The sequence below is a fragment of the Astatotilapia calliptera genome, chromosome 9, assembly GCF_900246225.1.
Source record: "Astatotilapia calliptera chromosome 9, fAstCal1.2, whole genome shotgun sequence".
Classification (NCBI taxonomy): domain Eukaryota; kingdom Metazoa; phylum Chordata; class Actinopteri; order Cichliformes; family Cichlidae; genus Astatotilapia; species Astatotilapia calliptera.
Genome location: NC_039310.1, coordinates 2617327 through 2689415, shown reverse-complemented (window position 1 = coordinate 2689415; position 72089 = coordinate 2617327). Strand labels below are relative to the sequence as shown.

At 44.2% G+C, this 72089-nt stretch overlaps 1 pseudogene; it reads left to right on the top strand.

Moving 5' to 3' along the window:
• The first annotated feature begins 50181 nt into the window (after positions 1-50181).
• LOC113029853 (coiled-coil domain-containing protein 106-like) lies at positions 50182-52412 on the top strand (annotated as a pseudogene).
• Positions 52413-72089: the final 19677 nt, after the last annotated feature.

Below are 72089 nucleotides of genomic sequence, written 5' to 3'. Positions count from 1 at the left end.
CAATGGGGTTCAGATCAGGTGAACAAGGAGGCCATGTCATTAGTTTTTCTTCTTTTATACCCTTTCTTGCCAGCCACGCTGTGGAGTACTTGGACGCGTGTGATGGAGCATTGTCCTGCATGAAAATCATGTTTTTCTTGAAGGATGCAGACTTCTTCCTGTACCACTGCTTGAAGAAGGTGTCTTCCAGAAACTGGCAGTAGGACTGGGAGTTGAGCTTGACTCCATCCTCAACCCGAAAAGGCCCCACAAGCTCATCTTTGATGATACCAGCCCAAACCAGTACTCCACCTCCACCTTGCTGGCGTCTGAGTGGGACTGGAGCTCTCTGCCCTTTACCAATCCAGCCACGGGCCCATCCATCTGGCCCATCAAGACTCACTCTCATTTCATCAGTCCATAAAACCTTAGAAAAACCAGTCTTGAGATATTTCTTGGCCCAGTCTTGACGTTTCAGCTTGTGTGTCTTGTTCAGTGGTGGTCGTCTTTCAGCCTTTCTTACCTTGGCCATGTCTCTGAGTATTGCACACCTTGTGCTTTTGGGCACTCCAGTGATGTTGCAGCTCTGAAATATGGCCAAACTGGTGGCAAGTGGCATCTTGGCAGCTGCACGCTTGACTTTTCTCAGTTCATGGGCAGTTATTTTGCGCCTTGGTTTTTCCACACGCTTCTTGCGACCCTGTTGACTATTTTGAATGAAACGCTTGATTGTTCGATGATCACGCTTCAGAAGCTTTGCAATTTTGAGACTGCTGCATCCCTCTGCAAGATATCTCACTATTTTTGACTTTTCTGAGCCTGTCAAGTCCTTCTTTTGACCCATTTTGCCAAAGGAAAGGAAGTTGCCTAATAATTATGCCCACCTGATATAGGGTGTTGATGTCATTAGACCACACCCCTTCTCATTACAGAGATGCACATCACCTAATATGCTTAATTGGTAGTAGGCTTTCGAGCCTATACAGCTTGGAGTAAGACAACATGCATGAAGAGGACTATGTGGACAAAATACTCATTTGCCTAATAATTCTGCACTCCCTGTATACTACTGTGGGCCCACTAGAACCTAGAGAGTATTGGACAGATATTACTAGAGGGTAATGGCTCCTCACAAAGGTTTTCCTCCGCTTAGCAGTGGATAACTCTGCACCTGCTGTAGCTGCATTAACAAAAACATTTGTGTTCATAACAGCTTCCACCAACTCATTCAGTACAACTTCACTCACTGGTGCAGGGTTAGGGGATGTGCAGAATGTTGGTAATAGAGTCTCTCACAAGAGGTTTTGACAGTGAGAATATCAGCAACAAGTCGTCAATGATGTTCTGTATGGCTCTCTCTGACACATGAAGAACACCGTACATTTTTAAGAAGAAGGAAGACAAGTTGTTTTTCAACTGAGTTTACAGTTCCTCAGTGTCATGTGTGGACTCGGAAGGATTAGAGGAAGGACTTCCAAGTTCATAGTCATAGTTTGAGGGACCAGCATCCTCATATTCAACATTACTCTGTAAAGGATGGTTAGCAGCTTCTTTAAGGATAATTTCAGACTTAAAGGCTGAAATATCACCATCAGGGTGACACCTACTTCTATGGGTATTGAAGGACGAATACACATTAGTACGGTAGTGACAATTTTTGAAAGGGCAATCCAATGTCTCATGCTGTTTTAGATGTGTCCTTAAGTGACTAAGGAGATTTTTTTTATCATTGAATGGTTGGCTACAACCACAAAGAGAGCAAAGAAATACTGCACTTTGATCTCTACTTTGCACAACTTTCTGAGAATATATCCGTGGGGTTAGGGTTATGTATCCGTCCAAATGAATTTTCAAAGGATGCACTGACTGAAATGTGCAGATGTCAGGATGAGGTCGTGGACGAAAGAAGGAGGACCCAAACGCTGGACTCACAGGTAGGTGAAGCTTGGTGTTTTATTGTCAACGGAGTGAACAAACAGAACAGAAGTAGGAAACGGCTGGCCGGCTGGACGACTGACTGAGTGGATGAATGAAAGACTGACTGACAACTGACCGGCTGACCTGACGGAACTGAACAGAGGACAACCTAACAGCGGCGAGAACAACATCACAATAACATCAATGACACGACATTGGACTGGTTGAACTGAGGGACATAAATACACAGGCTGAGTGATGAGAGATTAGAACCTGGTGAGTACACAGCTGAACATAATGAACTAATGATAAACGGGAAGAGGACGGAACATAATGCACATGGACCAAGGCTAACACAATAAAACAGGAAGTGGAACAGGCAGAAGATAAACAGTGAACGTGAACTGAAAATACTGGGTCACCGACCCAGGAACCCTGACAGCAGATACAGCAATCATATGGACATGGCAAAGGACTGACTGAGGAAACATTGCTATGATGTAACCAATAGTGCTCAAGCACCTTTATCTGTTTTCCAAAGATAAGATCACAAAGTTTGCACTTGTAGGCCATTGTATGATTTTTTTTTTTACTTGTGTTCTACAGAAAAGTAACTGTGGAAGTGCTGTCAATGTTTTTTTCTCATTTTTAGCAATCAACATACCAAAATAGTATCTTTCTACACCAGCAAGGATTTTCAGCCTTAACCTGAAAAGAGAGAGAAAGAAATAGTTATAATACCTTATTGTCCAGCGTTTTGTCACTTTTTGACATAATCAGTTATCAAACACTGTATACATACAGGTGCTCTAACAACAACCACTTTTTAAACATTTTCTAATACCATCACATAGATATACAAACTAGACAGAGTCACAAACACCATATTAAAACTGGAACAACAAGGAAAATGTCATGCAGGGATTACTGGTGTGTTTACGGAGCAGACACAAAAGCAGACAAATGAGAGACAGAACTGACTCTTCAAAAAAAAAAAAAAAAGCAAGCCATTTATTTCAGGGTGATGTCCAAAAACATAAAAGCAAGGCAAGGTGAAACTAGGGCGAAAATAAACTAAAACCTAAACTGGGGAAAACCTAAACTAACTATGAAAACAATAACGAGAGACAGGAACATGAAACTTAACAGGGACATGCAAACATGAAAGTGAAAAAAGTCTAAACATGAGCATGAACGTGAACCTGAGCAGTAGCAGAAATTCTGTGACTTTGACATGAAGATAAATAGACACTGAACAGACGAAGACAGAGGACTTAAATTAGATTAGATTAGATAGAACTTTATTAATCCCTCGGGTGGGTTCCTCTGGGAAATTCGATTTCCAAAAAAGCACAGCACCGACAGAAGTTACAGAGTTACAAAATATTATATATATATATATATATATATATATATATATATATATATATATATATATATATATATATATATATATACACACACACACACATATATATAAATACAGAGACAATATAAATAAAATATACGAAGGGGATAAATAGAATAAATAGGAATAAAAATAAAAATACAAGTGAATTGCACATTTCAAGTATTGAGTCTATTGCACCGTTGACTATTTACAAAAGTATTGCACAAGGTATTGCACAGTGAGGTGAAGAGGCACTACAGCTTAGTTGTTCCCCCCTCCTTTGTCCTCCTGTTTCCCCTCCCTCTCCCCTCCAGGGAGGAGTTAAACAGTCTGATGGCGTGTGGGACAAAGGAGTTTTTAAGTCTGTTGGTTCTTGTCTTGGGGAGAAGCAACCTGTCACTGAACAGACTCTTCTGGTTGTTTATGGCCGTGTGCAGAGGATGCCCAGCATTGTCCATAATGTCCATCAGTTTCTTTAATGTCCTTTTCTCTGCCACTGTCACCAGAGTGTCCAGCTTCATGCCGACCACAGAGCTAGCCCTCCTGATCAGTTTCTCCAGCCTGGATGAGTCCTTCTTTGCTGTGCTGCTCCCCCAGCACACCACAGCATAGAAAAGTACTCCAGCAACCACTGACTGGTAAAACATCCTCAGGAGCTTCCTGCAGATGTTAAAAGACCTCAGCCTCCTGAGGAAGTACAGTCGGCTTTGGGCTTTTTTATACAGGTGCTCTGTGTTGCATGACCAGTCCAGTTTATTGTCCACCCACAGCCCGAGGTACTTGTACTTGTTGACCACCTCCACCTCCTCCCCCTCTATCTGAACCGGTAGTGGACCTTCTCTGGACCTCACGAAGTCCACAACCAGTTCCTTAGTCTTTGAGGTGTTGAGTTGCAGGTGGTTTGTGTGACTCCATGCGACAAAGTTCCTCACCAGACTTCTGTACTCCTCTTCCTGATCATCCCAGATACACCCCATGATGGCTGTGTCGTCTGCAAACTTCTGAATATGGCATAATTCAGAGTTGTAGCAGAAGTCAGAGGTGTACAGGGTGAAGAGAAGAGGGGACAGCACAGTTCCCTGTGGTGCTCCTGTGCTGCTGACCACTGTGTCAGACGTGATGTCCTTCAGCCTGACGTACTGTGGTCTGTCGGTGAGGTAGTCGGAGATCCAAGCCACCAGGCAGGGGTCCACCTCCATCCTGTTCAGTTTTTCTTGAAGCATACAGGGCCGGATGGTATTAAAGGCACTGGAAAAGTCAAGAAACAGGATCCTGACCGTGCCTTTTCCCCCATCCAGGTGTGAGTGGGCTCTGTGTAGGAGGTACAGGATGGCATCCTCCACTCCGACACCCGCCTTGTATGCAAACTGTAGTGGGTCCTGGGCATGTTGTACCTGTGGTCGGAGGAGGTTGAGGAAGAGCCGCTCTAGAGTCTTCATAAGATGTGACGTCAGTGCCACCGGTCGGAAGTCATTCAGCTCATTGGGCCGGTTCTTTTTGGGGACCGGGACGATGCAGGATGTCTTCCATAGGGCGGGCACTCTCCCCAGTCGCAGACTGAGGTTGAAGACTCGTTGTAGCGGCTCCCCAAGTTCAGCAGCACACGCCTTAAGCATCCTAGGACACACCTTGTCTGGGCCTGCTGCCTTTCTGGGGCGAAGCTTCCTCAGTTGTCTCCTGACCTGATCCACTGTGACACTGGGAGATGTTTGGGAGGAGGGGAGGGGGGAGATGTCTTGCTGCTGAGAGAGGGATTGGAGGAGGGGGGTGTCATGGTGTCAGGAAGGGGGGGAAGCGAGGGAGGTAGGAGAGTGGGGATTGGACTCTGTAGTGAAGGTGAGGGTGGGGGGGTTGTGGGCTGGTCAAACCTGTTGAAGAAGTTGTTGAGTTCGTTTGCCTTCTCCACAGTCCCCCCCACTGTGCTTTTCTTGGTGTTGTGGCCTGTGATGGTTTTCACACCATTCCAGACCTCCCTCATATTGTTAAATACGTAGAAGGGAAAAGAGGGAAGTGGAAACACCCGGGGAAATACAGCTGACACAAATGAACCTGAATGCAACAGGGTAAGTACAACAAAACAAACTGAACATGGAACGCCAGACTCTTCACAGTAAAACAGAAACAAGAAAGGGATGTAGCCAAGACAACACGAGCTTGACAAATAGAACATGGAACATGCAGAAATACATGGGGAGACACCAAACTGAAGTGGAGACTCAAGGAAACAGATTAGGGGAATGAGGGCATGGACATAAAAGTAAAACACAGAAGACAAGACCGACCATACAGAGAACAGACAAGACACATAACCAAGGTGACAGATGAAACATAACTAACCCAGAACTCAACTAAACCTTAACTAATAATAACAACAGAGGAATTTCACCTTATTTCAATATAAAATCAAAAATAAACTGAAAATGCTGGGCCACAGACCCAGCCCTGACAGAAAAAGAAGACTATAACTAAGTCTTTCTAATGTACACTCAGGTTCAGAATAAAATAATTAAAAAAAAACCTGTTTGGTAAATATATTATTGATGGGTTCAACCTCAAGTTAACCTGAAATAGACCAGGCACAACAACTTAATAGTTCAGAAGATTCAACATTCCTACTTGTATACGCAATTATTTGCAACCCAAACCAAGTTCTACCGCCTAATTATATAATGATTGATCACTGCTTTTGTATATATCATCCTGTGCCTACAATATTGATGCCCCAGTTTTAATATGTACAATTCCAGAGAACTAAACATAGCTGTCAAGCTCCACCAGTTGGCAAATGAGTTAGCTAAGCAGCGCAGCAGTGCAACAAAGATTCAACAATTTATCCACAAGGCAGTTTATTAGTGGTGGGCGAATCGAACCAAATATCGATAGTATCAATCCCAAGTCTGGATCGGATCGATACTAGCCTGGTTAGATCGATTCTTTAGTTTGAGTTCTGCTTGTTTGCTATGCTGTGCTTTCGGCAAAAACGAAACAGCCAGGTCGCTGGACTCGCCGCTCCTGTGTCAGCGGAGAGTAGGCACACTTTGCTGCCCCCCCCCACCTTATGTTTCGGTGTTGTGCTGACACGTCACGTGACTTAGACACTTTTGGGGTTATTAAGTTGTTTACATGTTAATTATATTTTTAACAATTGTTTTTGTTGTTGAAATTTAATTGTAATTTTTGTATTATAGTTTATCAACAGTTTTTGTTTTCATTTCTTTACTGGTTTGCGTGCACTTAAGATTAACAAAAAAAAAAAAAAAATAGATCGCCACCATGGCAGACCCGATGGCATTTTCATGCTTCGCCGCATTATTTATTCTTACAATAATCACACAGCTGCTGTATGTGATGGACCGAGCAGTGAAGGAAACTTAGGCACAGGTTAAAGTCCAAAAAAATGATTTTTTATTTAACCCAAAAAACATAATTGGTTAAATCATGCAAAAAGAATCAAACTCTTGGGCCCATAAAAGAGGTCAAAATAACAAAACTCTACTCAAAGTTGACAACACAACTGATAACTCAAACAAACTGACCTAATGTAAGGAGACAAAGGGGAAACATAAATAGTGGCTGATCAGCCCATAAAAACAGGAGAAGGGGTAAAACACAAAACCTAACTAAACCAAACATAATGAACTCCAATTCTCCCCCCCCCATGGTCCTGAGTTATGGCATGAACCAAGTTGTAGTCTTCCTTTGAAGCTCGCTCCGCCCCTTTTCCACCTCTTGGCTCCTTAATCAAGGGACTGGAACAGCTGCAACTACGGTAACTCAGAAAACAAAAGATTAATCATACATAACAGTGTAAACTACAATGTGCGCACTTATTTTAGAATGCAGTGTTATGTGGATATGTGAATTAACTCTAAACCAAAACCAGTTATTTGTCCTGTAAATTAATTCCTATATTTAAAGAAAGACATGTGAATGCAATGTTACTTACAGTATAAGCCTCTATACTAACATGGTGGGTATTACCACTGTGTGGCTGTAAGTGCAGCCATCACACTGTAACAGTACATTCAACGGCTGCAGCTCTCCCGCTGGCAGCCGTACACATCACCACCACCAAACTTGCAGCGGCATCACAGAACACGCCCTGCCACGCCCGCTTCACCCCACTCCGCGAGCAGGCGAGGGAATCGGCCTGGACCATCGGCACCCATGCCCGGGCCCAGCGACAGGGAAGTGTCCACTCTGGCCATCGCCCGCGTCTCCAGCGGAAGCCCGGGAGCTGGCCTGATCGCCACCCATATGGCAAGCAGCGGCGCCGCAGCAGGAGTGGAAGTGAGCCGAGGCTCAGAGGCAGCTGGGCAGACGGCCGGCACGCAGGACCATGCAGCCTGCGTGCCGAAGCGGACAGCATGCCGCCCTCAGGCAGGACCCCACGTCAACCTCCATCTCCAGCTTGGCAGGTCCCACCTCCGGCTCACCCCGAGCCGCGCGCTGTCCACCCTTACAGTGATCACCCGGTTGCTGTAACAGTAGCCTACATTCAACAGCTGCAGCCCTCCTGCTGCCACCTGTACACATCAACACCAAAAACAACAACAGTACAAGCAGCGCACAGGTTTTAAGCCGGTGAGGCATGATTGTAGATGCAGTGAAGGTGAGTCCATCTCATCTGCAGCAGCATCGCAGACCACGGCCCGCCACAATAATAAAGCATTTTTTATTTAATTATAAATAAATAATTTCTCCTAATTATGTCCTGGGTTTTAAGTAATTAATAATACAAAAGGAAAAATCACAAAAAACACCTAAGGTCATGAAAATTAATTGCGATTTAGCAATTCAATGAGCCATCCACCTTATTTTTTGAAAAGTATCGGTATCGGTATTGGTATCGGCAATACTGGCCCGTATTTACTTGGTATTGGATCGATACCAAAATATGCAGTATCGCACACCACTACAGTTTATAAACTGCAAATCTGTTTAGCACTCTAGAAACGCCTGCTAAAGACTTCTTTTAAAGTAGCAAGAGATTAGAAATGTATGAGCAGGGCTTAGCTTTAGTGCACGCTTCTGCTGGGACTAATAATGTGTTATACTAAATGTGAGCTTATTAGCACAACTCATGCAAAACACACTTTGGGGCCAATGCCACCAAGACCATACACTGGAACCCTATTTTTACATTAGGCGTCATGGTTAAAAAACAAACAAACACTCATGTCATGCGTGCAGTTCTTAAATGCCTGCAACAATTCTACATTTATGACAATAAAAATTCGTATTACAAAGGAAAAATAAGGTTTCAGAAAAAATAAAACTTACCACAAAAGCGCTCCCAAAGACAAAATTGCTGCAAAGGCGGTAAATGCAGCTAGCCCAGTGCAGAGAGTTAGCTGTTCCAGTTCAAAGGTCTGTAACATACCACAGCACGTCCTCCTTTATCCAGCGTCAAAGGCAATACAGTAAAAAACCCTTCCCAAATGATTTTATTTCTGTTCGGAAATTAACGTTCCACAACTTTCTTTCGGAGTAATGAGCGGGCATTCGGACTCGAAGCGACGATTCCAAGATGGTTCCCAGCACCTCATGAAGAAACAGGTGGCGCACGTACGTACGTACATATGTAGGCACGTACGTACGTACATATGTAGGCACGTACGTGACGTCAGTGTCGACTCAAATTATTCAAAGGCAATGTCTGAAACTAATCAACATATTCAAGCAATGATAACTTGAAAAAACAAACTTGTTCAAACTACTCAAAAAAATAAAGGTGTATGAACTTATAACAGGTTTTTAAGTAGTTGCAACTCATTTTATTTATCAAACTATTACTATTCGGTCTTACAGTGTATGTATTCATTCATTGTTTTGAAATATAAAGAAAAAACATTATATGAGAAGGTGTGTCCAGACTTTTGACTAGTAGTGTATATATACCATTAAGACACAGGCAATCAGGAAAAAAATCGGTTTAGCTGGATGCAAAAAAGAACATTTTTTGTTGGTGTAACTTGTCCATTATGGTCCAGGGATTATGCTACTAATGCTAACTGAATTGAGAAGACCTGTCATAAAGACAGAAAGATATGACTGAGGATTGTTAATAACCAGTGGGTTGAAAAAGTGGTATAGATTAAATAGCATCTGTTGCTTGTAGTTCAGAGTTCCATGTGTAGAGTCTGTATTTTCATTAGCTGGTAGGGGAGGGATATTAAAGATTAGGAGGTTTTAGGTATCATAAGGCCTAGAGTCATTTGACCTTTTCAGTGTACATCGCTGCTGTTGTTTTTAGGTGTGAGGGAATTAAAGGCTCACTGAGGGATATCTTGGCCAATCTAATCAGTGTGAACCAGGGAGAGAAGTTCCTAAGATGTGGGAGTCTGCAATATGAGCTGTGGGATGATATATACATGCTGCTTAGGTCCCTGCAAAGAGCATTCCTTAATTAACTCACAGTAAAAATGAGGTGAAAGTGAGAATGTGAAAGTGAGAATCCACCTTTAAACCTTTAAATAGTCTTATGATCAGCTTCATTCTTTGTCCATTGGTCAGTTATGGGTTTGATAGTTCTGACTGACTGCCATTGAAGCTTTCATCTTAATCTTTTGTCTTTCTTCCAGGTTAGAAAATTAGAGAACAAACAAAATTTGAATTTGAAAGCTTCTTAGTCTACAGCTGTGTGTTTCAATAAATTCTATTTAATTTTTAGTGCCATGTTGTGTACAAAGGCCTTCCCAGTGCCCATGTAAATGAGGAAGGCCAAGTATCTCAGTGGCTAATTTTGGAATTTGGGTGATGTCTGTGATGTGATATACATTTTTCATCCATTTATCTATGAATATTTAAAATTTCCAAGTCCAGCATTTTGAAGAATGAGTTAACCTTCTTCCAAGTTGATTTTTGCCTAGTTTCGTTTTTTCTTTCACAGTTTAGATTTAAACATACTGATCCTTTCTGTCACCTTTCTGGATTGGAATAATAAAAATGCCAAGTCTAATTAATTGTCATTTCAGGTTTTAAACTGTTCCCCTTCTTTTAGCTGCAGGTATCACTGAGATCCAAGGTACCAGTATTAGCATTATTAGCTACTGAGAAATAACAGCCATCTTTCAGCTGTGAGGTTGGAGGTCTGGCAATAAAACAGGACTTTGAGACAGTACATAGAATTTTGTGTCCCAATTTTGGACTTTTTAATTTTGTTTTTGCCTTTTTATTTTCAGTGACTCTTTGGCGAGTACCATGGTCTAGGGTCTGAGACACTGTTTTAAGATTCTGTATGTTATCATATTTTCATATTATTATCATATTGTCTGTTTGATTTTCTGTTTAGTCCTTCGCATGTTTTGTTATCATCTTTATGTTTCTTAACTTTAGTTGAGTTTCCTGGATGATGAGATGGACAAAGACCCAGATGGGGGTCACCCTGGAAGTTCTCCCAACTCACCTACGAGTTAATGCTCTCACTGTCAGTGTCCTCGATGAGATCACTAGAAGTGAGTACTTCAATTTGTACATTTACAAGACTTCCCTTGGTTAAAGATGTATAATCCTTATGTTGACTAGACTTGCTAGAAAATAACTGTCTCGCATATACATTTTTTGCAACAACTTGCTCTGTCCCTTCGACCCACCAACCATATGAGTGCTTCATAAAACTCCTACTAGGTGATTATTTGCCCAGTAAACACCAGAACAATCCTCCAGTCATGTTCCAGACCTTAGTGAAAGATGTACACTTGACCCTAAACCTTTTCTTTTGCTGGCTTTCTTTCAGAGTAGAATTACAACATGGGGAACCATAAGCTCCTCGTTGTGAAAATGGCACTGGAAGAGTAGAAACACTGGCTTGGGGGCTGTGGGGATTATATCATTTTAATATCATGTTTATTCTTTTATATCCTTTTTATTAAGCTTTGATTAGTGGCATTTGATTAAAACATTTATTCAATATTCAATATATTACACATATAGTTTCAATCATGTTATTACACATATTGCAAAATGTGCTCATAAAAGAGGTGGCCTTCTGTCTGGTAAGAGGTTACAAGCTTTATCTGGCGAGGTGAGAGGTGAGACAGAGTGCAGTGAAGCCGAGGCACGCTCGTTTGCACACACAGACATTATATAGACACATTTCTAGGTTAGAGTTAAGACATATTTTGCTTGTATCTGCATTTTGTGCCTGCATAAGCTACAGTTTTTTTGTAGAATGTACTTCTGATGTTCCAGAGATAAGCGAGAATAGGAAGATGAACAGGAAGCACCTGGCATGGAGACGGAGAAAATGTCTTTTTGAGTGTGTGTCAAAGGTCGTCAACAGAAGAGCTGTGGTTACTGTAACTTATGCATGTTATGTACCTGCTTGACGCAAGAGGGGGCATAATACCCTGACATATAAAAACATTTTGGGGGCAGGGATAGCTCAGTAGGTAAAGTGGTCGCCCCATGATCGGAAGGTCGGCGGTTCGAATCCACTTAACGGCTACCCTGAGGTACCCCTGAGCAAGGTACCGTCCCTACACACTGCTCCCCGGGCGCCTGCTTAGTGGGCTGCCCACTGCTTCACTGAGTGAATGGGTCAAATGCAGAGAAAAAAAAACAAGTAATTTCCCCATGGGGATCAATAAAGTATCCATTATTATTATTATTTAAGTATGCTTTCTTGTGGGATTTATGCTGAGGATTGTGATGGTGTATTTCCTCCACACGTGTGTTTAATAAAATCATTGTGTCAATGGAAAATTGTATTTAGTAGTCAGTATAATCTTTTAGTGATATAAGTTTGCATATGGTAGAATACTGCATGTAGTTATTTGTATTAGAAAATATTCAACCATGTATACTTAGAGGCATATAATTAATTGTGTGTGATCTCTAACAGGCTGCAGGCTTGGGGTGCATCCCAGGAATGCACCCCCACGCCTGGGAGCGTGGGAGAGGTCGCACCTTGTTTTATTGTTTTAACGTAGCTATGTCTGTTTCAGTCTAAGTGCTTTAACTGCTGGACTTCCTCACCGTGCCATCTAGGGTGGGGGAGACTACCCTCTTTATGACCAAGGATGTACCTTTTGTGTTTGTATGTTATATGACCCTTTTGATCAGCAGTGACACACACACACACACACACATACGCTCAAGAGTATAAATAAAGACCAGGGCAGTTCTCTCACTGGAGTCTCTTAGTGTGGAGACTGCCCTTGCTAGCAAGAACTTCTGTGTGTTTCTCTTCTCTGAGTCTTTACTGAAGAAGTGTTTTAGAACATTTTCCCTAACATTATTTGGTCCTTCGTAGCCGGATCAGAAAATATCAGAATTGTTATCTGTGACTCTGTTCCAAGATCCAGCACTGATTCCTGACGCCGTGGGGAGCCAGCACCGAAGCCTGTGCACAGCCCTCTTGGACGAGGAGAGAGCCCCAGGACGTTAAATTCGGGTCTGGGCCGGTGTTATAATCTGGTCCACGGCGGTGGGATTCAGTCCAATGATCTGAATCACCAGTGGGACATCGGGGGTGAGAAACACTATTTGGTATTTAAAGACGGCCGCAAAGATTTAAAGTAAAAATACGTTTAAGTAACGTGATAAATTAGGTTGGGTTCGCCGGAAGGAGCCGAATTTGACTAGTTTTAGAGGTAGCTGAAATTATCTCGGGACAAATTAGGTTTAAGTTCGCCAAAAAGAATTGTGTTTCGACCAGTTTTAGAGGTAGCTGAAATTATCTCGTGACAAATTAGGTTGGGTTCGCCGGAAGGAGCCGAATTTGACTAGTTTTAGAAGTAGCTGAAATTACTTCGTGACAAATTGTAAAAGCGCGCAAATGTCCATATGTGTGTGTGTCTGGAAGTAAGTTGATTTTACAGCACAATAAATTGCTGAACTACTTCCATTTTTGTGTATCCTGCAAGAGCCCATGTACTGGTGACAAAGGAAAAAGGTTGAGTTTCATCTCATAAAACTGATACCGCTTCACCGTTAGGGTGAAGTCGAAGGCCGTATCAGTAAACCTCTCTGAAGTCAAGCGTGCCAGCGACGGCCCAGCAAAATCTTTGAAAATGGGTGATTAAACAAGTAAAATTAACACCTGATGAGAAATGTCTAGAAAAACAGCAAGCCGGAGCACGATTAATCCAAAAGAAAGAGAGAGGAATGCATCGTGGAAGAGCAAGAGGTAGAAGAAACAAAGTAGACAGTAACTCAAAATAGGATAGCAGCTCAGGTGAAGAGAGCAGTTCAGACTAGGAAGAACATAATAATCCCTCACCCAGTGAAAATTAGAGATCACAGTAGTTTGAAGTAGTTTAAAAAAGGGTTGGAAACAGACCCGACTGAATAGATATAAATGCAAGAGGAATAAAGTAAAATAAACAAAAAGCTAAATTACAACTTAATTTTAACGCATTCAAACTAATAATAAAAAGGATAACAACCTATAAACTGGTATTAATAATGAAAGCAGATATTTCACACAAACAGAACTATGATAACTGTGATAACTGGAGTGTGCAGCGTTTCCGTGAGCAGTTTTCCTGCATCTTGACTTGTGTGTAGAGTGTTCATAACATCAGCATTATGTTTTTGTTTATTTGTTTTGTTGGGTTGAAAAATAGTTAAACTGGTGATCATGCCTATGGATCACCATGGTACATATCATCAGCCATATGATTTATTTACGCAGATGAAAAAGTGAGTGTGAATGTGTCTGACGTCACAGTGTTTTTGTGCGCTGTGTAAAAGTAATTGCCTTTGATTGTGAGAGCGTGTGATTCTGCAGGTCACCAGCTATTTAAAAAAAAAAAAAAGAAGAGTGAAAAAGAGAGAGAATTTATATTGTAGATGAAAAATAATCATAGGGAGAAGGTTTTGTGTTGATCAGCCAAAAAAAAACAACTATAATTTCATTTTCTGCTTTTAAGAAAGGATTGTTCACAAAAACAGAGAGAGAGAGAGAGAGAGAGAGAGAGAGAGAGAGATGTGTGTTGATTAAGCAGTGATGATGATAATGAACATGTCTTAGTTTGTCACTTTCAGGTGAAAAGCAGACCTGTATCAATTTTCCACATGCAGCAGTCGGAAGAAAGTTATAGTTTAACATCATTGGAAACATGCAGGCCAAGTTTCTGGCTGACTTATTTACAACACCGTGTGTCTCTCAACCTCACAAGCAAGCTCCAAGGAAACTAATCTCTCCCTGAAGACAAGGAATGCAGCTCCAAAGCAATAACTTGATAAAGAGACAGCAGCAAGTCCTGAGCAAAGAGTCCCAGCAAGCAGCAGCAGTGTGGACAAACAGCATCAGAGAAGAAGAGCAAACCCATCATCCTGACTGATCGGATGAATGGCACTGTGTCTACAACAAGCTGAAACTTCACTGTGCATGTGAAGAAAACGTTTGAGGAGAACTGAACAGTTGGAGTTTGACATTTGCCACCTGTGGAGTAAAATGGCAAGAAGGGACAGTGGGACACAGGACAAAGCTGAAGGAGAACTGCCGGGACTGTTGAAGTGGGAGAGGACAAAAGAGTGAGAGGACAACAGACGACAGAGAGGAGTGGTGAGAACACAGAGGAATGCTGTTATTTAATGTGGGAAATCAAAATTTGGGTTAGCAAACCTGGGGAAAAGAAAACTGACTGCTTAAGTTGGAAAATTGAGAAGGAGTCTGGATATATGCAAATATAAAAAACATATACATCATATACAAAATCACACACACAAGAAGAACATGCATTAACCCTACTAACACTTCCAAACACAAGAGAGCTCATGAAGATTAGACAACATTTTAAGCATGTCAGTCTGTTTATCATCTTGTCCAAGTCACCTAGTGTGATGCAAAGACCAGTGGACTCATAGCACATTAGTTAAGAAATGATCAAATAATAGTAGAGAAGTGTGTAAGAAAGGCAGCTTTTAAGAACATGCTCTGCTGGATATGCAGCTCCACAGACATGCATTAGACCTGCCTAATAACACAAACACATGTAATGAAAATTAGCTTGTTATCTTTCATGAGTGTTAAAATAGTGTCAATTTAGCAGACACTTGTTATCAAATACTGAATTTATCCTAAAAAAAATTGACTCTCCAAGTTGCAGGACAACAATTTAACTTTTGTGGGGAAAAAAAAAATCCTGGTTTGATAAACCAGTGATCAGACAATAAATTTAGTTGTTAATATAGTAAATTGGGAGAAGCTTCCTGCTTGATTGAGGCAGCACATGTAATTTACTGTATGAGGGAAATTGTCTTTTGTGATACTATTTTGAACATGCTTTTCTGTCGTCCTGTCAACTTAGTGGGTTAATAGCTGATATGCAAATTAGTTGATCGGTTTTAGATTAATGAAAGGTGACTGAATTCTAGCACGAGTGAATGGGATGTTTGTTGTGTGTTGAGTGGAGACTCTAAAACACTGAGTTCCTGCTTTGATGTGCGAGTGAATTCTGTATTTAGATATACAACTCTGAATACATCAGAACAAACGTCTTTTGTGAAGTGCATGACAGCATGTCACATGTTTTATGCTGAAGGAAAAAGGAAAATTGAATAAAATAGATCTGTGATTTAGATGAGTGAAGAGCACAGACCTGGTGATTAAACTCATAGCTAATAAGACACATTAGGCTTATGTGTGTGTTGTGCAGTGTGTGTTTATTTTGATACTTTCACAGTGCACTGAGAGTTTGGTTTGATAATCTCTGTTATTTTTTATTTTTCATTTTTGAACAAGCACTGATTTTTGCTTGTGAATTTCTTTTCTTTGAGCAGATCTGCAAGTCGGGAATTAAAAGCGTTACACGTCGTCAAGGAAATTGTTGCAAGTGAGTTTCTCCACATTTAAAATGGGTTCAGGAGGAAGCCACTTATTTGGGACAATTAGGAAATGAGAGTCCCCCCCCAAAAAGGATTCAACGAGGAAATCCAGTCTAAATTATTTTTCTTTTTGAAATAACGTCGTTTTGCTGAGCGTGGAAACGAATGCGATGATAATTTCCACAATTAGCAAAAGAAGGAACCACTGAGTGAATGAGTAAGAATTTTAAAATAACTGACTGACTGAACATGATTGTGTGAAGCTAACCCCCACCTGACAAAGGTGCAGATGAACCCATGTGTTTCCTTTTACAGGAGCAGAAAGATGACAGCAACACTCGAGGTTGCATGATGATTTAACCTTTTAAATGCCATTTTCTGTGTCTGTGCATTTATCAGGTGTGTTATTCATAGGCTTGTGTTGCTCACAGAGATAACTGTGACAAAGTATGCATACGCCTGCGCAAGCGCTAATATTTGCATTTTCTTTTCTTACAGCATGCCAGTTCTTCATGTGAATTGATGATGCGATTTATACCAGGACAACTGGTTGATGTTTTTTCCTACTACAGGATTTCTGGGTTTATGTGTGAGGAAAACTGTGTTTACAGGTTATGAGTGGTGATGCTGTTGCATTGTGTTGATGGGAAAATGTGAAGGTTACTTTGATAATGTGAATAACATGTGTGAAATTTCCTGTGTTGAGAACTGGTGTTACTTCTTTCCACAGCTAGGGTTGACTTTATGGTGTTTTTATGGCACCTCTGGAACCTGTTGACCTGTGTCTGACCTCTGTCTGACTACAGTCAATGTGTATTGCTAATGTTAGTTACTTTGAGAATGCTGTGGAAGATTCAGCTGAAACGGACAAGTGACATGAGTAAAACAAATAAGAGATACAGTGTTTCTGGGATAGTTTGATATGGGCTCATTAGCTGGCCACTTTTGAGCCCATAGTAATATATAAGTGGAGTGACTTTGCTTAAGAGCAGTCACCGATTACATTAATGTTGCCTGAGTACATGGGATGATCCATGTCTGAGGCGACTTATGAAAATAATTGTAGTTTACTGATTTGAGAAAACCTGCACATGACACTTGTCTTGCTGATGTTGAATGCTTCTTGTCCTTATGATACAATTGTTTACAGGTATGGAGTTTGATTTTACTTCCAGATTTTGTTTTCCAGGCCATGATGGTGTGTATGCAGGCTCCTGGGAGAGCCAGGTGTTAAGCAAACTTAATATGCAAAGCACACTAACATTTTCATTGCAGGATTATAGATCCAGGGTGGTGCTGCTCCAGGGGAGGAGATGCCCTGATGTTGCCTGGGATATGATCTAGCTAATCTTTTTCTTTAAGACAGGAATCCAGGTTTGGTGAGTTGACGCATGGGTGTGTCCATGCGTCAAGAGGAGGGGTCCAAGGATTAACATTAAACAATGTTTTTTATTATTGTTGCAGTGATTTGTGTGATTAGCCGTTTTATTTACAAATATTAAACCTATGCAAGTGGTGCACCCATGTTCAGATGAGGCTTTGATGGTCTATAAGTTCACTGAACTAAAGAATGTGGTTTGATGATTGTTGACATGCTCTCCAAATAGAAGTTTTTCCTCCTAGCAATGAAATACAGGTGCAGCAGTAATCTCCTGAGAAATCTTCAGAGGCCCAGTGAAAAGCGAGAACCATTCCAGGCATAACTGACAGCCCAGGCAGTGGTTGAGGTCAAAGGTCAAGCTGGTTGGGGCCCATCATGAGATCAGATTTTGGAGCCACAGCAAGGACCATGAAACTGCGTTGGAATGAGAGCTGTGCCAAAAGGGCTTTCCAGAGGCCAACAGAGGAGATTGTGGACAACAGATGGGCACCTGAAGGATGAGGGGAGCGTGCCAAGCTCCATCGACAGCGCAGAAGGAATCTAAGGATGATATCATGATTCTGTGAAAGCACAGGAACCAGAAGCCATGGTGGTGATGACAGCAGTTTCCTATGAACATCACCTAATGCTGTGTCACTATACTGTGCATACGCTGGCACATTGAAGACTGCTGGGATCATAACGCCAGTAAGATAACTGGACCCAGCACCCTTTCTACAAAGAGGTTTTTCTGCAGAGGATGGACAGTAGAAGAGTCATAAGTATTCCTACCGCAGGATGAAGGCCTGAAGTGAGGTGATGGGGGTTGATAGAGGCCAATTCAAGTGTTTCTGACCATTTCAACTGCCTGCAAAATAGCGGAGAGACCCTCCTGGATTTATCAGAGCCACTGCAAGAGGTCGAGGTCCCAGGAAACCCCGGCACCCTCAAGACAGCACAATAGAGAAATCTCACACTTGGTTGTTTCAGTGGTGAGGGGGGAGTGCTGATTGAGCCCCCGTAGGGTAAGCTCGCACTTCAACCTCCAGCCTCTGATCAACTCTAGGGCAACCAAGTGCGAGGCGTGACGGACCTGTGTGCAACCATGGGAAGGTGGACCCTCTTGGTTACCTTGACTACGACGCTCACTTTTACAGGACCCCAGCTGGTGCCGGAAACAGCTGAACCAGGAGGAAGGCAGAGAAGATGGACACACGACAACTCTCACCTAAGGGATATGACGCAAGACCACATCCCTCCGTGGATGAATAATGCCTGGTACCGTTATATCCACGACAGAACAAAAGCAGAATCGGCAAATACAGACTATTATGTCTGTTCCCATCTACCCAGCACGGCAACATACCCCACACTATATATGTTCCTGGACTAACTCTCAGGGAAGAACTACTCTATGATACTAGCAGAGAAAGGGGACTTTGTGTCCTCTTCAACAACACATGCTGCACTTACATACCAGACGATGTACATTCATCAAACATGACTGACGACCTGAATGCTGTGAGACAGATCCAGCAGGCCCAAAAATCAGGACTATGTAAGTGATACAAGTGACTGGTTTTCTTGGCTTTACACTGGCTCCTGGTTACAGGTGCTAAAAAGACTACTCATCGGAGTTGGGATATTTTTACTTTTATTTTGTGTCTTTGTAACGTGTATATTGCCATGTCTAAAACTCATGATTAACCGCATAATATTTTCTACTGTTGCTGCATAAATAGCCATGACAAGTGATGATGATGATAATGACCCCGACCTGTTGGAACATGAAGACTTTGTGTGATTAATGACAAACTGGTATCTCACTTAAAGTTTTTCTGACAACAGGAGGGAATGTCAATGGAAAATTGTATTTAGTAGTCAGTATAATCTTTTAGTGATATAAGTTTGCATATGGTAGAATACTGCATGTAGTTATTTGTATTAGAAAATATTCAACCATGTATACTTAGAGGCATATAATTAATTGTGTGTGATCTCTAACAGGCTGCAGGCTTGGGGTGCATCCCAGGAATGCACCCCCACGCCTGGGAGCGTGGGAGAGGTCGCACCTTGTTTTATTGTTTTAACGTAGCTATGTCTGTTTCAGTCTAAGTGCTTTAACTGCTGGACTTCCTCACCGTGCCATCTAGGGTGGGGGAGACTACCCTCTTTATGACCAAGGATGTACCTTTTGTGTTTGTATGTTATATGACCCTTTTGATCAGCAGTGACACACACACACACACACACACACACACACACACACACACACACACACACACACACACACATACGCTCAAGAGTATAAATAAAGACCAGGGCAGTTCTCTCACTGGAGTCTCTTAGTGTGGAGACTGCCCTTGCTAGCAAGAACTTCTGTGTGTTTCTCTTCTCTGAGTCTTTACTGAAGAAGTGTTTTAGAACATTTTCCCTAACACATTGTTTTGATGCACTTGGACCAGTGGTCGTTTGTCTCACACCTCAATCACGAATCGGGACAGGGCTTTGAACAACCATTTGAAGTCTAGACAGATCGGATAATAGGAACTTGGTCTACCTCCAATTAGCCAATTGCCTCAATCATGACATACCAGGTGGGCTCTTTAATTATTAACCAGGTTCCTGGAACTGCAAGCTGTATGTTGTTTCATGTCAGTTTTCCCACCAATGAGACTTTAGAGGAACCAGACCTCATCTTGACTTACCTATGTGTTCACCAAAGAAGGGAAATTACATTTCTGGTTAGGATGTCCTAGCAGACCAAGGCCCTGCTTGGATATCAGGCATCCCAAAAGAGTGAATTGTCCATTCCCTTCATGCTGCATTACCTCTGTTTCCATGTTTAGAGGACCACTAAAGCACCTCTGCAGAGAACAGCGGAACAAAAAAATAGACTGGGTTTCTGTGTAGGTTCTCAGTCATCCAGATCATAGTAAATAAGACGCTTGGAAAGAAAAGCAACTCGCCTTTTTTAAGTGTCTTGAAGACATATCGCTTCTCATCCGAGAAGCTTTTTCAGTTCAAAGAAGTTTCGTGGATGAGATTCTTTGGTCTGAAGAAGCTTCTCGGATGAGAGGTGAAACATCTTCAAGAAACGTAAAAAAGACCAGTTGCTTTTGTTTCCAAGCTCCTTGAGTGACTGGACATCTTGACACCAGACCCCAGCTCCCAACTGCACTCAAGGTCAGAAGGTTTGAACAGAATCAATAAACCTGTCTCCTAACAACGTTTTAGTCGTAAGGTCAGTGAAGTGGCAAAGAAAGAGCCTGAAGGTTACTGATACAGTACTATACAAGCATATTGTGCCAAACTAATTTCTTTGTTTTGGTAGGAAAGAGGGAAATAGTCATTTATTGAAACATCTGTAAGCATATAAGGAAATGCTGTATATAAGCCAAGTTTTTAAAATTCTAACAAGTTTAAAAGTCAATTTTTGGTATTACCACTTTTATTTTTCATACAGACTCAATGCTCTTTGGGAAGCTTTATTTATATAGTTCCAAATCACAACAACAATTGCCTCAAGGCACTTTATAATGTAAGGTAGACCCTACAAAATTCCAAAGCTACTTTAATGTCAATGCTATTTTTTTATAATCTCTGTCAACATGCTCCAGGCTTTGTGGAGGCCAGTTCGTGACAGTGTTTCGTTGTGTGTTTTGTATGGCATTGTGGAGTTTGTTTGAGATCATTGTGCCAAGGTTTTGGCTGGCTCTTTTGGAATCATTTTGTTGTACAAAATGCATTTGGATAAGTGGAATAAATGGATGGAAATAAAAATAATAAACTGCTGGATGTTGCTGAACTATTTCAAACCAAATAACGACAAAACTATAATTTTTGGCAAACCATGACTCTGTTAGTCTTGTAAGAAATGACTTGAGCCAGCTACTGTACATGCCCACATTCAAAACCTTGTGCTATGACCTGGCCTAGGGGTAACCGGGACCCCAACATGCAGGTGTGACTCCCCACTCCCACAACCACCCCCAAGAGGCCAGCAACAAAGCAATTAAAGGGGCTAATCAGCAGTTTATCCTCTTCGGATGTGAGCAATGCCAAAACAACAAACAAAAAGGTTTTAATTTTCACCATTCTTCCCTATCAGAAAGTAAAAGCAAGCAAAAGACAATTCTCTAACCTAAGCTCCTACCAACAAACATGAGAAAAAGTGTTTCAACAAAAAGGGCTTCTCACTCCTACTAAACTGACTAAACTCCACATTCTCTATTGTTCCCTGATTGCACCATATTTGCATTACTGTGCAGAGGTTTGGGGCAATACTGACACATGTTCTCTATCATCAATCTTTATATTACAAAAAAGGGCCATAAGGATAATCCATAGAACTGGTTACAGAGATCATACAAATCCATTATTCTTAAAATCAAAAATTCTAAAATTCACAGATCCGGTTCATTTTCTCACTGCACAAATTATGTAATGCAATAAATAACCTGCTTCCTGACAATATTCTAAAACTGTTTTCTAAAAGAGTACAGGGATACAATTTGAGGGGGGAATTAAATTTAAAACATCCTTGTATCCATACAACATTAAAAAGTTTTTGCATCTCTGTGTCTGGAGTGAAGCTGTGGAAGTAAAGATATGTCACACATGCATCAACACTACAATGAGCGGGTGGAGGGAGGTTTGGAGTCTTCTCCCACCCCCATTTTCTGCGGCCTGCTGGAGCGGGAGGGCTAGGTGGAGTTGGCCGTCCGACTGCGGTCTGGAGTGTGGGGCCTCCCTGCTGCTACGGAGTCGGGGTGGTCTGCCTCTCCCCACCGCAGGGAAAAGGGTAACACCACCTGGGTCTGGGTGCAGTTCCCCCTCCAGGGGCAAGGGTACCTAGACCCGGTTTGTAGAGTACGCTTTGGGAGTGTGATCGTGTGTACAGCGTCTCTTTATGTCTGTCTCCACGTTGGTTGAGTGTGGAGTGAGTGCATATGAGAGCATGAGGGGGGGAATGGATGTTTGTGTCTGTGTGTGCCTGTATGTCTGTGTCTATATGTCAGGTTGGGTATCAGACGCCACCTCTCTGGGGACACCTCAGGCCCTCCAAGGTTTGGAGGCCTATCTCCACCTACCACCACTTCCCCTGCCGGTGGCGGACTCCCTCAGGTGTCGGTGCGTTGGTGGTTCTTTGTGTCTGGGGGTGGGCGTCCAGGTACACACCGGCTCACTCCTTGGCGGCCGCTTATCGGGGCCTGGAGCCTGGGGCTCGCTCGGGCCCCTTCGGGGGTGGGGTGCCTTCGGGGGTGGGGTGCCCCCGGCCTCTCGGCCTGGGGCTCGGTCACTCAGGCACAGCTGGCGGCCGGCGGAGCTCACGGGCGCGTCACTGCAACTCCCCCTGGCTTCTGCTCCGCGGCTGCTGAGTGAACCCTCATCTGGGACTCTCCTCAGCTCTTACTGGAACAGTGGCGCGGCTGCCCCTCTGTTGGTCTTCCATGGTTTCTTGTGTTCTGGGGGCCTCTGGATGTCTGGAGTTTTGATCTCCTCCATACCTGCTTCACACCCTGGAGGACGGGGCTGTGGCCCCCCCACACTCCCTAGCAGATCGTTACATGGAGAAACCTTTGGAATACAAGCGCGCTGATCCACACAGGTATGCACACGGGTGTTCACTGCTCGTAGACCCAAATTACACCTTTCTTGGCTGCTACTTCGAAGCACATCTGTCCTGCGTGCTGCACAACAACATTGAATATTTAGTATTTACTGCTGTTTACACTTAGCTAGATTAATGCGATGGTGTTGTGTTTAGTATGTTGCTTTGTTTTTTGTTTTTTTTGTCTTTTTTTGCTTGTTTTCTATTCTTCTCTCAACAGGTGATCCAGGAGATTTTTATTTCTTTTCTCCCCCCTTTCTCACTGTCCCTCTCCCCTTCTGTTTTTCCTTTCCTTCCTCTTTCTTTCTCCCTTTCCTATCTCTCACTCATGTCTGTCCCGTCTGTAACATCTGAAAATAAAATATAATAAATAATAAAAACAAAGATCGACCAAATGGACCAATACGGCAATGCCACGATGATCCATTTGGCAAAGTAAATCCATTGGGTATCCTTGTTGGTCTTCAGACAACAATTCTGATGGCTAAAGAACCAAATGGGACAGGCGAAAAAAAAAAAAAAAAAAAAAAAAAGGAAGTAAAGATATGAAGCAATGTCCGAGCATGGCGCAGTTTAAACAGCGGTTTAAGGATATGGTTTTTGCAGAGTACAGGGAGGAGGTAGAGATTTGATAGGGTGTTCCTGTCCAATATTTTCATGTGTGTGCGGATGCACGGGTATGTTGGTATGGGTATATATATCTGTAGGTCGTGTATCCTTTGAGGTGTTACTGGGGTTATTGAAAATGTGTAAAAGTGTGTATATGTGTGTATATATATATACACACAACACAAAATTGGTAATTTATTTTATCAACTTTCCTTCTGACGATGCTGTCTGTGTTGAGCGCTCAGTGAATCTGCATTTGACTACTCCGCCTAGGCTGCACTCTCGAGCCTAGGCGGAGTAGTCGAACGCAGATTCACTGAGCACTCAACACAGACAGGATGGTCAGAAGGAAGAGCACAGGGCAAGCTAGCGAGACAGAAGTGGACCTCCCCACCCTCATTCAGATCTGGCGTTTGGAATTATTTTGGTTTTCATGTGACGTATGACCCTGAAGGTAAGCGAGTCATGGACTAAAGTAAAACAGTATGTTGGATGTGCCATGCAATACTCAATTACATGGGTGGGAGCTAGTGTGTTAGCGCAGTTAGCTCGTTAACGTATTGGCCGTCTAGCCCCTCTGTATAGGGTAGCTCGTTAACGGAGATTTGCCGTGTTGTGGCGTTAAGGTTATTTCAACGAGATTAACCTGAAAGCACTAGTGGGAACACAACGAATATGACTGCACATTTACACCGACATCATCCTAGTGCAAAGACAAAAACAACAAGCATGCATGCTACAAACTTTAGCCGAGTCATTTAGACAGCTGTTAGCACAGGATTCTCCTTATGGAGACCTGATATGTTTAATATGCTGCTGAGAATATAGCCCAGAAGAAGCGGATAGTATAGCTTTTATTTTGGAAAGAGACATTTCTCTGTAATAAACTCTCTTTTCCAAAGATGAGTGATTCCTCAATCAGATACAGCGCTCGCAATATCGCTAGCCCGACGTCCCGGGGCTATCTCTCCCCTGACATATTGAAATCGTGTTTGAATTTGCGCTTGTTTTTTTGCTTTCACTTTGCAATCGCGCGAACTGTGTATAGAGAGCGACAGCACTGATCTGTGAGTGATGATAATTTGTGCACCAATTCCTCTGACATCGTCTTATTAATTGTTAGCTTACTATGCAAACATGACAAGTGAAATCTCCCGCAGCTTAAACATGTGAGAGGTTGATCGCGCAGAGAATCGCTGAGCTTATGTGAGTGCGGCAGGATATATATTTCACTACGATGACCTGGATGATTGAGAACCTTCACAGACAGATATATATTTTAGTTCTGCTGAGCCAAATAAGACAGGTCAGGGTGAAGAAGTGACAGCCAAAGAAAAGCTTACCACAAAACGGAGAAGTTATGACAAATCAGACTATAAGGCAAAAAGAAAGTGCAGCTTTATGGTTTCATGGGCAAAAGAATTTCTGTGGCTGCAATATGACGAGCTAAAAAACAACACGCACAAGGGTTAGGGTTAAATTTAAAAACTGTACTTTTGTGTTAAAATATATATTTATAATTTTAATAAATGACAAATTAAAAAGGCATGAACATTTTTTTTTGTTTCGAAAAAATATCGAACCGTGACACCAAAGTATCGAATCGAACCGAACCGTGAATTTTGTGTATCGTTGCACCCCTAATATACATATATATATATACACACCATAACTTACCATGCATGGAGGGTTTCACCCCAAGTCCAGCACCCTGAGGCTGTACGCTAAGCGGAAGGAAGGGGGCCAGGGACTGGTGAGTGTCAGCACCACAGTCCAGGGTGAGACCACGAACATCCAAGAATACATTGGGAAGATGGCCCCAACTGACCGAGTGCTCAGTGAATACCTCAGGCAGCAGAAACCCAAGAAAGAGGAGGGAGATGAGGAACCATCATGGAAGGACAGGCCCCTGCACGGTATGTACCACCGGCAGATAGAGGAGGTGGCTGATATCCAGAAATCCTACCAGTGGCTGGACAAAGCTGGACTGAAAGACAGCACAGAGGCACTAATCATGGCAGCACAAGAACAAGCTCTGAGTACAAGATCCATAGAGGCTGGGGTCTATCACACCAGGCAGGACCCCAGGTGCAGGCTGTGTAAAGATGCCCCAGAGACAATCCAGCACATAACAGCAGGGTGCAAGATGCTAGCAGGCAAGGCATACATGGAACGCCATAACCAAGTGGCCGGCATAGTGTACAGGAATATCTGTGCCGAGTATAACCTGGAAGTCCCGAGGTCAAAATGGGAGATGCCCCCAAGGGTGGTGGAGAATGACCGAGCTAAGATCCCGTGGGACTTCCAGATACAGACGGACAAAATGGTGGTGGCTAACCAACCAGACATAGTGGTGGTAGACAAACAGAAGAAGACGGCCGTAGTGATCGATGTAGCGGTTCCGAATGACAGCAATATCAGGAAGAAGGAACACGAGAAGCTGGAGAAATACCAAGGGCTCAGAGAAGAGCTCGAGAGGATGTGGAGGGTGAAGGTAACGGTGGTCCCCGTGGTAATCGGAGCACTAGGTGCGGTGACTCCCAAGCTAGGCGAGTGGCTCCAGCAGATCCCAGGAACAACATCGGAGATCTCTGTCCAGAAGAGCGCAGTCCTGGGAACAGCTAAGATACTGCGCAGGACCCTCAAGCTCCCAGGCCTCTGGTAGAGGACCCGAGATTGGTGTTTTTGTTTTTTTTTATATATATGAAAGATAGGACCCCCCATAGCCGGTTACCAAGATTACGTGAAGTACCCTCAGAAGGTCTGCTAGATGATGTTAATGCAGCACTACGGACGATATCTAAAGCCACGATTACTGACACTAAGAAGCTGATCTACAATACGGCAGAAGTGATCAGTGAGATGCTTGGCTACAAGTTGAACAGCCACAAGGGGCAGTACCCTCCATGGAGAAGGAGGCTAGAGGCTAAGATCAAGGTAGCACGGAGGGAGGTTAGCCAACTATCAGAGTTGCAGAAAGGTGCGATGAAGAAGGTGCCTAAGACGTACAGGAAGCTGTCCATACCTGAGGCCTTGGAAACTGCCAAGCAACGACTCACAGCCTTGGCCAGCCGCTTGAGGAGGTATACCAGAGAGATAGAAGGCAGGAGAATAAACCAGCTGTTCTCCACAGAACCAGCCAAGGTGTACTCTCAGTGGCAGGGTAACAATATGAGAACAGCACCACCAAGGCTGGAGACGGAGCAATACTGGAAAAGCATATGGGAGAAGAACGCGACACATAACGGCAATGCTCAGTGGCTAGTGGATCTGAGGGCAGACCACAGCAACCTCCCCGAACAGGGTCCAGTAACCATCACAGTGGCAGATATCCAGGAAAGGGTCACCAGTATAAAGAGTTGGACAGCACCAGGCCCTGACATGGTCCACGCCTACTGGCTGAAGAAGCTGACTGCACTCCACGAACGCCTGGCAGCACAAATAAATCAGCTGCGAGTTGACGAGAGACACCCAGAATGGCTAACCGAAGGCCGGACAATCCTGATCCTCAAGGACCCCCAAAAGGGACCGGTCCCCTCCAACTACCGACCAATAACCTGCCTCAGCACGTGGAAGCTCCTGTCAGGCATCATATCGGCTAAGATGAACAGGCACATGGGTCAATATATGAGCGAGGCACAGAAAGGGATGGGCAAGAATACCAGAGGCGCAAAACACCAGCTACTGGTAGACAGAACAGTCAGCCGAGACTGCAGGACCACACTGACCAACCTGTGCACTGCCTGGATTGATTACAAGAAGGCCTATGACTCAATGCCCCACACCTGGATCCTGGAATGCCTAGAACTATATAAGATCAACAGGACCCTAAGAGCCTTCATCAGGAACTCAATGGGTATGTGGTGTACAACACTAGAGGCCAACGCCAAGCCCATAGCACAAGTCACCATCAAGTGCGGGATCTACCAAGGAGATGCTCTGTCCCCACTGCTGTTCTGCATAGGCCTGAACCCCCTCAGTGAGATCATTAACAAGACTGGCTACGGATACCAACTACGGAACGGAGCAGTTGTCAGCCACCTCCTGTACATGGATGACATCAAGCTGTATGCCAAGAGTGAACGAGACATCGATTCACTGATCCACACTACCAGGATATACAGCAATGACATCGGGATGAGAGGGAAGGTAGTCAGAACTGAGGGGATTGAGCTACCAGAAGGCAACATTGCAAACATAGAGGACAGTTACAAGTACCTGGGTATCCCACAGGTAAATGGGAACCATGAGGAGTCCACTGGGAAAGCTACAACCACCATGTACCTGCAGAGGGTCCGGCAAGTCCTGAGGAGTCAGCTGAATGGTAAGAACAAAATCCGGGCTATCAACATCTACGCCCTGCCCGTGATCAGGTACCCGGCTGGTATGATAAGTTGGCCAAAGGAGGAGATAGAAGCCACTGACATCAAGACAAGAATGGTAAATGGCCTGTATTTGTATAGCGCCTTTACTAGTCCCCCCTAGGGACCCCAAAGCGCTTTACACACCCAGTCATCCACCCATTCACACACACATTCACACACTGGTGGAGGCAAGCTACAGTTGTAGCCACAGCTGCCCTGGGGCAGACTGAAAGAAGCGAGGCTGCCATATCACGCCATCGGCCCTTCTGGCCCACTGCAGTAGGCGGTAGGTGAAGTGTCTTGCCCAAGGACACAACGACCGAGACTGTCCGAGCCGGGGCTCAAACCGGAAACCTTCCGATTGCAAGGCGAACTCCCAACTCTTGAGCCACAATCGCCCCAGCCAAGGTAAGAAAGCTCCTTACCATGCATGGAGGGTTTCACCCCAAGTCCAGCACCCTGAGGCTGTACGCTAAGCGAAAGGAAGGGGGCCGGGGACTCGTGAGTGTCAGCACCACAGTCCAGGATGAGACAACGAACATCCAAGAATACATTGGGAAGATGGCCCCAACGGACCGAGTGCTCAGTGAATATCTCAGGCAGCAGAAACCCAAGAAAGAGGAGGGAGACGAGGAACCATCATGGAAGGACAGGCCCCTGCACGGTATGTACCACCGGCAGATAGAGGAGGTGGCTGATATCCAGAAATCCGGCATAGTATACAGAAACATCTGTGCCGAATATGGCCTGGAAGTCCCGAGGTCAAAATGGGAGATGCCCCCAAGGGTGGTGGAGAATGACCGAGCTAAGATCCTGTGGGACTTCCAGATACAGACGGACAATATGGTGGTGGCTAACCAACCGGACATAGTGGTGGTAGACAAACGGCCGTAGTGATTGACGTAGCGGTCCCGAATGACAGCAACATCAGAAAGAAGGAACACGAGAAGCTGGAGAAATACCAAGGGCTCAGAGAAGAGCTCGAGAGGATGTGGAGGGTGAAGGTAACAGTGGTCCCCGTCGTAATCGGAGCACTAGGTGCGGTGACTCCCAAGCTAGGCGAGTGGCTCCAGCAGATCCCAGGAACAATATCGGAGATCTCTGTCCAGAAGAGTGCAGTCCTGAGAACAGCTAATATACTGCACAGGACTCTCAAGCACCTAGGCCTCTGGTAGAGGACCCAAGCTTGAAGGATAAACCGCCCGCAGGGGCGTGCTGGGTGTTATAAATAAAAACAAAAAAAGAAAAGCAGGTATTTCTGCAGTCTATTGATTACTAGATAGTGGAAAGGGGGTGTAATTAAATAAGCTTATGCTTCTTCCTGCTCCTTTTTGAACATGAAAGTTATTTGTAGTTGTGGTTGCTAGTTTTCCTTTGGTTTTGCTTTGTTTGTTTGTCTCTGTTTAATTCTGTGTTGTTGTACTTTTTCAACAGGTGCAAAATAAAGATTCAATCAATCAATCAAACACTAATTTTAACTCCCTACGCTAACACATGTGCCACAGTAGGACTGAGCTGTAAAGACTAAGATACCCCTCACAACTGAGCAACTGTTTCACACAAGTGTCATGCAAAACACTGACAGGAACTCTCTTTTCTTCTCCCAAAAAAGAAACAAAACCTTTGGACACAAAAGGCTTTGATTCTTCGTCTATTTTGTCACAGCTGCATCTTCTAATTTGTGAGGTTTAGTTTATAGAAGATTTACTGGGGAAGGAGTATTAACCTTCCTGAACTGTTCTTTTCCTTTAAGGATGGGACAGGCAGCGATGAAGTGTCCGTGATCACGGCAGCAGTAACCATAGCTGGACTGGCCATCGGGCATACCGGGCATTTGCCCGGTGGGCCGCTGGCGATTTTTTGTTTTTATGGGCCGATGGATTTTTTTTTTTTTTAGGAAGGGTATATATAATGAAAGGTGTTGGATTGGCCAATTGGTCAGGATCGACTCTGGGCTGGACCAATTACAGCCGAGGAGGCCGAATGCACCCGCCCCCTTGTTTAGCAATCACGTGATTTTCGCGCATTGCATGCTGGGAACTCGTGGCAAAACAATCCAAGTACCGCAAGCATTTGCAGCACCGCAAAACGTTCATTCTCCAGTTCCAATACCTTCTTGTTTTTTCTTTGCCGCACAAAAAAGGAATGTACAAAACAAAAGGAGAACAATGCCGGTCCGTACAAAGACAGACTCGACGAAAAGACAAAGAAAAGATACGAGGAAAAAATCAAAGTTGTTAAAGGGTCAGACCCTTACGAGCACACAGAGGGAAAAAAGACGTTAGCGTGCTGCCCAACTTTCACCACGCTCATATTTATAATTACATGGTTCTTGGAGTGAGTGCATACACTCATGAAGTTTAGTAACTTCAGGTCACTGCAACAAGCCCAGGTACAGTTTACCGACGGATGGGTGCAGGACCTTGAAAACGCCCCGTGTAGAACGAAAGACCATCGTACGAACAAAGGTAAGTTTACCAGTCTCACAAATCGTCGTCATAAATACACATTCGTTAACCGTTTATTAATATAACCTTTGAGCTCAACGGTAATTAATTAGCAGTGGAAATAATTTCTGGTTCATTACAGAAATGTAGCAGTGACAATAATATTGTATGCTGTAATCGCACTGGACAATTAGTGATATAAAACAACTGTTTTATCCTGTGAATAAAAGTATATGTTTTTGTCAATGTACCATGGTAATAACAGAAGTGAAACGCAATATTGTGTCAGGACAATTTACTATTTATGCACAATAAATAAAGGAGCATAGCGCGACAATTTCTGTTCAGCGCCAGACTTGCTTGTAACCTATATCACCAATTATGTTAAGAAAAATGACGTATTAACGACTAAAAACTCTGACCTTTGTGGGAATGCTTGGAGCAGACTAACCTGTGAGCTGGAGTGTTCTGAGACGTTATATTTGGTATATCCAGACCATCCGTCGGCTCTTACTTCGGAAACATGGCTTAAAACATTTCTCTTCAAGGACGTAATCCGATTAAAAAAAAAACGATCGGCTTCCCGTGGCTGTCATGCGACCGGCTGTTGCAGTTAATAATACAACAGCTTCTTGTCATTATTTGTGTTTCTTTTTATCCTGTGTAACTGAGTTCAATTGAAAGCCTGCGTGCGCTAGTACCTCTTGCCACAAGTTCCCAGAATCCTTTGCGGTTTTACCCCTGAATGACGTCACATTTTCAATCTTTATCCTGGTGGGCCGGTCTCTAGTCAAAATGCCCGGGCCGATTTTTTGTCCCAGTCCAGCCTTGGCAGTAACACTCTGTTTTCAGTGGCTGCAGTGGTTTACAACAGGGGTTTTTGGGAGACCTGGTGTTTGGGCGACCTGAGCTTGGTGTGTTGCAAACAGGAGATGAAAACACACCTTTGTGTGTCAACATAGCCTGTACAGAAGCAGCAAGAGTTGTAACCTTTTGTTCATTTAAGTAGGTTACCACTTTTTCTGGGAGTTGATGTTTGAACTCCGCCAACAACTCCAGCTCAGGCAAATCATCTAAGGTAGCCTTGGTAACCTGACACCATTTATTAAACAGAATCTTTTTCTCCCTCGCAGACTCCACATAAGTTTGGGTGGCAGTTTTTTTCAGATTCCTAAACTTTTGCCTATACGTTTCTGGCACAAGCTCGTATGCACGCAGGACAGCAGCTTTCACAATGTCATAATCTAAACTGTCCTCAACTGAAAGAGCTATGCATACCTCTTGACCTTTCCTCTCTAATTTTCACTGGAGCAAGAGAGAGCATATGCTCTTTGGCTAGTATAGTGCACCTGCAATGCGCTCAAACACTTTTCAGATCTACTTAGCTTGCACTTGTCCACTCAAACTCAGATGCTTTAACTGGTCCCACACTCCCACTTAAAATCTAAAGGTGACAGGGCTTTCTAGGTTGCCATCCCAAGACTCAGGAGCAGTTTTCCCTCTTTTGTAAAGTTCTCCTCTTCTTTGGAAATCTTGAAATCACACTTGACAACCTAACTATTTTTAAAGGCTTTCACATCACTTTGAAACCAGGTCTATTCTGTCCTTGTTATCTTGTTTTTTATCTTGTTGGATGATATATGCATGTGTATATGTATACATGTATTCATGTCCATGTGACCTTCCATCTTTTTATTCAATTTATTTTAATTCTTTCCTTTATTTACTTTGCCGACTTTGATGCCTTTTAAACGTGCTATATAAATAAAGCTGACTTGAGATGATAACTTCTCATTTCATAGTCTTCACATGCTTCATCCTAAGCACGCTTTCTGTTGATTCACTCGCTAACTACAGGGAGTGCAGAATTATTAGGCAAATGAGTATTTTGTCCACATCATCCTCTTCATGCATGTTGTCTTACTCCAAGCTGTATAGGCTCGAAAGCCTACTACCAATTAAGCATATTAGGTGATGTGCATCTCTGTAATGAGAAGGGGTGTGGTCTAATGACATCAACACCCTATATCAGGTGTGCATAATTATTAGGCAACGTCCTTTCCTTTGGCAAAATGGGTCAAAAGAAGGACTTGACAGGCTCAGAAAAGTCAAAAATAGTGAGATATCTTGCAGAGGGATGCAGCAGTCTCAAAATTGCAAAGCTTCTGAAGCGTGATCATCGAACAATCAAGCGTTTCATTCAAAATAGTCAACAGGGTCGCAAGAAGCGTGTGGAAAAACCAAGGCGCAAAATAACTGCCCATGAACAGAGAAAAGTCAAGCGTGCAGCTGCCAAGATGCCACTTGCCACCAGTTTGGCCATATTTCAGAGCTGCAACATCACTGGAGTGCCCAAAAGTGAACCACCACTCACAACCACTAGCACTTTATATAGCCTCTGTAGAAACTATCTACACCCTCACTTATCTTAACTGCACTACTGTATAGCTCTGTGTAAATAATCATTCTGTACATTCGATAATCTTTAATCCTACAACTGTTTACAACTTGCATAGTTCCCATTTCTGTATAGCTGTATATCCCAGATTCTGTAAAGTTATTTATTTCATATTCTGTATAGTTTTTCATATTTATATCCTGTTCATATCCTGTACATAGCTTGTACTCACTACAGCCTGTACATACTTATAGTTATAGAATATTCACAACATACTTCATACCGTGTACATTATAACATACCATAATAGACCCATTTCTGTAATATACTCACATATCTATATTATTGCTAATATATATTGTAATATATCTATATCACTAAAGTACTTCTGGATGGATGCAAACTGCATTTCGTTGCCCTGTACCTGTGCATGTGCAATGACAATAAAGTTGAATTCTATTCTATTCTATTCTATTCTAAAAGCACAAGGTGTGCAATACTCAGAGACATGGCCAAGGTAAGAAAGGCTGAAAGACGACCACCACTGAACAAGACACACAAGCTGAAACGTCAAGACTGGGCCAAGAAATATCTCAAGACTGGTTTTTCTAAGGTTTTATGGACTGATTTAATGAGAGTGAGTCTTGATGGGCCAGATGGATGGGCCCGTGGCTGGATTGGTAAAGGGCAGAGAGCTCCAGTCCGAATCAGACGCCAGCAAGGTGGAGGTGGAGTACTGGTTTGGGCTGGTATCATCAAAGATGAGCTTGTGGGGCCTTTTCGGGTTGAGGATGGAGTCAAGCTCAACTCCCAGTCCTACTGCCAGTTTCTGGAAGACACCTTCTTCAAGCAGTGGTACAGGAAGAAGTCTGCATCCTTCAAGAAAAACATGATTTTCATGCAGGACAATGCTCCATCACACGCGTCCAAGTACTCCACAGCGTAGGTGGCAAGAAAGGGTATAAAAGAAGAAAAACTAATGACATGGCCTCCTTGTTCACCTGATCTGAACCCCATTGAGAACCTGTGGTCCATCATCAAATGTGAGATTTACAAGGAGGGAAAACAGTACACCTCTCTGAACAGTGTCTGGGAGGCTGTGGTTGCTGCTGCACGCAATGTTGATGGTGAACAGATCAAAACACTGACAGAATCCATGGATGGCAGGCTTTTGAGTGTCCTTGCAAAGAAAGGTGGCTATATTGGTCGCTGATTTGTTTTTGTTTTGTTTTTGAATGTCAGAAATGTATATTTGTGAATGTGGAGATGTTATATTGGTTTCACTGGTAAAAATAAATAATTGAAATGGGTATATATTTGTTTTTTGTTAAGTTGCCTAATAATTATGCACAGTAATAGTGACCTGCACACACAGATATCCCCCTAAAATAGCTAAAACTAAAAACAAACTAAAAATTACTTCTTTTTTTTTTTTTTTTTGTTTATTTTATTTTCACTTAATGAATACCGGACAGACTTGACTGGGGGAAAGAAGGGGAGAAAGAAAGAGGGAAAGAGAAACAGCTGAGAAGAGGGACGGGGGAGAAGGGCAAAAGACAAAAACCAACAGAACGGGCAGAGAAAAAAAATGCATATATCAATCACCTGGATCACCTGCTGAGAAAGAAAAAAGAAAGCAAGCAGAAGAGAACAAGAGTAATAGAATAAACAACATCACAATGATATATGGGAATATGACAGTAAATACTAAATGTTAAACATTATTGTGCAGCACATAAGATCAACAGAACACAGTGTGCTTTGAGGTAGGAGCCAAAAAGGGTGTAGTTTGTGGGTGTGATCACCCGTGTGTACACCTGTGAGCATGGACGCGCTTGTTTTTTGTTTTTTTAAAAGGTTCCTTCATGTAATAATCTGCTAGAGGGTGTGGCCACAGCCCCGTCCTCCAGGGCGTGAAGCAGGTGTGGAGGAGATCAAAACTCCAGACATCCAGAGGCCCCCAGAACACAAGAGACCAAGGAAGACCAACAGAGGGGCAGCTGCGCCACTGTCCCGGAAAGAGCTGAGGAGAGTCCCAGATGAGGGCTCACTCAGCAGCCGCGGAGCAGAAGCCAGGGGGAGTTGCAGTGACGCGCCCGTGAGCTCCGCCGGCAGCCAGCTGCGCCTGAGTGACCGAGCCCCAGGCCAAGAGGCCGGGGGCACCCCACCTCCGAAGTGGCCCGAGCGAGCCCCAGGCTCCAGGCCCCGATAAGCGGCCGCCAATGAGTGAGCCGGTGTGTACCTGGACGCCCATCCCCGGACACAAAGAACCACCAACGCACCGATGTCTGAGGGGGTCCGCCACTGGCAGGGGAAGTGGTGGTAGGGGGAGATAGGCCTCCAAACCTTGGAGGGCCTGAGATGTCCCCAGAGAGGTGGCGCCTGACACCCAACCTGACATGTAGACACAGACATACAGGCACACACAGATACAAACATCCATTCCCACCCTCATGCTCTCATATGCACTTACTCCACACTCAACCAACGTGGAGACAGACATAAAGAGACGTTGTACACACAATCACACTCCCCAAGCGTACTCTACAAACCGGGTCTATGTGCCCCCGCCCCTGGAGGGGGGAACTGCACCCAGACCCAGGTGGTGTTTCCCTTTTCCCTGCGGTGGGGGGAGGCAGACCGCCCCGACTCCGCAGCAGCAGGAAGGCTCCACACTCCAGACCGCAGTCGGACGGCCAACTCCTCCTCCTAGTCCTAGCCCCCCTGCTCCAGCAGGTCGCAGAGAACGGGGGTGAGAGAAGACTCCGAACCTCCCTCCACCCGCTCATTGTAATGTTGATGCATGTGTGTTCTAAGGTGCATTTAAAACCCAGGAGGGCTTGGAGCTACCTGCCAGAGAGCAGCAGGTAAGCGCATGGTCCCTCCTGCTAGCCCTCAATGTCTACGTGTATTTAACACTGGCAGTCCCAGGCTTCTACCTTTCTACCTTTAAAACCCGCCACCAGCCAAATGGCTGGTAGGCTTTTAGCTAAGCTTTAGCTTCAGGCAAGTGGAAGCTAAATTGGCTAGTCATTCATATGTAAATTGGGTTGTTACCTGGGAATTCTGGAGGGAGGGGAGTGGGGGTGTGTGGATGAGGGGGTGGGGGAGCTGCTAAAAGCGGTGAGCTTCCTTTTGTTTCATCTTGATGCATTCTTAATCATCCAGGGAAACAAATCTCCAAAAGTCACCAACTTGGAGTGTTTCAGTTTGCCATCTTAGGGAGAAATCAACACACATGGGTGTATGTCCTTTGTTGCTGAGATTTATTGATAAAAACAGTACAAAAAATCAACCATTTGTACACATTTTTACAAATAATTATAAAAAGTGAGTGAGTACATTTCAACATTTTCAGCAATCACTCACAATCCTGGCACTGCCATGGTATCTGTAGTCTGCATTTACCACATGTGTATCTGTTGCAGTGAACACATCGCACAGTGGCATGATTGTTCTTGCAATTGTGTTTGACCTGACACATGGCTCTTTTTCCAGGGCTCGGTGTGGAGGGTTGTGTCAAAGGCAACTGTTCTTTTCTTGCCTTCTTCGCAGCTACATGAGAGTGAGCTAACTCCCTTGCAAGCTCCACCAGGAAGTCCACCCGTCTTTCCTTCGTCCCGGAGCATGCTTGATACAGCACATGTGCATTCAGTGCTGCCATGTCAATCATGTTATAAAACACGGCAACTGGCCAGCGCCGTGTTCCTCTGCGGACAGTGTACTCCCGAACCATCTGGTCCATCTGGACCATCTGGGTTTTGTGCCTCGCCCCGCGCTGAAACACAAAAACGTGCTCCCCAGGATGGAAGCTGGCTCCAGCAGGTTTGTGAGGACCTCAGAGCTCAGCTTCAGGGCCTGCAGGGGGATGTCTGATCACAGCTACAGCTGCAGTTATTATATGATATAGCTGTTTACAACTAACATTTAAACTCTCCATTCCTTCAACCTCTGCTGCCACGCTGACGGCGTATGCGGCCAAACGGAAGAAGACAGTCTATATTCTTAGCAGCATGCACGGCGTGGTTCAGACTGATAACACTACCAAAAGGAAGCCAAACACTGTCACCCTTTACAACAAAACAAAGTGTGGCGTGGATGTGATGGACCAGATGGTTCGGGAGTACACTGTCCGCAGAGGAACACGGCGCTGGCCAGTTGCCGTGTTTTATAACATGATTGACATGGCAGCACTGAATGCACATGTGCTGTATCAAGCATGCTCCGGGACGAAGGAAAGACGGGTGGACTTCCTGGTGGAGCTTGCAAGGGAGTTAGCTCACTCTCATGTAGCTGCGAAGAAGGCAAGAAAAGAACAGTTGCCTTTGACACAACCCTCCACACCGAGCCCTGGAAAAAGAGCCATGTGTCAGGTCAAACACAATTGCAAGAACAATCATGCCACTGTGCGATGTGTTCACTGCAACAGATACACATGTGGTAAATGCAGACTACAGATACCATGGCAGTGCCAGGATTGTGAGTGATTGCTGAAAATGTTGAAATGTACTCACTCACTTTTTATAATTATTTGTAAAAATGTGTACAAATGGTTGATTTTTTGTACTGTTTTTATCAATAAATCTCAGCAACAAAGGACATACACCCATGTGTGTTGATTTCTCCCTAAGATGGCAAACTGAAACACTCCAAGTTGGTGACTTTTGGAGATTTGTTTCCCTGGATGATTAAGAATGCATCAAGATGAAACAAAAGGAAGCTCACCGCTTTTAGCAGCTCCCCCACCCCCCCATCCACACACCCCCACTCCCCTCCCTCCAGAATTCCCAGGTAACAACCCAATTTACATATGAATGACTAGCCAATTTAGCTTCCACTTGCCTGAAGCTAAAGCTTAGCTAAAAGCCTACCAGCCATTTGGCTGCTCTCCGGGTTTTAAAGGTAGAAAAGCCAAATGGCTGGGCTCTGGGCCTTCCTAGTGTTAAAATTGAGAGGTGGGCAACGATGCCAGGGGTGGGGTGTACACCCTGATGGTACTTTGGACTCCGTGTATCGTGCCCACCCCCAAGATCCTATATGTATGTGTAATGAGAGTGTGAGTAATGTGAATGTCTAAGCTGTGGGATAAAATTGAGGCAGAGGCAGCCAGAAGGGGACAGAGGGGGGGGGGGGGTAGCCTCCTCTGCACCCTGGTGACATACCCCTACTCCAAGGCCCTGCATGTGTGGGTGGTTGTGGTGGAGCGGGAAGAGGGAGGCAGCTGGAGATGGGGAGGGAAGGAAGGGAGGGGCAAGTGACCCCTCCCTGGGGCCAGCTCCCCCGCTGACCCCAGTAGGCACCCCCATACTCCGCGACCCGCCAGGGAAAGGGGGCCCAGGCCCATCCAGACCGGGCCCAGTGCAGCAGCGCCGCCCGGCCCCACAGAGCCCGGGACAGTCCACCCAACCCCACCACAGAGAAAACTGCACCCACCCCACCATCCACTCATCTTCCAGACTACATAAGACAATAAACACCCAGGCTGAGATCTTCCTCCACCTCTCCTGTATCTCCCCCTCCTGCAGAGGGAGCTCCTGAGGAGAGGAAAGCTCCTGCAAGATGTGACAATCTCCCCCACCAGTTGAAGAGCCCCCCAGGTGGCTCGACGCACCGGCGGCACCCTGCTCCAGGGCTGGGCCCCCATGCACCCACCCGCCCACAACCCCGGCAACACACCAACCAGGACCCAAGCCCCCGAGGCCCGGTCCGGGTCCCAGCCCAGAGACGGAGCGCCCCCAGAACCTCACGCCCATCCCGGACCCACCCAGGGGCAGCCAGGCTACCAGGTCAGTAACCCACGTCCGTCAGCACAGACCCTCCCCTAGCCCCGCTGCACGCAGCCGCGAGGAAACAGTCACCGGAGAGCCAACAGAGCCCCTAACCGGACATGACCGCTACCCCGGGTTGAGCCCCCCAAGGAAGATGCCTCCGGGGAACCCCCCGACGCCCTAAGCCTGTCCCTACCCCCACACCAATCACAACAGTGAAGGCGGGACCAAACTATGACCCCCCACCCCCACTAGGTGATGGAGCTGATCAAAGGAGCCCAGAGCAATTGATCTGATGTGGTGGCAGAGGCTGTATCAAGACTAATGTAATCTAATAGATAATTTCTATATTGGTTAGAATTAAGATTATTTTTATTTTTCCAGTTCATGAGGACTGTTTTCTTGGCTATGCATAGGGCAGTGAAAACCATATGGGCGATATTCTTTTCTGAAGTGACATTATCTAAGCTGCCCAACAAACACACTAAGGGGGAAGTTGGAATGTTACATTTCAGACACTTCGATAAGTCTTCACATATCTCGCGCCAAAACTTCTGAACTGGTGGACAGAACCAAAGAGCGTGGATATAATTGTCCGGTGAATTGGTTTGGCAGTGTGAGCAGTTGTTGGTAGACGTAAAGCCCATCTTGAACATCCGATGACCTGTATAGTGCACTCTATGTAATATTTTGTATTGAATTAATTGAAGACTGGGATTTCTAATTAGATGAAAGGTTTTTAAGCAAATCTGAGACCAGAAGTTTAGGTCTAAGTTAACTGATAAATCCGCTTCCCATTTTGCAATAGGAAGTGATATTGATTCATCTGTTTTAGAAAGCATTCTGTATATTTTGGATAGTAATTTGGGGGGTTTAAGAAATTGAACCACACTTGGTGGTGTTTGTAGTTCAACTTGACCCGGTTTAAATTTCTTTTTTACTATGGATTTAATTTGTTGATATTCTAAAAATCTTTTCTTGTTGATCCCATATTGTGTAACTAGTCCGTCAAATGAGATAAATTCTGTTCCTTCTAGTATATGTTCTAAATATTTGATTCCTTGATACCACTCCAATCTGAAAAGTTTATCATATTATTGTTTTGTAATATGTCAGGGTTGTTCCAGATAGGTGTACGTTTGCATGGGATTAATGAAGACGCCGTCAATTTTAGAAACTCCCACCATGCTGTCAGAGAAGAGCTGATGTTGATGCTTTTAAAGCATTCATGTCGTTGGATGTTTGAGCTGATAAATGGTAGGTCTGAGATCTCTAGATTATTGCAGAGTGCTTGTTCTACATCTAGCCAAGGTTCATCTAAGAGGGTGTGTTTTAGCCATCCTGAGATAAACTGAAGCCTGTTGGCTAAGAAGTAGTGCTGAAAGTTAGGCAGTTCTAGTCCTCCTTTATCCTTGGTCTTTTGTAGTGTTTTTAAGCTTATACGTGGGGGTTTATTTTTCCAAAGGAATTTGGACATACATGAATCTAGAGATCTGAACCAATCTTGTGGCGGTTTAGTTGGGATCATTGAGAATAAATAATTTATTTTTGGTAAGACCATCATTTTTATAGTGGCAACCCTTCCCATGAGTGATATGGGTAGACATTTCCATCTAGCCAGATCATCTTCTACCTTCTTTAAAATTCAATTTTCAATTCAATTCAATTTTATTTATATAGCGCCAAATCACAACAAAAGTCGCCTCAAGGCGCTTCATAGATACAGAGAAAAACCCAACAATCATATGACCCCCTATGAGCAAGCACTTTGGCGACAGTGGGAAGGAAAAACTCCCTTTTAACAGGAAGAAACCTCCGGCAGAACCAGGCTCAGGGAGGGGCGGCCATCTGCTGCGACCGGTTGGGGTGAGAGAAGGAAGACAGGATAAAGACATGCTGTGGAAGAGAGACAGAGGTTAATAACAGATATGATTCAATGCAGAGAGGTCTATTAATACATAGTGAGTGAGAAAGGTGACTGGAAAGGAAAAACTCAATGCATCATGGGAATCCCCCGGCAGCCTACATCTATTGCAGCATAACAAAGGGAGGATTCAGGGTCACCTGGTCCAGCCCTAACTATATGCTTTAGAAAAAAGGAAAGTTTTAAGCCTAATCTTAAAAGTAGAGATAGTGTCTGTCTCCCGAATCCAAACTGGAAGCTGGTTCCACAGAAGAGGGGCCTGAAAACTGAAGGCTCTCCCTCCCATTCTACTTTTAAATACTCTAGGAACAACAAGTAGGCCTGCAGAGCGAGAGCGGAGCGCTCTAATAGGGTGATATGGTACTACAAGGTCATTAAGATAAGATGGGGCCTGATTATTTAAGACCTTGTATGTGAGGAGCAGGATTTTGAATTCAATTCTGGATTTAACAGGAAGCCAATGAAGGGAAGCCAAAACATGAGAAATATGCTCTCTCTTTCTAGTCCCTGTCAGGACTCTTGCTGCAGCATTTTGGATTAGCTGAAGGCTTTTCAGTGAGTTTTTTGGACATCCTGATAATAATGAATTACAGTAGTCCAAAAGTGGGATATGGTTTAATTTAGTTAGATCTGCAAGCTTGGGAGAAACATTAATACCTAAATATTTTATATTTCCCGATTGCAGTGGTGTAGAAGAGGAATTATGGAGGGAGCAATTAATCGGTAGGACTGTAGATTTTGACCAGTTAATTGAGTAATCTGATATTCTTGCAAAAGAGTTTATCAATTCAATCACCCCAGAGATATTGGTTTGTGAATTTTGGAGAAAGAGTAACACATCATCCGCATAAAGGCTGATTTTATGTTCCACGTTCTTGCATTTTATGCCCTTAATTACTGAATTCTGTCTAATTGCTGCTGCTAGTGGTTCAATAAAAATTGCAAACAGTGAAGGGGAGAGTGGGCATCCCTGCCTGGTGCCCCTCAAGAGACAGAAGCTGGAGGATGTCTGGTCATTTGTTCTAACACAAGCTGTTGGGGAATTATATAATATTTTTAACCAGTTTATGAAAGAGGATCCAAAACCAAATTTGTGTAAAGTTGCAAATAGAAATTTCCAGTTAACTCTGTCAAATGCTTTTTCTGCGTCTAAAGAGAATATTGTAGTTTCTAGGTTTTTACTGTATGAGTAGTCTATCAAATTAAGTAATCTACGTGTATTTGTTGATGAGTGCCTACCTTTTATGAAACCAGTTTGGTCAGGATGAATTAAGAGGGGGGTTATTTTCTCCAGTCTCTTTGAGAGAGCTTTGCAGATTATTTTAAGGTCTACATTTATAAGGGATATTGGACGATAGCTCTAGGGATATACAGGGTCTTTGCCTGGTTTTAGCAGGAGATTAATGTTTGCAGAATTCATATTTGGTGGAAGTCTGCCCTTTTCTTTAATTTCCAACAACGTTCTGTAGAAAACTGGTGCTAGAATCGACCAGAATTCTTTGTAGAATTCTGCAGGAAAGCCATCTGGACCTGGAGCCTTATTATTGTGCATACTTATCAGGGCTTCCTGGAGTTCACCTGGTGTCAGTGGTGAATCCAGTGCCATTGCTTGAGTGTCCAATGATTTTGGAAGAGTTATGTTGTCCAAAAACTGATCAATTTCTTTTTTAGATGGGTTTATTTGTGGTGAATACAACGTTTTATAGAAATCCCTGAAAATGTTGTTTATTTGTATCGGATCATATATTGTGTTCCCAGATGAATCTTGAACAGCACATATAGTTGTTTTTTCTTTATTTATTTTTAGCTGGTTTGCTAGAAATTGACCGGATTTATTACCATGTTCATAATTTTGTAGGCGTAGTCTTTGTACTAAGAATTTTGTTTTTTTTTTATCAATTATCTCATTTAATTCTAGTTTTGTTTTGCGTATTTTGTTCAATGTTTCCTGATCTTGGTGGGACGCGTAGGCTTCTTCTAGTGATTTGATGTTTTTTTCTAATTCCTGAATATTTTTGTTTTCTTTTTTCTTTTTATGTGATGAGAAAGAAATTATTTTACCTCTCATCACAGCTTTCCCTGCTTCCCATAGAACAGAAGCTGATGTTTCGGGAGTGTCATTATAGTTCAAATATGAAGTCCACTCTTTTTTAAAATATTTAATAAAGTCTTCATCTTTAAGTAGTGATATATTAAATCTCCAGTTTTTTCTTGGCGTAGTATTATTCTTGTGCATTAGTGTTAAAGATACAGGACCATGATCGCTGACAGCTATAGGGTGAATCTCAGTGTCTGAAATGTCGTTCAGCAGTGAGCTGCTGATCAAAAAATAATCCAGACGAGAGTAGGAGTGATGGACATGTGAGAAAAAAGTATATTCCTTACTGGTGGGGTGAAGGGAGCGCCATGCATCGCAAAGACCAAAGTCGCTCATATACTGTTTGATTATATTTGTGGACTGCCAATTACGCTGAGTTCCCGCTGTATTGAGCCTATCCATGTCTTCATTTAGTCCAAGGTTGAGGTCACCTCCAAGAACAAGTGTGCCATCTAAGTGTTCAGAGAGTGCACTGAAAAAACCGTGAAAGAATGAGGGATCATCAACATTTGGACCATATACACTCTCAATACATAGCTTTTTATCACGTATAGATAGTTTAATGATTAAGAATCTGCCCTCTGGATCTATAACTGTATTGAGTACTGTGAAATTAATATTTTTATGTATTAAAATTGCTGCTCCCCTTTGTCTAGAATTATAACAAGCTGAGAACACATTAGGAAACTCAGGTGTTTTAAGTTCATTCGAACCTCTAAGAGGTCTGTGGGTCTCTTGTAATAGGACAACATCTGCCTGTAGTTTTTTGAGTTGGTTAAATATTTTTAACCTCTTTTCTCTGGAGCCAGCTCCATTTATATTCCATGTAATGAACCTCAGTGTACCCATAGATGTTTGTGTATAACTAGGGATGTATGCTGTGTGCATTGCTTAGACAGGTGGAGAGAATACGTCACTTGTTCATAAATAAAGAGAAGGAGGGAGAGAAAAAATGTGTGGCGAGATACTCCCTGAGTCTGACTTTGTGTATGCATAGTTACTAATATGAGTAGGCTTGGCTTAAGTGTGTGTGTATCTTATATGACTGTGTGCGCTGTCTGACTGATGTAAATGTGCTGCCGTTGAGCGCATGGTGCGTATGTGTCGAAATAAAGGATGTTTGTGGATGAGTGTCGAAGCAGGTGATCGAGGCAGTGAAAGGAATAAAGAAAGAAACCAAGGACAGGGGTGAGCAGCATAAAACCAAGAGGGGGAAAAGAGAGGAGGAAAAAGAAAAAAAAAAAAAAAAACACAAAACAAAACGTAAACATTCCAATTAAATCACTGACGGAGAGTGACGGTGTTAATTCTGCTATGAAATCACACTTTAAGATGCGATTTGATACTGGTAAGTTAAACAGATGTTAATGCAAGTTAGTGTGAGTGGATAGGGAAAGGGTGTAGCTGATTCTTATCTGGTGTGAGGTTAATACAGCCACGGAGTGATGTTGGGGTCGCGGTGGAGCTGTCCGTCCACGTACAGCCGGTCCACAGCGATGACAGCGCGGGAGCCCTTCTGGATGAAGCCGCGTCGGATTGGGAAGAGGACCCTGCGTCGTTCCAAGATCTCTTTGGGGAACTGGTCGTTCACGCTGAAGTCCGTTCCTTTTAATTCCCTGCCGCGGCTTTTCACATGTTGCTTTTGTTTGAAGTGGCCGAATTTGGCCACGATAGGACGTGGTCTCCCGGCCGTAGCCCGAATGGGGCCGAGGCGATGTACCCGATCGAAGACGATGTTCTTCACAGTGTCCTCCGGCAGCTTCAGGTGGGTTTTGATGAAGCTTTTTACCGTGGTCTCTGCGTCCTCTCCAGCGGCTTCTGGAATACCAGAAAATACCAGATTATCACGCATGCTACGAGCTTGTAGATCGATAACTGTTTCTTTTATTTTTTTATTTTCTCTATTGAGCTGGGTAACATTATCTGTGAGACATTTCACCGACTCCCTTAGCGTGGCATTTTCAGCAGCAAGCGTTTCCACCTGCTGCTGGCTGTACTCCAGGGATTCTCGCAAGCATTTAAATTCTCGGTGAAGAATCTCCACCAAGGACAGCCTTGCGTCGAAACTGGACAATCGCTTGACTCCAATATGTCGGCAATATCTTTGCCGGCTGGCGGTGTTGAGCCGGGGGAATCTGCCGGGCGTTGTCTTTTCGACGACGGCGTCTCAGGTTTGGCCGGGGAAGCTGCACACGGGGTCTTCTTCATCACGAGATCCTGAAAGCACTGATCGATGTAATCTTGGAGAGTCTCTAAACTCTCCTCGTTGTTCTCCAGGGTGTTGGAGATTATTTAGACAAATAGTGTTAGTTATAAGACAATTGATAAGTGTATTTGGTAATGCTGAAGCTTAAATGAATTTGTTCAAATCTAAACTACCATTTGCTTTAATTTTCCGCCAAAATCTCCGGCGTCTGACGTCAGTTACAACATGAGTCGCTTACCTTGTCCGTCACTTCCGTCACTTACTCACCTGCTCCGTCACTTACTCACTGCTTTTCTTTCCAAGCTCCCCGCTTTTCTTTCCAAGCTCCCTAAAAACTACTTCCAAAAACATTCAGCTTTGATATTAATTAGTTTTTTGGGTTCATTGAGAACATGGTTGTTGATCAATAATAAAATTATTCCTCAAAAATACAACTTGCCTAATAATTCTGCACTCCCTGTATATTCACAGTATTCACTCACTGTCTTTAAGGAATCGCTAACTTAGTTTAGATCGTAGCAGCATGGCCTTTTCACCTGTCCCTCCTGCACTCTCCTGCGCCTTGTGTCAGATGTTTTAGTTACTCCTTGGCCTCCTTTAGCAGTAATGATACTTGTAATAAATGTAGCCTTTTTGCAGCTCTGGAGGCCAGGATCACTGAATTGGAGACTCTGCTTCGCTCCCTTTAAAAACCCGAAGCTAGACAGGCCAGGTGCAGCTGAAAATAGCGTAGGCCCCATTTGCCTTCCCCCGACATATTGTCCCGAGCACCTGGGAAAACAGGACGGCTGGTTGATGGTGAGGAGAAGGCATTGTCTTAAACAGAAGCCCCCGGTATGCCCCCCTGAGGCATGTGAAGCTAGAGACACCAGCAGCCATAGTCAATTGTCTTCCAGAGCAGGCGACACTCAGGGAAATTCAAAACTGCTGGCTAAGGGTAAACGTAAACTCAGTAACAAAGTACCTAAAGAAACTATTTAAGATGGATTTTTTTGTGTGTAGACACAACACTGGTTCATCCCTTTTTTCATGTCTGAATGATTCACAGATCAGTGTAAAGTGTAAACATGTACAAAACATTCCTCTGCAAACAAATACCAGACTGAAAATGAGTCCAAAAGGCTTTAGAAAGTCTGGAGAGTTATTGCTCAAGAGCACTTTATACAATTACAAGAAAATCTGGCTTCTTGGAGTAAATCTTTTAAATATATATATTTTTTTAACTGAGGCCACCCCCTTAAGAAGGGGAAACAGAGTGACCCAATGGGGTCATCAACACAGAATTAGTTCTGTATAAAGAACACTGTGGGGAGGTGAAACAGAAATAGTCTGTTTCTCCACTCAAGTCTTATTCTTTTCCTTGAAGACATTTTTCAAATTAAGCTTGTTAAACATAGTGCTAAAGCCTTGCAAGCAGGCTATATTGGTTAGCACGGTTAAATGCTGGATATTTCTGCTGCATTAAAATGCAGAAGAACCTAAATAAAGAATAAGAAAATGGTTTCATCTGATAAAACAAATTAGAAGATTTATGTTCTAGACTAGGTCCGTGATATATTTAGTTTAATCACTGTCCCTATGTGGCAGGTGCAGGTGAATGCATGCCTGTCATGCTTTGTTAAATCATCAGATATACCTAGGCCATGTAAATATAAAGAATTAAACTTTTTCTTTGTTTGAATTTGTTTGACCTGGAATGGTCATTATAAAAGAAATGTGTGTATTTCTACACACGTATAAGCCTATTGTCATGGCTACTGAACGGACCCACGCGCAGACAGTTCTTTCAAGGAAACAAAAGGGGATTTATTTACAATAGGGATCACCTTAGTGCAAAATATATGTACAGTGAGTTGGGAGGGGGTCCAGGGCTCCAGGGACAGGTCCGGTGATTCGGTCCAGAATCTACAGACAGAAGGTCAAAGGTTAGTTCCACAACATAAAACACGTGTAAGCGATTCTTCTTTGAATATGCCGCGAGCACGAACTCAGGTGGTTCGACGTTCCAGCGGTGAGCTGCTCTGTGCCACTGCCTTAAATAGCAGCTGGGGAAATCAGCCAGATCAGCCGCAGGTGGACACCATCCACAGGGGTGCGTGGGCCAAGAGTGAGAGCCCGTAATGAGCTCCACCCAGGCAGAGAGGAGGAGGAGAGACAAAAAACTAAAACTAACAACAACAAAACCTGTAGCCAGCGTGGGCCAACCAGAGAGACACGGGGACCGTGACAGTACCCCCCCCCTTAACGGGAGCCTCCCGGCGACCCACCAGGCTTATCCGGATGAAGGCGATGAAAGTCGGCAACCATCCCGGGATCCAACACAGCGGAGCGGGGAACCCAGCAACGTTCCTCAAGGCCATAACCCTCCCAGTCCACCAGATAGTGAAGACCCCTCCCGCGACGGCGAGAGTCCATGATGCAGGAGATCGTGTAGGCAGGGAGGCCACCAATGACCCGAGCGGGCGGAGGGGGCCTGGAAGGAGGGCACAATGGACTGGAGAGACACGGCTTAATCTGAGACACATGGAAGACATTGTGTATCTTCATGTTGCGCGGCAACTTAAGGCGAACAGAAACAGGGTTTATCAAAGCAGCAATTTCAAAAGGCCCGATGAAGGTTGAGGTGAGCTTCTTCGATTCGGCATGAACAGGAACGAAGCGTGTGGACAACCAAACCTTTTGACCGATGGTGTACTCAGGAGCGTGAGTGCGGCGCCGGTCAGCCAGACGTTTGTAGCGTTCTTTCGTGCGCAGCAAGGCCGCACGGGTGGCCCTCCAAACCCGGCGACACCTACGAAGGTGAAACTGGACCAAAGGGACAAAGTGCTCACCTTCCAGAGCAGGGAACAGAGGAGGCTGATACCCCAGGGAGGCCTCAAACGGAGATTGCCCTGTAGCTGAAGACGTCAGGCTGTTGTGGGCATATTCCACCCAGGGCAGTTGGTCGCTCCAGATGGTTTGGTTGGAAGCAACTATGCAGCGCAGAGCGGTCTCCAGCTCCTGGTTAGTGCGCTCAGTTTGTCCGTTGCTCTGTGGGTGGTAACCAGAGGAGAGACTGACCTTGGCTCCTAGCGCCGAGCAGAACTCCTTCCACACACGAGAGGTGAATTGCGGCCCACGATCCGAGACCACGTCCTCCGGGATGCCATGGAGGCGGAACACATGATGCGTGAGATGCCGAGCCGTCTCCAGGGCCGTCGGGAGCTTGGGGAGTGCAACAAAATGCGCAGCCTTTGAAAAGCGGTCAACAATAGTCATTATAGTGGTGTTACCTGCTGACTGTGGGAGGCCGGTAACAAAATCCACCGCGATATGGGACCACGGCCGAGACGGTGTGGGTAAAGGTAGCAGCAAGCCGGCCGGAGGTTGATGTCCCAGCTTGTTGCAGGCGCAGGTTGAACAGGCAGAGACGTACTCCCGAACGTCTCGCGATAATGTGGGCCACCAGAAGTAGCGCTGAAGGAAGGTGATCATTCTGTGTACTCCTGGGTGACATGTGAAGCGGGCAGTGTGAGCCCAATGCAGTACCTGAGACCGAGTGGCCGATGGAACAAAGAGCCGCCCCGCTGGTCCTCCTCCTGGATCTGGTTCAGCCCGCTGAGCCTCACGAATGGCCGACTCGATTTCCCATGTTATTGTACCAACGGCACAAGTCGCTGGCAGGATGGGCTCAGGGTCCTGCCTCTCCTCAGGCACCGAGAACTGCCGTGATAGGGCATCCGGCTTCACATTCCGCGAGCCCGGTCTGTAAGAGATTGAAAAGTTGAAACGGGTGAAAAAAAGAGCCCACCTGGCCTGTCGAGCGTTGAGACGTTTTGCTGTTTGCAGGTAAGCCAGGTTTTTGTGGTCCGTCCATACAATGAATGGCTGAGCCGTGCCCTCCAACCAGTGCCTCCATTCCTCCAAGGCCAGTTTTATAGCCAAGAGCTCCCGGTCTCCCACGTCATAGTTGCGTTCGGCTGGGGAGAGGCGGCGAGAGAAGAAGGCACAGGGCCGTAGCTTACCCTCTCGCTGTTGTGAGAGCACCGCGCCGACCCCCGAGTTGGAGGCATCCACCTCCACAATGAATTGGAGTCGCAAGTCAGGCTGAGCCAGGATGGGTGCGGTGGTGAATCGGTCCTTGAGCTGTGTGAAGGCCTTTTGGGCCGCCTGATCCCACTGAAAAGAGAACTTAGGAGAGGTTAAGTGGGTCAAAGGCAGAGCGATTTTACTGAAGTCCCTAATGAACCGGCGATAAAAGTTGGCAAAGCCGAGGAACTGCTGAAGCTGACGGCGATCAGTTGGTTCCGGCCATTCCACAACAGCTTTGATCTTGGCCGGATCCGGTTTGAGGTTACCCTGGTCAATTATGTAACCCAGGAACGCCACTGTTTGAACGTGGAATTCACATTTCTCCCCCTTTACAAAGAGTCTGTTCTCCAGCAGCCGCTGCAGGACCTGTTTTACATGGGTTACATGTTCGGTTTCAGTCTTAGAGAAAATCAGGATGTCGTCCAGATAGACGAAAACGAACCGATCTAGGAAATCACGGAGCACGTCGTTAACCAACGCTTGGAAGATGGCTGGGGCGTTGGTTAGCCCGAAAGGCATCACCAGGTACTCGAAATGACCGAGGTGTGTGTTAAAAGCGGTTTTCCACTCATCGCCGTCTCGGAGTCTGACCAGGTGATATGCATTTCGGAGGTCCAGTTTGCTGAACATGGTGGCCCCGTGAAGGAGTTCGAATGCAGATGAGAGAAGCGGGAGAGGATATTTATTCCTGACTGTAATTTTGTTCAGCCCCCGGTAATCAATGCAAGGACGTAGCGATTTGTCCTTCTTCTCAACAAAGAAAAAACCAGCCCCTACCGGGGACAAGGAAGGGCGTATTATGCCAGCAGCCAAGGATTCTGAGATGTAAGTCTCCATTGCTTCCCGCTCAGGCCGCGAGATGCTGTACAAGCGGCTCGTAGGTAATGGAGCCCCAGGAAGCAATTCAATGGTGCAGTCGTACGGCCGGTGGGGGGGTAACGACCTCGCCCTGTCTTTGCAAAACACCTCGGCCAAGTCGTGATAAACTGGCGGCACAGAGGAGAGGTCCGGTGGTTCCAAAGCCGGGGGCGGTTCGACAGTAGAGGCGAGGGGAGGGGCTGATCTAAGACAGTTCATATGACACTCCTACCCCCACCCAGACACGCACCCCCCTCTTCCAATTTATGCGCGGATTGTGTTGCTGCAACCAGGGGTGGCCCAAAACCAGGGGGGCGTGCGGAGCCTGAAACACAAAAAGGCTGATTGTCTCAGAATGATTGCCAGATAACGTGAGGGTAACCGGCTCCGTAACATGAGTGATGTCTGGTAGGCGCTGCCCCGACAAAGCAGAAACACGAAGGGGGTGTGGCAACGGGTCGGAGACCAAGTTTAAGCGTTTGGCGAGGTGTGAGTCAATGAAGTTTTGTTCGGCGCCAGAGTCTATTAAAGCGGAGAGAGAGTGTGTCATGGTTTGCTTAGTTATCTTGGCTGGCAGCAGAAGACGTGGAGGAGAATCTTGAGAGAGCCCGCCCACCAGTATTCCTGCCTTTACTGGCGGGCGCGCCCTTTTGATCGCAACGGGCAGGTTGCCACGAAATGGCCTGTCTTGCCACAAAACAAGCACTCACCCGAAACCAAACGGCGATGGCGCTCAGTGGCGCTAACCCGGGAGTGCCCCAACTGCATGGGTTCCTCCTGGTCCAACTCCTCCCTTCGTTCCCAGCACTGCACTCTTCTGGACAGAGATCTCCAATGTTGTTCCCGGGATCTGCTGGAGCCACTCGCCTAGCTTGGGAGTCACAGCACCTAGTGCTCCGATTACCACGGGGACCACCGTTACCTTCACCCTCCACATCCTCTCGAGCTCTTCTCTGAGACCTTGGTATTTCTCCAGCTTCTCGTGTTCCTTCTTCCTGATATTGCTGTCATTCGGAACCGCTACATCGATCACTATGGCCATCTTCTTCTGTTTGTCTACCACCACTATGTCCGGTTGGTTAGCCACCACCATTTTGTCCGTCTGTATCTGGAAGTCCCACAGGATCTTAGCTCGGTCATTCTCCACCACCCTTGGGGGCATCTCCCATTTTGACCTCGGGACTTCCAGGTTATACTCGACACAGAGGTTCCTGTACACTATGCCGGCCACTTGGTTATGGCGTTCCATGTATGCCTTTCCTGCTAGCATCTTGCACCCTGCTGTTATGTCCTGGATTGTCTCTGGGGCATCTTTACACAGCCTGCACCTGGGGTCTTGCCTGGTGTGATAGACCCCAGCCTCTATGGATCTTGTACTCAGAGCTTGTTCTTGTGCTGCCATGATTAGTGCCTCTGTGCTGTCTTTCAGTCCAGCTTTGTCCAGCCACTGGTAGGATTTCTGGATATCAGCCACCTCCTCTATCTGCCGGTGGTACATACCGTGCAGGGGCCTGTCCTTCCATGATGTTTCCTCATCTCCCTCCTCTTTCTTGGGTTTCTGCTGCCTGAGGTATTCACTGAGCACTCGGTCAGTTGGGGCCATCTTCCCAATGTATTCTTGGATGTTCGTTGTCTCATCCTGGACTGTGGTGCTGACACTCACCAGTCCTCACCACACATATATATATATATATATATGTGTGTATGTGTATATATATATGTATATATATATGTACACCTTATTCACATGATGAGATTTTCTTTAACGAAATCCTCATTCTCTTTAAGCACATAAGCTTACTAAATCATCAATTGTGTAATTGAAAAACAGGGGACTTGTTTCTTGTTTCTAAAACCAGCCATTTTGTTGTTTGCATCCTGCAGAGCAACCTAAAGACGAACCATTCAATGATCCATTTTCCTCGAAGGCTTCTGAAAACTCAGATTCATCTTTCGCATCTTCATCTGTATCGTCTGTGTGGTCATCCTCATCTTCATCCCCAAAGAAGCGAAAGCACAAATACAAGAAAAAGCATTCAAGAGCCAAGAAACCCAAGAAGGAGCAGAAGAAGCTCCGGCAGCGTGGTGAGCAAAAGATTTTGGAAGAGAAGATTTTACAGAAGAGGATACTATAAATGTGACATAAAAGATAGTATTATGATTGTAATTTGTTCTAAAAACTACTCTGTGTTCGCTATGTCATATATATATATATATATATATATATATATATATATATATATATATGCATGGATTAATATGCTTTGAGCATTTGCTTTTCTAATTATTTGCTTTGTTTTCATTTTCAGTTCAAATGCCAAATGACATTGTGCAGTGATACAAATCCCTCCTCAAGACATTTCCAAAGACGAAGACCATGACCAAAGCTTTTCAGAAGCATGGGCTCGACAGGAACACTGCTGTGTCCACTTCATCAGTTGGGGAGCTTGCTATTGCGGTCCCCAATGTGTACCAGGAGCTACTGTCTAACAAGCCTAGTGGAGAGACGGTACTAGCTTTTGCTAAGCGATGTGAGGCTGCAATTCAAAGCAGTGATGAAGTAAAAAACAAAATAGAAAGTATGAAGGCCGCTGGTACTTTGCTTCCAATTCGAAGAGGGAAATCTGTCTGAAACCCTAATTTGTTCTAAGTGGTTTTGTTTTTTTGAGCATATTGAACTGAAGAAAAGATCTGCAAAACCAATCATTTTTCAAAGATCTGTTCACATATGTGTTGAGTTTCCACACAACTAAGAGATTTACCTGTTAGTTTATTTTATTGGTTTTTTTTTAAAGTTTTAATTTGTATAAATGTGTGTAGAGTAAATAATACAGCTGTGCAGTTTCAGTTAAGGTATAATAATTTATTATATTATAATTATTATAATTTTCCTTTGTTTTATGCCAGTGGTGAATTTAGGGATGGGATTTGTTTCCTTAATATAGTTTTAGCTATCTTTAAAAGGCTTGTATATAAGTTTAGCAATGCTAAATAACTGTTGGTGCTTTATACTTTTTATAGTAATGCCCAGTAATACTTAGAAATGTTTGTTGATCATAAATAAATGTTGACATGTTTTAAACTTTACAATAAGGCTCCCATTTGTCATTTATAAATATTTATTATTCATTAATAAATGGTTTTATGCTTTACACTTTACAATAAGGCTCCCATTTGGCATTTATAAATGTTTATTAGTCATAAATAAATGGTGTCATGTTTTAAACTTTACAATAAGGCTCCAATTTGGCATTTATAAATATTTATTATTCATTAATAACTGGTTTTATGCTTTACACTTTACAATAAGGCTCCCATTTGGCATTTATAAATGTTTATTTGTCATTAATAAATGGTGTTATGTTATGGTTAGGGTGATCGTGGCTCAGGGGGTTGGGAATCGCATCTGTAACCGGAAGGTCGCCGGTTTGATCCCTGGGCTCTCTGTCCTGGTCGTTGTGTCCTTGGGCAAGACACTTTACCCTACTGCCTACTGGTGTTGGCCAGAGGGGCCGATGGCGCGATATGGCAGCCTCGCTTCTGTCAGTCTGCCCCAGGGCAGCTGTGGCTACAACTGTAGCTGCCTCCACCAGTGTGTGGATGTGAGAGTGAATGAATAGTGGTATTGTAAAGCGCTTTGGGTGCCTTGAAAAGCGCTATATAAATCCAATCCATTATTATTATTATTATTATGCTTTACACTTTACAATAAGGCTCCCATCTGGTATTTATAAATATTTATTATTCATTAATAAATGGTTTTATGCTTTACACTTTACAACAAAGCTCCGATTGATAGTTGTGGATATTAATAATGCATTTCTGAAGTACAATTTTATATGATTAAAAAATATGTTTACAAATGCTGATTGTGCTTACAGGATAGTAACTATAGTAACTTAGTCTGAAATGTTTAATATAGCAACTCTAGATGAAATATATAGGTGAACACATTTGGCTCACTATATGGCAAGAAACCGGTCAGTTTTTTTCTCTTTCTCACCCTTAACTAATGCATAATAAACCATTAATAATGGTTTATAGACCAGAACAGGCTATGCTTATTTTATATTTCTGATATTTTCATTTTTGTTTATTCATTTCTAGAAAACAGTAATAAGGGTTTCCTGAATGAGAATTTTTGTCCAAGCTTTAAGCATGAAGCTGCTTTGTTATTCTTTTTGCACTCTGAAAATTTGAGCGCATCATATTGACAATATGCAATTACTAATCCAGGTAAAGAGGATGAGGGAGTTGGCCACTGCTTCCTCACACCTTCCCATCTTCTGTATATTATGATGTATTGATTTTCTTGACTATGGCCATAGCTTGTTTGACTCATTGTTAGCCTCATCTATTTCATTGATTATCTGTAGTTGCTCCCACTGAAGTCACAGGAAATGGGATTTCATGTGATGCTATTTGTTCCCTGTCTTTATACGAACTCCACATCATTCCATCTGTGTATCTTGTTTCAACATTCAGTTTTCCATTATGTGATTAAGTTTTCATAATCAATAATAATGTAATGAGAATTAACAAGGCAAGCAATTAATCCTATTTAGAGATGTTTCTCAGATTTCTGTCTGTGGCTACACTGTGAGCTCAGCTTATGCATTGAGTCCCAGAGGTCTTGTGACGTGATAGACCATATGTTTATGATTAGCAGTCAGTATATAAGGTTAATGAAAACATGCTTGGGGTAAATGAAATATGGAAAAATCCATCTTTGACACGTGCAACTGTAGCTGCCTCCACCAGTCTGTGAATGTGAGAGTGAATGGCATTGTAAAGCACTTTGGGTGCCTTGAAAAGCGCTATATAAATCCAATCCATTATTATTATTATTATTATTATTACTTAACACTGACATATTAATTATTCGAGCATAAAAAAGACACCTAAACCAAGCGATGAACCAGATTTGTATCTACACATCACAGACAATTTGGCAATGAGCTACATTTAAAATGTATCTTTACACTGAGGGTTTTCGGGAGGAGCCGTGCTGCTCTCTGGCAGGAAGCACCATGCCCTCCTGTGTTTTAAATGCACTTTAGAACAGCATGCAGCAATTCTACATATGAGTGGGTGGAGGGAGGCTTGGGGTCTTCACTCAGCCCTGTTCAGCCTCCCTGCCACTGCAGATAAGGAGGCGGTCTGCTTGCCTCTACCCCAGGGAGAAGGGTTACATCTCCTGGGTCTAGGAACGGTTTGCCCCTCTGAGGGCGGAGGTACCTGGACCTGAGATATAGAGTATGTTTGGGGAGTGTGAAGGTGTGTACAGTGTCTATTTGTGTCTGTCTACACGTCGGGTGAGTGCCGAGTATTTGTTTGTGTATATGGGGGTGGGAATGCACGTTTGTGTCTGCGTGTGCCTGTTCGTCTGCATCAGGTTGGGTCTTAGACTCCACCTCTCTGGGAACATCTCAGGCTCTCCGAGGTATGGAGGCCTGCCTCCCCTCACCATACTCCCTGCCGGTGGCTGATGCCCTCAGACGTTAGTGTGTTGGTGGTTCTTGGTGTCTGGGGCTGGGTACTCATGTAAGTACTGACTCACTCCTGGTGGCAGATTGGTAGGGCCTGGCGCCTGTGGCCCGAATACAAGCGTGCTCATCCACACAGGTGTGCACACAGATGTACACACGGGTGTCCACAGACACAATCTAGGCCTTTCTTGGCTGCTCCCTCAAAGCACATTGTGCACCGTCAATCTTGCGTGCTGCACAATAACATGTAATATTTAGTATCTACTGTTATCTACTGTTAGCTAGTTGATTGTGATGGTGTTGTGTTTATTATGTTGCTCTTTTTTGTTTGCTTTCTCGTCTGTTTTTTTTTTTTAATCTCCATACAGGTGATCCAGGTGTTTTGTTTGTTTTTCTTTTTTTTTCTCTTCTCCCCTCTATTTTTCTTTCTTTCTCTCCCTCTCTTTCTTTCATTCTTTCTCCCTGTCCTATCCCCCAGTCATGTCTGTCCCATCTGTAACAACCGAAAATCAAATAAAATAAATACATAGTTATATTAAAGAACCAATATGGCAAGGCCATGCTGATCCACTTGGTAAAGTAAATCCACTTGGCATCTTTCTCGGCCTTCAGACAACAATTCTGATGGCTAAAGATCCAAACGGGACAGGCAAAAAAAATAAAAATAAAATAAATAAATAAAATGTATCTTTACATTTAATTAGTAGAATTTAGAACAAATGAAAACAACAACACAGTCACCAATTCCCGGTTTTGGTAGGAAAATTGAAAATACATACAATGATTTATCACCAAAATATGAAAAGAGTTTGCACTGAGCTTGTAAGTCAATATCCAGTATTTAAATCAACATTGCAAAGCTCTTATTTGAGGTTGATCATTTTTCGTTCTGTTTGCTGTCAGAATGATCACACACGACTTCAATAATGTTGAGTACCAAGTTCTGAGGAGGCCAGTACATGACTGATGCCGTTTAAATGTGTATGTGTGTGTTTCTGTTTTTTAAATCCTGGTACGCTTTTACTGAATTGGCACTGTGTTTGAGAACGTTGTCATGCTGAGAAAGTTATTGTCCATCTGATGGACAGATGCATTCTCTCGGGGGCCTCTGACTCATCGATGGTGGCTGGGATGGCGGCACCGCGGAAAGGGCCTGTGTTTTTACTGTCAGCGTGACAGCGCCGTGCCACCTTTGCAGGTAAGCGAGCCCGTCAGCGTTCCGTAGCGGCTGCGAGTGCTGGCGATAAGGAAAGGCTACTCTTTATAGAGGACTCACACTCGGAGAGATGTTTTCTGGTTGACTCCGGCTCCCAGAAGAGCCTCGGGAACTCTTGTGTCATCTTTGCATACCTCCACAATGGTATATACTTTAATCTTAAAAAAAATTGGAGATTTCCCGCATACCACCATAGAGAACCCTGTGTACCACTAGTGGTACTTGAACCACACTTTGAGAAAGACTGGCATAGTGGATCAAAATCTTGTGGTTCTCTTTTTCCTTCTAATTTAGTCATTCTAAGACCACAAGCTAAAATGCAGTCACAAATTGTGACAGAGCCTTGACTTGGTTTTTCTGATCTCAGTACATACTGAAAATGATTTGAACTACAAATTTCGACTTTGGTTTCCTAAGATCAGTTGCCACTGATTTTACAGACTAGTTCTTGGAAACCTAATGCTTTTCTTCCTGTTTCTTTTACTTAAAAATATCTTCTTTTCAGCCATGCATCTACTGAGACTGTCATGCCCGCTCGAATAGGCTACAGGTATTTGTTATTGTTTTTTCTCCCCCTCGCTCTCTCCTGTCTCCTCCTCACCACCACCTCACTGTGGGCTCTCGCTCTTGGCCAACACACCTGCAGCTCAGTATCCTGCCACTCCCATCCACCATTTAAGACAGCGGTTCAGTGCTTCTCATTGCTGGACCGTTAAACTACTCTCGTTAGTGTTGCCCGGCTCTAAAACCTTCTCTCATGTTTTCCTTGTGATATTCCAGGTCCTGATCTCTCATCTCTCTTGGTATATAGATTCCCTGGTCCTGTCCTTGATTCCTGTCCTTGGACTTCCGGAACATGAATGTGAATCTCAAAAGTGGGGTGGTGTGAAGAGGAGCGTGTTGTGTGGCAGGAGCAGATTGTGTGTGGCGTGGCTGAGAGGAGCGTGGGAGCGTGCATCGAATTCCCCTCACCCGACCCTGTGGAGCCCTGGAACCCCTGTCCTTCCCTCACATTCTGTGTATATTCTCTTGATGTTTTGTAAATAAACCTTTTGCACTTTTTCCCCAAGTCTGCATTTAAGTCCGTTCAGTCCACCGTGACAGAGACAATTTCTAATTTGGCTTTGACAAACATTAGATGGATCAACTGAAGGACTACAGGCATCTCTCAGGGCAGGTCATTGCTGGATTTTTTTTTCAGTTTCTCAAAGATATGACTTTAGATACTGTTTACCTAGTTTTTCTCTGCACGCACTGAGAAAAACATTGCGTGCAGAGTGAAGCCTCGCCCCCACCTCAGACACTCAGACCACTTGTCTGTTATGCTAATTCCAGCATACAGACCGCTCGTCAAATGCTGCAAAGCGGTTCTGAGACAGGTGAGAAGTTGGCCTGCAGGAGCTCTCTCAGGACTGTTTTGAACTCACTGACTGGGACATGTTCAGGGAGGCTGCAACAAATGGTCTCTGTGCCAGAGACATCAGCAAGTGCATCAATGACTCCAAGACTATAATAACATGCAACACGCATCGAAGGCAACACCTGCCTGCAATTGTGACGCCTCCTTACCAGATGTTCTGAACAACTTCTATGCACGGTTTGATGCTCAGAATGATGTGTTGATGGGGAAGTACAACACAATCGTGCCTCTACACCTGATTGGAAACCTGAGCCTGCTGGGCCTGAACACCTCCATCTGCAACTGGATCCTGGACTTTCTGACAGAGAGGCCTCAGACAGTCCGGATCAGCAACAGCATCTCCAACACCACCACACTGAACACTGGAGCCCCTCAGGGCTGTGTGCTCAGCCCACTGCTGTTCACTCTGCTGACTCACGACTGTGCAGCAATGCACAGTTTGAACCACATCATCAAGTTCACCAATGATACGACTGTGGTGGGTCTCATCAGCAAGATCGACAAGTCAGCATACAGAGAGAAGGTCCAACAGCTAACGGACTGGTGTAGAGTCAATAACCTGTCTCTAAATGTGGAAAAAACAAAAGAGATGACTGTTGAGGAGAGCACGGTCAACTTAACAATGATGGATCCTCTGTGGAGGTCGTCAGGAGCACCAAATTTCTTGGTGTCCACCTGGCGGAGAACCTCCCCTTGTCCCTCAACACCAGCTCCATGACTAAGAAGGCACAACAATGTCTCTAATTCCTGCAGAAGCTGAGAAAAACCCATCTCCCAAAATCCATTCTCACTATGTTCTACAAAGGGACTATCGAGAGCGTCCTGAGCAGCTGCATCACTGTCTGGTATGGTAACTGCACCGTATTGGATCGTAATATCCTACAATGGATAGTGAGAGCATCTGAGAAGATCATTGGAGCCTCTCTTCCCTCCATCACAGGCACTTATAGCACACAAAGCATCCACAAAGCCACCAGCATTGTGGAGGACCCCACACACCCCTCACACACACTCTTCACCCTGCTGCCTTCTAGAAAGAGGTACCGGAGCATCTGAGTCCTGACTGCCAGACTGCAGAACAGTTTCTTCCCCCAAACCATTAGACTCCTGAACACTCAGTGACTGGAATGACGCCACACATGCACACCTTCAGATACATCACTACCAAGCAATTATCTGCAGTATCTCACACACACATGTACACCTCCAGACACCAAGTTACTTTTTGCACAACACTCAGTATTTTGCACATTTCTATTGCACAGTTTGAGTCCATCCATCCATCCATCGTCATCCGCTTTGTCCGGGGTCGGGTCGCGGGGGCAGCAGCCTAAGCAAAGAGGCCCAGACCTCCCTCTCCCCAGCCACCTCCTCCAGCTTGTCCGGGGGAATACCAAGGCGTTCCCAGGCCAGCCGAGAGATATAATCTCTCCAGCGTGTCCTGGGTCTGCCCCGGGGCCTCCTCCCGGTGGGACATGCCTGGAACACCTCACCCAGGAGGCGCCCAGGGGCATCCTTGTCAGATGCCCGAACCACCTCAGCTGGCTCCTTTCGATGTGGAGCAGCAGCTGCTCTACTCTGAGCCCCTCCCGGATGGCCGAACTTCTCACCCTATCTCTAAGGGAGAGGCCAGCCACCCTTCGGAGGAAGCTCATTTCTGCCGCTTGTATCCGCGATCTCGTTCTTTCGGTCACTACCCACAGCTCGTGGCCATAGGTGAGGGTAGGGACGTAGATCGACCGGTAAATTGAGAGCTTCGCTTTTACACTCAGCTCCCTCTTCACCACGACGGACCGGTGCAACGTCCGCATTACTGCAGCTGCAGCCCCAATCCGTCTGTCGATCTCCGGCTCCCTTCTCCCATCACTCGCGAACAAGACCCCGAGATACTTGAACTCCTCCACTTGGGGCAGGAACTCATCCCCGACCCGGAGTGGGCACTCCACCCTTTTCCGGCTGAGAACCATGGCCTCAGATTTGGAGGTGCTGATCCTCATTCCCGCTGCTTCACACTCGGCTGCGAACCGTTCCAGTGCGAGCTGGAGGCCTTCACCCGATGAAGCCAACAGAACCACATCATCTGCAAAATTCAGAGATGAGATTCTGAGGCCACCAAAGCGAAAGCCCTCCGCCACTTGGCTGCACCTAGAAATCCTGTCCATAAAAATTATGAACAGAACCGGAGACAAAGGGCAGCCCTGGCGAAGCCCATCACCCACCGGGAATGAGTCTGACATATTGCCGGCAATGCGAACCAAGCTCTTGCAACGGTTGTATAGGGATCGAATGGCCCGTAGCAATGGGCCAGACACCCCATATTCCCGCAACACCTCCCACAGGACACCCCGAGGGACACGGTCGAATGCCTTCTCCAAGTCCACAAAACACATGTAGACTGGTTGGGCAAACTCCCATGCACCCTCAAGTATCCACAGTTTGAGTCTCCTGATAATAATCATCAGGAGTTGGTGGGGAGAGTTCTACAACACACACACAAACATACAAACTTGCAGCACAGACATCAGAAGTAGTTCATCATCTTCTAATCAGTGAGACTCATTTACAACTCAGCCTAAGAACATAGCTTCCTTCAGTGCTGAGTTGTATCTAATGCAGAAATGATGGGAGGGCAACAGCGGGCCTCTAAGTGGTCTAAATGAAGATGAGTGAGGAAGTCTTGTGATTGTGGTACTAATGGGAATGCTGCTGTCTTCCCAATCCATGATGGGAGGCCTCTGGAAACGTTTAAGGTGCAGGTGTGGTTTAGCACTGTGACTCCAGCTCTCTCCTCCCTTCAGCCCAGCCTCTCTTGAACATTAAAGGATTAAATATCTATAACATTTGATGAGAGGTTTCTGGTTTACAAGCTTGTAAATATTTGGAGCATAGTTATTAAATCACAAAAACTGATCATTAAAACTCTAAATCTGTCTTTTTGATGTATGCCTCAAAGTGCAGAAATGTGTAAATAGGCTCCCACATGCTAAAAGGCTAGTCACAGAAGTAATTTATATTTTATATTGTGTCATGGTCCTGCGGCCATGACTCAGTGACTTTGTGTTTGTGTTCCTTATTGTTATTATTCTCTTTATTATTCTTGGGCTGTTTTGGGATGGTTTGTGTTTTGGGATTTTAGATACTGGGTTTTGGGTTTGTGCTCCCTCTATTGGTCCCTGGTGTTAGTGTTCCCCTGTCTCGTCAGGTTAATCCGGTCCAGCTGTGTCTCCCACCTGTGTGTGATTTCCCAGTGTCTCTCTGTGTACTTATAGTGTGTGTTTGCCTCTGTTCCTCGTCGCGTCGTCTGTGTTCATACCCGGTGAATTTCCCTGCGTGCTCTCCCTGCGTGCTCTCCCTTCATGTTCAGGTTTGCCACTCCTTTGTGTAGTTTCTCCCAGTTTAGTTCGTCCTTAGTTCTGTTTGCCATCTCCACTTTATGTTCAGTATTGTCAATAAATCACCCTTCACGTCTGAATAAGTGCTGCATTTGAGTCCTCCTTCCACTCTTCATACGGCCGCTGCCCCGAACCGTGACATATTGTCTGTATGATGACTGTATTGTTTTCAGATTGTTGTAGACAAAAAAAGGAAAAAAAGCTGTTAATACAGGCTTAAATCATTTAGCTTAAATCATGAGTTTTTGGCCAATTTGGCAAAGCTACTAAACATCTTTGTGTGACTTTTAATTAGGTGGATGCATTGAAACGTGTGGTGTTGTAGCATTTTATGTGAGACATGTTAAGGCTAAAGCCCAGGGCTGGACTGGAACAAAAAATCGTCCCGGGCATATTGACTAGAAACCGGCCCACCAGGTATTATAGGAAAAACCATAAGGCTTTTGAAGGTAAAAAAAAAAAACACTTTTGTCACAGTGATGTACACTGTCTTGTTGGTATATATGTATCAGTCTAATAAACTTAAACCTACACCATCCTCCCTATTCTGGTATTCTAAACAGTACCCGAAAGTAGACTGTTGGTCGAGTTAACCTCCTGAACTATCTACAACACATGGTGAAAACCTGAAATTAAGACAGAGAAGACTAGAGGTGAGACATGATCATTACTGATTACTGATGACAGATTTAGATATATTTTCATGAACCATTCATTTGCCACATCAATAAACAGCATAGCAGGGCAAAATATTTTTTCTAACACGGCAACCTTTAAAAAGTGAAAGGACATATGTGACAGGTGAGACCTGGAGACTTGGGACCGCCCCTGGTGGGCGGAGCTGGTCTTCGCTCCTTTCATAAGCGCAGGTGTGGGCAATTGGGTATTCCTCTGCAAACCTGAAGCTGCAAGTGCTTGGTCCGAGTTGGGCAAATTGGTGTTTCTTAACTCCTGTCTATGAAAGTCTGATACGGGTCCTCCCCTAAACTTCTGTTAGAACGGTGGGAAACATTGCTCCCGTGAGAACGGTATAGTGGACTTCATCGCCATTGACCCACATTTATTAGGGTGTGACACGAACTTGTGGACAGGTAACAAAACCAATTCAGTGGAGGAATATTCCTGTGTTTTATTGTCCAGCTAGTGATCTCCTGCCTTTTATTCACAGAGTACCGAGCTGCTGCTTTGCCAGGTGGATTTCTGGCTGCGGGCAAAGGACCCGACACATCAGTGTGTTTTAATTTAATTTGTTTTAAACTGGTGTAAGTCGACAGACTGACTGCTGCGGCTGTCGATGGTTTTGTTTTTTGTTTTAATCTTTTCTGTATCAGTAGGCACCACAGATATTGATTCTTTTAGCATTTTAACCCCTTTTTATATATATATTGTCGCAGACGGTGAAGGCGCTGCAGGGAAAACAAATCCTTTTTTCTCTCCCCGCTTTTGCATGCACAGCGGTGGGCCCGAGTGAAGACGGCACCGAAAATTTGCCTTTTTTTCTATAGTGTTTTACCCATTTGGGGTCATGTGTGAGTTGCCGTCCATTTTTAACCTGTGTGCTATGTCGATTTGTTTTTAAACGGTTCCCCGCAGCGCCTGTCTCACGGGCAATCGTACAGTTTTATCGTTTTTAATAAGGTAACGTTTTTAATTGTTTTTAGGTGCCGCTGTTACACTGTTTCTTTTATTTTGTATTAAAAATTAAACTCTTTTAAACTGACTGTGCGCCTACGGCTCTGTCCTATTTTAACCCTTGTGTGGTGTTCATATTTTTGTTACTCAGCCAGTGTTCATGGGTCTGGTGGACCCGCTAGAGTTTTGGCTTTCCAAATTAACACTATCAAACAATTTTATGTTAAATTACTCAACAGATGTTTACTTCATCCCAATTACAAGCCATATGAACAGCAAACATAGTTATTTTTTTCCCTTTACCTTTGTTAGATCACATTTATGAATCAATGTGCTTCTCGTTTTTTCTTTTTTTTGTTTTCTTTTATAAAATGTTATAAAAAATAAATCAGTTATAATCAAGTGGAGTGAGTGGAAAGACAACACATTTACACGTGAAGCAATATGTTTCACAACTAAATGGCATCAGCTGCTCATCAATGGTGACATTAGGCCCAGGGTTGTAAAACAGGAGGAGGTGGTGCACACACTTATCCCACACTGTCCTGATGGCAGCTAGCTTGTCTCTCTGCCGTCGAGCTGGTCTGTCGTCTCGGTTATCAAAACGGATAATCCTGGAAATTTTGTGGAAGTTTTCCAGAGACATTGATGCACGGAAAGGTTCTTGCCGGTTTCTGCATCCCACAGGATTCTGTGGATTCCCCTTTGGACCTCAAAACTCCTGCAAGGATAAGAACCCCAAAGTAGGCCTGCAGATCAATTTGGTCCATCTCCTTCCACCTCTCTCCAAAAACACACCGTCCTTCTAGATTACTGCAATCCAGAATAATTTTCTGGATGGAATCTGGGATGAAAAGCTCAAATGAAGACTTGATGTCCTGCACATGAGTAACTGTCAGCCGTGTTGGCCCTGGCTTATTACAGTAACAGCTCTGCAGGGTGGCTCATTTCTTGGGCAAGAAGACCATTCAATTTCACCAGTTATTGACATCCATATTTCTTCACTTGCTGTCTGGTGGGCTTGTTCTGGTCCTGGAGCTGGCTGCTGATGGGGTACTCGTCTTTGTTTTGTTACTAAATGGTGTTCAACCTCATCCTCTTCTTCAAAGTCACTGTCAGACTCTGAATTTTCAGAAATGTGAAATATTCTGAAACCTCTTTGTCAACATCATCCTCCGAAGCCCCTCTCTCTTCCAAAATCAATTGGATGGCCCTCGCAGCAGATAATCTTTTGCCATCTTGATCAGTTGTGATAAAGAACCACACTGGCAAAGTCTTATTTATAGTATTATGCCCCTAATTTGCAGGTGGGACAGGGTATGAGAAAATAAAATTTGGATCCCTCAAGAAAGAGGGTAAAATGTGTGGGAATGTAAGAGCAGATAGTTGAATTTTCAACAATGTGGCAACTTTGTGCGGGAGCAGGAGGGGAAGAAAACACTATCAGCAGCACCAGAAAGGAGGAAGACAGAGTGTGGGAACACAGGACCTGCACTTTCAACACTTTTATTAGACCTGGGTCCAGTGGACCCGAACACCTTGTATGTAATGTAAATGCGTGGGGGGAGGTACAGTATGAAGTCATTGAAAATTAGTTCGGATTTATGTTCTTCACAGAAAATAAGCCAAAGCCAATGAATTTCAGGTTGAAAAAATAATTAATTGTTTAATTTTTCTTTTGAGAAAAACTGAAAACGGGTCTCACAGACTTGAACAACATACAAGGGTTAAATAGTTACCTACTACGGGTCACAAACTGGCGTTGTCGACAGAACGAGCCTCTAGGTGTGCACAGCGATTAGTCAGTTTGTTTGTGTAAAATTCTTTTTTTTTGGGTGTGTGTTTTAAACTGTTTTATATTTGTATTTATTTATTTTTTAGGCAAAGCAGCAGCTGGTAAATCCTGGTGGTAACAAAGTGTAATCTGCATTTAAACACAGTAGGCACTTACTGTTGAGGGTTTTTATTTTTTTTATTATGGAGTCCCAATCAGGCATTTCTAGCCCCTGTAGACCTCATGACTCTACCCCTATGGAGGGCTCTCCCCGAGAGAGGCTGGTTTATATCCCTAGAGAGAGGTCGTGCCCCCTGTTTAGTGGAACTGGGGAAATTAGTGTCCAAAGTTGGGTGGAGGAAATAAAATCTGTGATGCGCACTCGTAGACTTGCCCCTGTTGATAGAGCCCATTATATCTATGATCATTTGACTGGTGATGCTCGTGAGGAAATAAAATATAGGTCCCAGCAAGTAAGAGAAGATCCAGACCGCATTTTTGATATTCTCCTTAGCCAGTATCGTTGCCCAATGTCCTTTATTGCTGTTAAGGAAGCTTTTTATGCAAGAAGGCAGCAAGAAGGAGAGTCACTGAGGGAATTCTCCCATGCATTGTTTTCTCTCATGGACAAAATGATTCAAAGTTGTCCAGAGAGGTGAATTCCTGAGGCTGCTAGACTGCTTTCTGATCAGTTTGGAGAGGGTGTCCGGGATGGAAATTTGAGCCGCGAGCTTAAAAGGATTGTTCACGAACATCCAGATTATGACCTCCATACTTTAAGAGATGAAGCCCTCAGGTGGGAGCGGGAAGGCAGAGTAGGAGTAGAACCCGGCCGGTTCAGGACTTATTCTGTCCCAGCAGTCTACAGCATTCAGCATACAGGACAAACAAGGGTGCCAAGGGATACTATTGGGTCAGAATTAGCAGAGGTTAAGGAAATGTTAAAACGGCAGCAGCTCCAGATTGATCAGCTTACACATGAGTTGAGAGTTGCCCATACATCAAGTAAGTCTAGGTTCACGCAAAGAGGAAGGCAGGTTATTTGCAGACGGTGTCAGAAACCTGGCCATTTTGCTAAAGACTGTGATAATGAGAGGGTAGTAGCCTTTGAATCTACAGCCCCTAGCAGGAGCTCATCTGGGCAGGGCACGTTTTCCATGCAGGTGGAAAACTAGCACCCTCTGTTATGCTGAGCCACATATCAGATGGGGACATAACTGGCTCCAACAGTTGTAATGCTCAAATGTCTGGTCCCCCACCCAAGTTGGTAGGCTCCTGTCCAAAGGTTACCATTCATATGGGAGGGGTAGATGTCTCCTGTTTATTAGACACTGGATCCATGGTCACTACCATCACGGAGAGTTTTTTTGCCAAACATTTTAAGAACTGGGGTCCAGAGAAACTGAAAGCATGCCATTGGCTGCGGTTACGGGCTGCTAATGGGCTAGATATTCCCTATGTTGGCTACCTGGAGCTTGATTGCCAAGTGTTAGGGAGGCAAATACCGAAACGTGGTGTGTTAGTTGTTAGAGATCCTTTGGAGCTCAGCCCCAACTCAGAAATATGTGGAGTACTCGGCATGAATGTGATCCGTGATTGTTATAGGGAGCTGTTTTTGGAACATGGCTCTGCTCTTTTTGACCCTCCTTTAGTGCAAGAGGATCCTTGGCAGCAGGCTTTGCAGCGTTGCGAATGGCCCGTAGCAATGGGCCAGACACCCCATATTCCCGCAACACCTCCCACAGGACACCCCGAGGGACACGGTCGAATGCCTTCTCCAAGTCCACAAAACACATGTAGACTGGTTGGGCAAACTCCCATGCACCCTCAAGTATCCACAGTTTGAGTCTCCTGATAATAATCATCAGGAGTTGGTGGGGAGAGTTCTACAACACACACACAAACATACAAACTTGCAGCACAGACATCAGAAGTAGTTCATCATCTTCTAATCAGTGAGACTCATTTACAACTCAGCCTAAGAACATAGCTTCCTTCAGTGCTGAGTTGTATCTAATGCAGAAATGATGGGAGGGCAACAGCGGGCCTCTAAGTGGTCTAAATGAAGATGAGTGAGGAAGTCTTGTGATTGTGGTACTAATGGGAATGCTGCTGTCTTCCCAATCCATGATGGGAGGCCTCTGGAAACGTTTAAGGTGCAGGTGTGGTTTAGCACTGTGACTCCAGCTCTCTCCTCCCTTCAGCCCAGCCTCTCTTGAACATTAAAGGATTAAATATCTATAACATTTGATGAGAGGTTTCTGGTTTACAAGCTTGTAAATATTTGGAGCATAGTTATTAAATCACAAAAACTGATCATTAAAACTCTAAATCTGTCTTTTTGATGTATGCCTCAAAGTGCAGAAATGTGTAAATAGGCTCCCACATGCTAAAAGGCTAGTCACAGAAGTAATTTATATTTTATATTGTGTCATGGTCCTGCGGCCATGACTCAGTGACTTTGTGTTTGTGTTCCTTATTGTTATTATTCTCTTTATTATTCTTGGGCTGTTTTGGGATGGTTTGTGTTTTGGGATTTTAGATACTGGGTTTTGGGTTTGTGCTCCCTCTATTGGTCCCTGGTGTTAGTGTTCCCCTGTCTCGTCAGGTTAATCCGGTCCAGCTGTGTCTCCCACCTGTGTGTGATTTCCCAGTGTCTCTTTGTGTACTTATAGTGTGTGTTTGCCTCTGTTCCTCGTCGCGTCGTCTGTGTTCATACCCGGTGAATTTCCCTGCGTGCTCTCCCTTCATGTTCAGGTTTGCCACTCCTTTGTGTAGTTTCTCCCAGTTTAGTTCGTCCTTAGTTCTGTTTGCCATCTCCACTTTATGTTCAGTATTGTCAATAAATCACCCTTCACGTCTGAATAAGTGCTGCATTTGAGTCCTCCTTCCACTCTTCATACGGCCGCTGCCCCGAACCGTGACATATTGTCTGTATGATGACTGTATTGTTTTCAGATTGTTGTAGACAAAAAAAGGAAAAAAAGCTGTTAATACAGGCTTAAATCATTTAGCTTAAATCATGAGTTTTTGGCCAATTTGGCAAAGCTACTAAACATCTTTGTGTGACTTTTAATTAGGTGGATGCATTGAAACGTGTGGTGTTGTAGCATTTTATGTGAGACATGTTAAGGCTAAAGCCCAGGGCTGGACTGGAACAAAAAATCGTCCCGGGCATATTGACTAGAAACCGGCCCACCAGGTATTATAGGAAAAACCATAAGGCTTTTGAAGGTAAAAAAAAAAACACTTTTGTCACAGTGATGTACACTGTCTTGTTGGTATATATGTATCAGTCTAATAAACTTAAACCTACACCATCCTCCCTATTCTGGTATTCTAAACAGTACCCGAAAGTAGACTGTTGGTCGAGTTAACCTCCTGAACTATCTACAACACATGGTGAAAACCTGAAATTAAGACAGAGAAGACTAGAGGTGAGACATGATCATTACTGATTACTGATGACAGATTTAGATATATTTTCATGAACCATTCATTTGCCACATCAATAAACAGCATAGCAGGGCAAAATATTTTTTCTAACACGGCAACCTTTAAAAAGTGAAAGGACATATGTGACAGGTGAGACCTGGAGACTTGGGACCGCCCCTGGTGGGCGGAGCTGGTCTTCGCTCCTTTCATAAGCGCAGGTGTGGGCAATTGGGTATTCCTCTGCAAACCTGAAGCTGCAAGTGCTTGGTCCGAGTTGGGCAAATTGGTGTTTCTTAACTCCTGTCTATGAAAGTCTGATACGGGTCCTCCCCTAAACTTCTGTTAGAACGGTGGGAAACATTGCTCCCGTGAGAACGGTATAGTGGACTTCATCGCCATTGACCCACATTTATTAGGGTGTGACACGAACTTGTGGACAGGTAACAAAACCAATTCAGTGGAGGAATATTCCTGTGTTTTATTGTCCAGCTAGTGATCTCCTGCCTTTTATTCACAGAGTACCGAGCTGCTGCTTTGCCAGGTGGATTTCTGGCTGCGGGCAAAGGACCCGACACATCAGTGTGTTTTAATTTAATTTGTTTTAAACTGGTGTAAGTCGACAGACTGACTGCTGCGGCTGTCGATGGTTTTGTTTTTTGTTTTAATCTTTTCTGTATCAGTAGGCACCACAGATATTGATTCTTTTAGCATTTTAACCCCTTTTTATATATATATTGTCGCAGACGGTGAAGGCGCTGCAGGGAAAACAAATCCTTTTTTCTCTCCCCGCTTTTGCATGCACAGCGGTGGGCCCGAGTGAAGACGGCACCGAAAATTTGCCTTTTTTTCTATAGTGTTTTACCCATTTGGGGTCATGTGTGAGTTGCCGTCCATTTTTAACCTGTGTGCTATGTCGATTTGTTTTTAAACGGTTCCCCGCAGCGCCTGTCTCACGGGCAATCGTACAGTTTTATCGTTTTTAATAAGGTAACGTTTTTAATTGTTTTTAGGTGCCGCTGTTACACTGTTTCTTTTATTTTGTATTAAAAATTAAACTCTTTTAAACTGACTGTGCGCCTACGGCTCTGTCCTATTTTAACCCTTGTGTGGTGTTCATATTTTTGTTACTCAGCCAGTGTTCATGGGTCTGGTGGACCCGCTAGAGTTTTGGCTTTCCAAATTAACACTATCAAACAATTTTATGTTAAATTACTCAACAGATGTTTACTTCATCCCAATTACAAGCCATATGAACAGCAAACATAGTTATTTTTTTCCCTTTACCTTTGTTAGATCACATTTATGAATCAATGTGCTTCTCGTTTTTTCTTTTTTTTGTTTTCTTTTATAAAATGTTATAAAAAATAAATCAGTTATAATCAAGTGGAGTGAGTGGAAAGACAACACATTTACACGTGAAGCAATATGTTTCACAACTAAATGGCATCAGCTGCTCATCAATGGTGACATTAGGCCCAGGGTTGTAAAACAGGAGGAGGTGGTGCACACACTTATCCCACACTGTCCTGATGGCAGCTAGCTTGTCTCTCTGCCGTCGAGCTGGTCTGTCGTCTCGGTTATCAAAACGGATAATCCTGGAAATTTTGTGGAAGTTTTCCAGAGACATTGATGCACGGAAAGGTTCTTGCCGGTTTCTGCATCCCACAGGATTCTGTGGATTCCCCTTTGGACCTCAAAACTCCTGCAAGGATAAGAACCCCAAAGTAGGCCTGCAGATCAATTTGGTCCATCTCCTTCCACCTCTCTCCAAAAACACACCGTCCTTCTAGATTACTGCAATCCAGAATAATTTTCTGGATGGAATCTGGGATGAAAAGCTCAAATGAAGACTTGATGTCCTGCACATGAGTAACTGTCAGCCGTGTTGGCCCTGGCTTATTACAGTAACAGCTCTGCAGGGTGGCTCATTTCTTGGGCAAGAAGACCATTCAATTTCACCAGTTATTGACATCCATATTTCTTCACTTGCTGTCTGGTGGGCTTGTTCTGGTCCTGGAGCTGGCTGCTGATGGGGTACTCGTCTTTGTTTTGTTACTAAATGGTGTTCAACCTCATCCTCTTCTTCAAAGTCACTGTCAGACTCTGAATTTTCAGAAATGTGAAATATTCTGAAACCTCTTTGTCAACATCATCCTCCGAAGCCCCTCTCTCTTCCAAAATCAATTGGATGGCCCTCGCAGCAGATAATCTTTTGCCATCTTGATCAGTTGTGATAAAGAACCACACTGGCAAAGTCTTATTTATAGTATTATGCCCCTAATTTGCAGGTGGGACAGGGTATGAGAAAATAAAATTTGGATCCCTCAAGAAAGAGGGTAAAATGTGTGGGAATGTAAGAGCAGATAGTTGAATTTTCAACAATGTGGCAACTTTGTGCGGGAGCAGGAGGGGAAGAAAACACTATCAGCAGCACCAGAAAGGAGGAAGACAGAGTGTGGGAACACAGGACCTGCACTTTCAACACTTTTATTAGACCTGGGTCCAGTGGACCCGAACACCTTGTATGTAATGTAAATGCGTGGGGGGAGGTACAGTATGAAGTCATTGAAAATTAGTTCGGATTTATGTTCTTCACAGAAAATAAGCCAAAGCCAATGAATTTCAGGTTGAAAAAATAATTAATTGTTTAATTTTTCTTTTGAGAAAAACTGAAAACGGGTCTCACAGACTTGAACACCATACAAGGGTTAAATAGTTACCTACTACGGGTCACAAACTGGCGTTGTCGACAGAACGAGCCTCTAGGTGTGCACAGCGATTAGTCAGTTTGTTTGTGTAAAATTCTTTTTTTTTGGGTGTGTGTTTTAAACTGTTTTATATTTGTATTTATTTATTTTTTAGGCAAAGCAGCAGCTGGTAAATCCTGGTGGTAACAAAGTGTAATCTGCATTTAAACACAGTAGGCACTTACTGTTGAGGGTTTTTATTTTTTTTATTATGGAGTCCCAATCAGGCATTTCTAGCCCCTGTAGACCTCATGACTCTACCCCTATGGAGGGCTCTCCCCGAGAGAGGCTGGTTTATATCCCTAGAGAGAGGTCGTGCCCCCTGTTTAGTGGAACTGGGGAAATTAGTGTCCAAAGTTGGGTGGAGGAAATAAAATCTGTGATGCGCACTCGTAGACTTGCCCCTGTTGATAGAGCCCATTATATCTATGATCATTTGACTGGTGATGCTCGTGAGGAAATAAAATATAGGTCCCAGCAAGTAAGAGAAGATCCAGACCGCATTTTTGATATTCTCCTTAGCCAGTATCGTTGCCCAATGTCCTTTATTGCTGTTAAGGAAGCTTTTTATGCAAGAAGGCAGCAAGAAGGAGAGTCACTGAGGGAATTCTCCCATGCATTGTTTTCTCTCATGGACAAAATGATTCAAAGTTGTCCAGAGAGGTGAATTCCTGAGGCTGCTAGACTGCTTTCTGATCAGTTTGGAGAGGGTGTCCGGGATGGAAATTTGAGCCGCGAGCTTAAAAGGATTGTTCACGAACATCCAGATTATGACCTCCATACTTTAAGAGATGAAGCCCTCAGGTGGGAGCGGGAAGGCAGAGTAGGAGTAGAACCCGGCCGGTTCAGGACTTATTCTGTCCCAGCAGTCTACAGCATTCAGCATACAGGACAAACAAGGGTGCCAAGGGATACTATTGGGTCAGAATTAGCAGAGGTTAAGGAAATGTTAAAACGGCAGCAGCTCCAGATTGATCAGCTTACACATGAGTTGAGAGTTGCCCATACATCAAGTAAGTCTAGGTTCACGCAAAGAGGAAGGCAGGTTATTTGCAGACGGTGTCAGAAACCTGGCCATTTTGCTAAAGACTGTGATAATGAGAGGGTAGTAGCCTTTGAATCTACAGCCCCTAGCAGGAGCTCATCTGGGCAGGGCACGTTTTCCATGCAGGTGGAAAACTAGCACCCTCTGTTATGCTGAGCC